General features: G+C 32.5%; 2 protein-coding genes and 1 long non-coding RNA gene across 3 annotated transcripts; 1 reads left to right on the top strand and 2 right to left on the bottom strand.

The window, feature by feature from the left end:
• Positions 1-41113: 41113 nt before the first annotated feature.
• Positions 41114-42010, top strand: LOC140452912 (uncharacterized). Its single transcript, XR_011952245.1, has 3 exons — positions 41114-41311; positions 41517-41719; positions 41890-42010. It is a non-coding gene; the product is annotated as an uncharacterized lncRNA (long non-coding RNA).
• Positions 42011-43001: 991 nt separating this feature from the next.
• On the bottom strand, positions 43002-43982 carry LOC140452602 (uncharacterized). The gene has a single exon (XM_072546918.1). The coding sequence runs from the start codon at positions 43980-43982 to the stop codon at positions 43002-43004; it is 981 nt and encodes a 326-aa protein (XP_072403019.1).
• A 120-nt stretch (positions 43983-44102) lies between these two features.
• LOC140452601 (uncharacterized) lies at positions 44103-46346 on the bottom strand. The gene has a single exon (XM_072546917.1). It carries the CDS (start codon positions 46344-46346, stop codon positions 44103-44105), a length of 2244 nt encoding a protein of 747 aa, XP_072403018.1.
• Positions 46347-72089: the final 25743 nt, after the last annotated feature.

Genomic DNA, 72089 nt, shown 5'->3' with positions numbered 1-72089 from the left:
GCTCTTGTTGTTTCACTAAAATGCACACGTTTTCCTTTGAAATAATGGCTGCCTTGAATTTATTCTTCAATCGGCTAACCAAGGCAACGATTTTCTGCAAACGGTCATCTGTTGTTACTGAATTATCGTTGAAATGCAGCGTTTTCCGCAATAACTGGAAGCGATTCCGTGATATTACTTTTTTGATATTGTTCACATACAAATCATTCTTTGGCAAGTACGAATGAAAAGATATAAAATGACATAATCCCATCCATATAACTATACCCAGGAATCGTTTTATTTCGGCGACATCAACATTGTGCCACGCGGTAATACGTGCGTTTGTTTTTTACTAACACTGTAGGGCATAACGATTTGTTTCTTCAACCTAAAAATTAATAAAAATCAAAATCAGTAGAAGAAAATAAATTGAATATTTGCGATCATGGATAAAAGACCATCGTCTGCAAAATACTCGTAGAATTGAAAGGGCGATTTGTTATAGAATTTTTCGTATAATAATTGTGTATGAAAACCTGCAGAATTATAGTTCTCAAAGTAAATTTCTATAAATTTTTACTGTTGATCGGCCCTCAGACAATAGCTTAATTTATTGCATTGGATACTATCGGTTCTTCTAAAATTTTCTATTCGGAGACTTCAGAATGTTGGGCAATGACAGATTCTATAGCAGCATCAAATCAACATGCTCTCCGAAATTCGTATATTCTTTTTCTTTACTGGTGCATGCCGATACATACAAAAACGCAAGCCACGACAATGGCGCCTTCGCTTGTTAGATTTCCGATGTCACGTTATCAATAGGTGTGATGCCACGTTGGACTCTCATAGGCATTTTGTGATAAAAATCTTGCCATTGGTGTCCATGAGACTCCAACGTACACATTTTGAAAAATGAAATTTTAAACAAAATTCGCATTTTAGAGTGTTAGGTTTTGATGTAAAAGTTAAGGAAAGTAATAAAACACTTTTTAACACCTTCGCTGCGCCACCAGTTGAAAAAGACTGGTAACTACGTTTGCAGAAATTACGGCTAAAAATAATTACATGTATTTCCATCTGGCGAGAAACGTACAAACGAAACGCGTTGGTAAAAACTAACATTATAATAGGTACCTATATTATTGTCTGAAAAAGATTTATCTAATAAAGGGATAATTTAGTACCAGTTGTATTCGAGTGGTAACGCATTCAAGTTATTTATTTTTTATTGTAAGATTCCCAGATGAATTCATCTTGTGATTAATTTCATTTGTAATTACCAGTTTGGTTTAGTTATCTCGGTCGAGCTATAATAGTGTTGTAAATATTTGTATAAGAATTGAGTAAAATGAGTGGTAGAATTGTTAAATTAGTAAATTTGGCGTTGCAGAATGCAACTACAAGTGGTAGTTGTGTAGACCTCAATCAGAATTTTGATTGGCACCAAGAAACAATTATAAATACTTTGAGCGAATCAGAGAAAGAACCCTTTAGCAACCATTCGGACTATGATTCTAATTATGCTCCTTCTGAATTCTGAACTAATTCAGATAATGACGAATATAAAATCAGTTCCGAGAAAACATATACGAACTAAACCCGAATGGCCTGGTACCAAAAAAAGGCGAAATTGTATGGAATGTTACAAGAAGCTGAGAGAAACAATAAAAAGTAAAGAAGCTGATAAAAAGGTTTAAAGTTACTACATACTGCAGCATATGCGAGGGAAAACCTGCATTATACCATGTTTTAATTTTAAACACAATGCATAAATTTTAAAACTTATTCTTACTAATAATAATTAGCATTTGTTATTTTCATATTTTATGAAAAATATGTATTTTGTTCTCAATAAAAGTTTTCGTTTGATTTTATTTAAAAATATTATATGCACTTCTCAAACATTTCAATTTTTGCTTTAACAAAAGGAATATTCTGGTACTGATACAGTTTCCAGCAAGTTTGTCCTATTCCTTGTATGTATACAACTATTACTACACATAAATCTTTAAAAATTGACAGATAGATCTCACATTTTTTAAGAACTACCAGTCTATTGCGACTGGTGTATCTAAATACAGAATTCTACAGTACCAGTCAATTACAACTGGTAAGCATACAAGATAATAATTGAATTTTTCGTAACTGCAGCGAAGGTGTAAAAAAAAGTGATCGGTCACGAACGAAGACATTAAAATTTTCAATATGGTGGCACTTAACCTTTTAATTAGTGCTTCTTTATGTATGGCACGCCGAAAAATTTTAAAATTTAAATTGGCCCTTTGATTAAAAACGTTGCTCACCCCTAGCATAAATGGTTGATTTTGGTACCTTCGATAAAAATTATATTTCCTTAATTGTCTCTGATTTAGAAAGTTCAGAACGAGGACCGTCGTAAATATGGTTTAGCATACGTTTCACAAAAAAACGTAACCCCTAAAAAATTCCCTAATGCAAAACACTGAAGTAACTTTTGTGGCGTCATCAACATGTGTCATGTATCTCCACTTATTATATCATAAATTTCATTCGTAAGAAATACCATTAATTATCAAACATACCTAATGTCACGTATTTCATTCGATTATCACTTAATTGCTTCTAGTAAATTTTTATTATGTTTATTATATATGTAATAATTTATCTACACATTTTGGCACTGTTGCGTTATGGTGCAAATTAGTAGTAATTTTAAGCATTCCATTTGGAATTCAGAAATTTTGAATTAAAAAAGCTTGCCAATACGGATTAATTCCAATGAAAACATTGGCAAACAAAAAATGGGTTGACGATGAAACGACATTGTAAAGTGTGCCCAATAGGAGCATTTTTTTATTTTTAGCGAAAAATGTTTTAATAATATTCGGCTGTACAGCTAATATTTCAAAATTCTTTTGAAATAGAATGTCAAGTATACCTCCTTATAAAGTCAACAGAATCAACAGTAGGGATTTTTAGAATATGGTGCAAATTAGTAGTAATTTTAAGCATTCCATTTGGAATTCAGAAATTTTAAATTAAAAAAGCTTGCCAATACGGATTAATTCCAATGAAAACATTGGCAAACAAAAAATGGGTTGACGATGAAACGACATTGTAAAGTGTGCCCAATAGGAGCATTTTTTTATTTTTAGCGAAAAATGTCATTCTTGATAAAAATTTTTGTCCTAAAATCCCATAAAACGACTTTTTGTCCGATTTGGTATTCATATTTTGTCTGTAGAGACAGTAAACCTATGTGGTATATTTTTACGAGTGGCAGTTTTTTTTTCTATTGGAGTTAAAATGATTTTATGTATATCTATATTTAGAAATATGGTATAGGGCTCTTTGAAGTTGGATTGTAGTATTATCACTATTTTAATGTGAATGGATATAGTGCAGTATATGTGCACAGTATAGATAACAACCAGTATTCTCACTCTACCGCGGTACCTTTGATCTTTTTAGACAAAATTCGGTGACCTTGACGCCATATTGTTTGGACGAAAACCTTGGACTGGCCCTGCACATATGGACGCGACAGAGCCGACTTTGATTTATTTAACAAAATTGATTTTAATTTCAACCAATTTCAAAACTCTTCTTGCTACTCTTTCATTCTTCGAGAAATTAAAAAAAAAAACCTAAAATTGTTTCTTTCTCTGCGTTGTATTTATGATTTTGTTTTCTAACGTTTCACAACTATTTGTTACAGAACTGTCTTATACACTATCAACAAAAAATCAAATGGAGAGTTATGCAACAGTTTTTAATAAATATGCTAGTTTTAAAGCTGTATGGTTATAAAGTAGAATAAAATGCAAAGTTTCATTTCAAAATTCAAATACAGAGTTTGAAATCAGTTAATATATTTTAATTATATCTCACTAAAAACACAAGAGGATGTGAACAAAACTCCTAAATATGTATATTGATTAGTGATTGATCTTACCTGTTCATTGTAATAGACTATTTTGACTTGTTATTTCGATATAAACGATTAAATAATCGTGTTATTGATGTTTCCAAATAATCGTTTTATTATTTTTTTTCTTTTAGTTTTATTTTCATATTTTTGAGTATTGAAATTTCTGTTGTTGAATTTTAATAAATAGTACAAACGTATACGGCTAAATAAAGTTGTACAATATTTTTTGAGTATTGAAATTTCTGTTGTTGAATTTTAATAAATAGTACAAACGTATACGGCTAAATAAAGTTGTACAATATTTTTTGAGTATTAAATTTCTGTTTTGAATTTTAATAAATAGTACAAACGTACAAGGCTAAATAAAGTTGTACAATATTTGAGTGGTCTTTGTTCAAAAGGTGACTAAAATTTATGGTACTAAATCGAAAAACATGTTTTAATAATATTCGGCTGTATAGCTAATATTTCAAAATTCTTTTGAAATAGAATGTCAAGTATACCACCTTATAAAGTCAACAGAATCAACAGTAGGGTATTTCAGATTATCAAATGTGTCACCGGTTCTATTTTTATAACATACAGTTTTATCCGACAAATTAGTTACACTTTTTGAGTAGCTGTCTGGTATATTATTTTTAAATAATATATTAGGGCTGGGTAAACAAAATTTGCTACACAAAACATTTTTGTAAAACACAGGCCCCTTGAAGTACATTCAGAGACATCCTGTTTAAACTGATTACTGAATCTTCTACCTCTTGCCTTTTTCTATATTGTAAAATTTGAACATTTATGAAATTAGCTAAATTTAAGGAAGGACAAAATTTAGATGTAAGTGCCATATTATCACATTATCGACACATTTCTTTTCTGTAGAATGTAACATCTGAATTTTTTATTTAAATAATGGTTTTCCTTTCATAATTCCATAACTGTACTTCATAACACAATTTTTCTTTGAGTTTTTTCTTACAATCCTTGTTGATGTACATTAGACGTCCAACGGAATCGTACAAAGTGCTAAAAGTAGCGTCATCCTGTTAATGTTAAGAATATATTTGTGGAAATAAAAAATAAATTTTTAAATGAACTTAATTTATTATTACATGTTAAATTAGATATTTATTTATTTATTAATAACAAAGGTGACAGACCCACTGTCAAAATTATACAAAAATACATTGTAGATAAATACAATTACAGATAAAAATCAAATATACATGTATAAAATAAGTACACATTAAGTTTACAAAGTATCATTTTGTAGTTTAAAATTTCAGAAGTTAAACAAATTACATCTCATGAGCACTGATTTGCATGTATGAAAGTCACATCATACCTATATTTGAACCATAATTAGTTCTGCGATGAGATACATGGAAATGTAAATTCTGATGCAGTGAACGGGAAGGAATATGAAAAGAAATTAGCTAAAGCAATTCAGGAGTATGGATTATTCTATAAACAATTGCTTTTGTTCAAATATGATTTTGAATGTTATTTTACATTGTTGTTTACTTGATCTTGATTAATGTCAATATAATTAATTATTAATTAATTAGAAGTAACGCTCTAATACATTTTTATGGAATATGATAAGATATTTTAGTTACCTCTCACTAAAAACACAAGAGGATGTGAAGAAAACCCCTAAAAGAGTATATTAATTATTGATTGATATTATCTGTTCATTGTAATAAAAAAGAGTATTTTGACTTATTATATTATTATAATCAAGTAAATAATGTTTTATTGATGTTTCCAAATAATCAATTTATTATTTTTTCTTTTGGTTATATTTTCATATTTATCAGTCTTGAAATTTTCGGCATCTTCGGTCGTCAGCCGGGTTATTGCCTCTGTTGCGCCATTCATTGAGGGTCTCTGACTGTCGAGGGCGGTCGTGGCGTGGTGGATGCTGTGGCGGACGGTCCTGCTGTTGTTGTGGAGGACGGTCCGGCTTGGGAGCTGGTCTCTCTTGTTTTTGATTGGCAGTTGAGGGAGTGGAGACTCTGATGTTCATCTCTAGCTCGTTCACTGTTCGCCGTAGTTCCTCTTCCTTCCGGGGTGGATTGACCCTCAAGAATTTTCGGATTTCGGGGCGCAACTGGTCTATGATGATCACGCAACGTTCCTCGTCTGGGGTGGCAGGTGCTACTCGGTTAAACAGGGCCATTTTCTGGGTGATGAAGTCGGCTGCTGCTTCTTGCCTCTGTTTATGTCCATATAGCTTGGCTAGTAGCTTTGTGAACCTCGACGAGTGGCTGAAGTGGTCTATCAATCATTTGAAGAAGGTTGTGTGGTCCAGTTTGGGGTCTGCATGCGTCTTGGCCCATGTAGATGCCTCTCCTTCGAGCCCATGCTCCAGGAGGTACGCTGTTCAGTGTCTTCCTTCTATATGTCCAGTAGATGGTGTGTGGCTGAGGCGGCGAATTCTTCGGGGCTCTCGTGCTTTGCTCCGCTGAACTTCTTCAGGGCTGGCTTCCATCTTGGTGTAGGGGCAGGTGGTGCTGGTGGATGCTCCGTTTTGACTCCTTGTCCTTGGGCTAAGGCTAGCGCTGTCACGGCTTGGGTGAGGGCTGCTAATATCTGTCCTACATCTGGAGTCGGTGGAATGCCTGACGTCGCAGGCTTTGGTGGAAGTTGGGCTGTTATGTCGGTCACGGGTGGTGTGAAAAGGCCTGACGTCGCAGGCGGTGTGGACTCTGTCACCTCAGGGTATGGTGATGTCCGTTCTAAGAGTTGGGCGCCATGTCGGTAACGTAAGGAATTCTCAGCTTCCTCAGGAGAGAGAGAGAAGGCTCGTTACTCGCTCTATCCATCGCTTTCTGGGACCTAAGAGGGTAGGGTTCTCGGTCAGTGGCCATAGACACGGGGTATGGACACTTAGCTAGGATTAAATGCCTTTTAATAAAGAAACACAATAAATACTGTTTATTGAGATAATAATAATAGTAATTAAATTGTTAGAAAACAGATATGCTAGAACTTATGCTAAGAATCTGAAAGAAATTAATAATTATCTCCTGATCCGGGAATCGGGAAGATAACTATGTTAATTATTCTTAAATTAAGAATCTGAAAGGGAAAGTATATTATTTATAACTAATAATCAAAATATAAGCAAAATACAAATTAGTAAATAGGGAATATGTCACTGATGTCATCAATAAAATAATATTTTATTGATGTTTCCAAATAATCAATTTATTATTTTTTCTTTTAGTTTTATTTTCATGTTTTTGAATCTTGAAATTTCTATTTATGAATTTTAATGAATAGTACAAACGTACACGGCTAAATAAAGTTATACAATATTTTAGTGGAAATTGTTCACAAGGGTGACTAAAATCTATGGTACTAAATAGAGAAACATATGTTTTAATAATATTCGGCTGTACAGCTAATATGTCAAAATTCTTGTGAAAGAGACAGTCAAGTATACTAATAAAGTTAACAAAATCACCAGAAGGCATTTTTAGATTACCAAATGTGTCACCGGTTCTATTTTCATATGCCCTAAAATATGAGTATACAGTAGTATCTGACAAATTAGTTACACTTTTTGAGTATCTGCCACATATTTCACAACTATGGAATTCTAAACATTTTTTCATTTAATATCCACACACATATGTTATAAAATTTTGTTCCATTATGTCTTTATCATTTTGATAATCTGTATCAATAAATAGCACAGGTTCTTCAGGTATCTGTTTAGATGTTTCAGTATCTACAGTGTATTTGGGAAAATCAGACATTTTTAAAAGTACACTATCTGTATCTCCTTGACAGTTTTCTGACCCTGAGTTAATAATATCAATGCACACCAATTTCTTAAAGGAAGCTTGAAATTGTGAAGCAGTTGGATTAACACAATTTCCACTTTGTTGTCTGATTTTTCCAAACAAATTTTCTAAGGCATCTTGGTTTAACCGTCTTGACAATAAATATTCAAAACCAGCATCACTTCCTCGTGCCCAAATCAACTGAAAAGCTTTAATAGATATTGTCCAACCTTTAATAGATTTAATGCGGTTGGTGACATCTTCATTTTTTTTATTCAAGACCCGGACATTTTCAAAAAGTTGTAAACAGTCTTCTAAAAATTTTTTTTGAAAATCTAAATTTTTAAATGCTAGATTATATTCTTTGCCCTGACTGGTTGTTGAAGAATTTAGTATGTTAAACAATTTATCAAACATGTCTATAACTTCAACAGTACCTTCTGCAGCTGATGGAATTACTTTAAACCGTATATATAACTTCATACTGGCAACAACGGTAGCACTTAAAACTTGCGTTGCATACTTAACCTTCATTTTTTCAAAAGGACTAGGACTAATATGTGAGTCTGTTAATTTGGGTGCAGCTCTAGTAGAGTATTGTTTATCATGTTGATAAAAGGACTCTACATATTCCCAGGAAGTTGTTTTCCCATTGAAAACAAAGGAATGTTTTAACATATTATTTCTAGCCAATTTTATAAGATGTGGTGGGTCGAACATATACATTATTTTTTTATCACGAAAAACAAAGTATGGCTTATTTGGTGTTACATTTAAATCATTAGCTAATTTCTAACTTTTTGACCCAAGATCACTTATTAAAGCACATACATCTAATCCACAATCATTTAGGGCAGCAATCATTGTAAACAAAATCGTTCTAAGTTTTTCTGCTGGACAGGATGAATGGTGAAAATAATATGCTAAGGGTTGTTTCCAAGAATTGAAAAGCCCTCGTACCATTAAAACTGTCACATTTGCTGCAGATTTAAAAGCTTTTGATTTATCACCAAAATCTTCAAAACCAACAATTTCATCCAACCCCCTATTGTAAAACATATTTGATTTAATTGTCATTTGACGAAATGGCATTTGACGAAATGGCATTTGACGAAATGACATCCAACACGGCATCGTTTTATCCAATCTGAGTATTTTTTTTATATTTAATGTTTTTTACCATTCATCAAATTTTCTTAAAATTTTAGAGAGCGGTCATCATTTAGAGTCGTCGAAAGGTCTAAACGGCTGTAAACTAACCTATTGTACTATATTTATAAACTGTTTATATTGGGCGGTCGCTTGAAAACGCGAATAGATGCAAAATTACAATGAAGATGTTTGAAAGGAGGGAAAAAATAAAAGCCCATAGATATGAAACAAGGCATAGTTTTATCCAATCTGAGTACTTTTTAAAATTTAGGCTTTTTACCATTTATAATTTTTTTTTTAATTTCAGAGAGCGGTCATTATTTGCAGTCTTCGAAAGGTCCAAATTGCTGTAAACTAACCTATTTTACTATGTTTATAAACTGTTCATCCATTTTGCTATTATTTTTCGTTATTAAGCCATTTTAACCAAAATGTAAGATTTACCATTATAATCACATTAAAAAATTCGAGGACAAGATGGTTGAAAATAGGAAAAAAGGTCAAGCTCCCATAGACATCCAACAAGGCATAGTTTTATCCAGTCTGAGTATTTTTTAAAATTAAATGCTTTTTACCATTTATCAAATTTTCTTAAAATTTCAGAGACCAGTCATCATTTAAAGTCGTCGAAAGGTCCAGACGACTGTAAATTAACCTACTTTACTATATTTATAAACTATTTATCCATTTTGCTTATATTTTTTGTTATTTAGCCATTTTAACCAAAATGTCAGATTTACGATTATAATCACATTAAAAAATTCGAGGAGGTGCAAAAGATTTGCCTTGGTTTTTGGGCGGTCGCTTGAAAACACTAATATTTCTAAAGTTACATTGAAGATGGTTGAAAAGAGAGAAAAAAGACGAGCCCATAGACATTTAACAAAGTATAGTTTTATCTAATCTGAGTATTTTTTTAAAATTGTATGCTTTTTATCATTTATCAAATTTTCTTAAAATTTTAGAGAGCGGTCATCATTTACTGTCGTCGAAAGGTCCAAACGGCTGTAAAGTAACTTATTGTACTATATTTATTTGAAGTCCTGGATATGGCTTGCTATTTTAACCTCAATTTTCTATAAACTTGCACAAAAATTTAAAAACGGCAACGAATTGCTGTAACTGCTTATCTCCAATAAAAGTCAAAATATGGTTAACGACTCAGGCAGAAAAGAAGTCACATTTTAGTCGGAAAACTCTAAAATGGAAAAGCAAACAAACTTGCTACACACAAAAAATGATAAAAATTAAAAGTACCTATCTGTTATTACTTTTTCCTTTTTTTGACAAAAACAAAACACTTCAACAACTTTAAAATTTTATCTGCTCTTAAATACCTAAAGAAGTTTTTACACGTATATTTTCTGCTTAAAATTTATATCTACTTTTAAACTTTTTTTTTGTTTTGAAACTTATGCGATACTTTTTGTGGCGAGTGTATAAAAGAATCAGACAGCTTAAAACCCTCTCGAAAACTTTCAAGAAAGTACTGTTTTATGAACCCCGAATGTTATTAATTTTTTTGATATTATTTTTACATTATATTAGGTACATGGAAACTGTTATCTCACTTTGACTTAATAAAGAATAACTGAAGATTGCAATATTAGTGTTTCTTAACGTAATTTCCTTTATTATTCTGTTTTAAATCCAAAACTGGAGTTCGAGCGTGTATAAAGGGGTAATCGTGCCATCTTTTTCTGCTTTTCTCTTATCTTTATAAACCGCAGTGCTATCGATAAATCATAATTATAGTTACTGTTATTATAAACTTGGACAACTTACGTACCTATGTATTAAAACTTTTATTTACATTTTTTGGTGCAAATAATAATTAGTACAACGAAGAAATCAGCGAAAACCTAATCCTGTCCACCATTGGTGTGGGCAGATCTATATTCGATTTGAGGTAAAAGACTAATTTCATCGTAGTTAAAACCAAATAATTTTAGTGATAAAATGTTGTTTGCTTTTGACTACAAGGGCGACAAAACATCGAACAGATCTCCAATTGCTCTAAATTCTACATGGTGTCTCAAACCAGAAATAGTAATGTTTCAAGACCAACTCCGTCATTGGTTTTTGCTGCTGAAAGTCTTAATGTATTCCACTGTGTAAAGGCAGTAGGTGACGATATTGGTCACCTACTGTCTAAATATATCTCTCTTGCACCTAGAATATCCAATAATCGAATCTGTATATCGACGGCAGAAAGGCAGGACCTCATAACTGACAAATTTGCATAAAATGAGATATTTCGGTTTTCGGTTTAGAATAAGTAGCGGCATCTACTAACCAGTGGTTACAGCTGGGAAAATTTCCAGAAGGCTTTAAATTACAGAAAACGGTACCTCGTAATTGTCAATTTAGCCATGCTAAAATATATGTTTCACACCTCGATTCTGCGCATTCTAATCATTGCTTTTCTAAGCTTATTTGTTGTCGCTATATATTGGCAATATTTTACAAGATTTACGAAAAACGGTGCAAAGAGGAAAATCATAAAGTACTTTATCTAAAACTATTCAAGAACGTGATAAACCAGATAAAAATTTCTTTGTTTCAGCCTCGCAAAGATCAATGCGATATTTGTTTTATGTATAAAAATGGCAATTTCGAACAAACAACTTACGAAAGAAAAATTTGGCAAGATCTTAAAAAGAACAAGACAAGGAAAAAGCATCAAAAGAAGAATACCGTGCAGTTGTCGCCACAAATACCTGCAAGCGCACTTAAGAGATTATAAGAATACAGTGTGTTGTCACAACTTTACATTGCACCTTGGTAACAAAAAAAGTTGTTTGCTATTGGTTTAATGAGATAGAAGCTCAATGCCAAGCTTCAACCTATGCCTCTGTTTTGGTAGAATACCTAGAGGAAGAATTTTTGAAAAAATATAAATTATATATTCGGAGGGCTGTACTACCCAAAATAGAAATTTAATACTTGCCTATACTCTAACCTAGCTCTACCTAACTGACAAATATAGGGTATTAATTGTTCAAAAATTTCTTGAAAAGGTTCACACTCAGATGGAGTGTGACTCGGTTCATACGGTAATAGAAACACGTTTAAAAAATAAAGATATATACTTACCAAGTGATTATGTACCTAAAAATCACACAATAGGCTGGACGAATTCAGCCATATGTAGCAAGAAATAGAAATTTTGACTTTTTAGGAAATTTTGGAGAGAAGAGTTTAATGAAGTATAAGTCTATGTGACCTTCAAGAACAAGTAATTCGAATTACCTAGTTACGGATATCCGTGCGATTTAGTACAAAGGTGGTAAAATTTCATACAAAGTGGACTTTTGTGAAGAGTTTCAGAAAATACCAATACGGCCTGATAAAGTTGAATTTAAATCTGTGATATTTCCTCCTCTCTACAATTCCAGAAATCCAAGTTTTTAAACTAAATTTGAACACTTTCAGGCGATAAAAAATATCTTTCACGTGACTGTTGGTATTTTTATAATTCACCACCTTATAATAACAAAGAAAAATAGTTATCTCTTTAACCTAGTTTTATGAAAAAAGTTTTTAGTTCTTTTTCCAGAATTTATTTGATACTTTTAATTAAGACAACGTTAATAGTTTATTATAATTTTTCTAATAAATCATTCAAAGACATAAAGTTGTTTTTCTTATTTTAAATTTGAGCACTACTTGGTAAGTGAACTCTTAGATAAAACATTACCTTGTAAATAGTGTCATTTTACTTAAATTCAAAATTACTCTAAAAAATATTCGCTTGTTTTATTTTTCTTACCAAAGGTAATCCTATTTCACAAAAAACATAATAAGATGCGCCCTAAATGAAATATGATACGGTTGTTTTGTCTCCTCTAAAATCATCATCTTGTCACTTACGAGTTCCTGTTTTTAGGCCGTCGATATATTAAAATTTCTCTTATTTCTCCTACTAAAAGAACAATAGTCTCAAGTATTTTCCCTTTTATTCCACACGATCTTGTACAAAATGCTATCGAAAATAGTATACGATCAGTAAGAAGACCAGGAAAACGATAGAACGACAACTTACTGGAGGAACATTGAAAAACAAAAAGAGTCCTGTCTACATAAAAATAAGGAGAAGAAGAAAAAGAAGAAGAAAAAGAACAAAATACCAAAGAATTCAATGTAAAACCTACTGAAAACACAAGGGAACTAGATCAGCCAATTGCACCTCCCACCTCTACAAACAAACGAGGATATTCTGAAGTTCAAACCAGTTCTACTAACCCAGAACTAGTTCCAATGTGATGCCTCTCCCTAAAATAAATACCAAAAAACCAAAACAGAAACAAAGGATCTTCTTCACAAAATGCACTCACGGAAACTGCAAAACAGTCTATTAAGAATATGTACCTTCAATACCCCGAAATATTGCATGCCATCTGACAACATGATCGCATTTATAGAAAATACTTTCAGTTACAGGTCAGAATTCTAATTTACATCTGGTACATCCAATTTTAACAGAAAGATCTGTCAAAATCAGAATACCTCACATAATAAAAAAAACTTAACTAATAAAAAAAATAATAAATTGAACATTGACTTAATGAAACCGAAAACTCGCCAAGCTCTAATATCTCCCAAGAACCCAGCGATGATTACCATTCTGGTTTATCCCAACTATCCGAAAAAACATCTCATTGATACTAACATCATCCATCACTCAAACTTCACGCTAATACAGTGTAACTGCGATGGTTTTTATCCTCTTCTATAAAATCTGCAATCCCTTATATCTGATCACTCTCGCGATTTTCTTTGCTTACGGAAAACCAATTTTACCACAGTTCAGAATCCTTGCTTAAAAAATTTTGTTGCTTACAACTATATTAGAACCAGTCATTTACATGCAAGTGGCGGAACTTTCATCTTTATACTCAAAGCTATACATCACCAAGAGTTTTCTTTAAATACTAATTTGGAGGCAATAGCAATAACTCCCTGGTGTATCAATACAGTAGTCGTTTCTAGTATATACATTCCTTTTTACGTTAACTTACAGAGCTCCGATCTATTCCATCTTATTCAAAAACTTTTCGTTCCGTTTGTATTAGTTGGCGATTTCAATGATCATAATACACTATGAAGATCTGAATGAACATTTGGTCGAGGAAAAATTTTCCAGATAATAAACAATACCAATATTAACCTTTTAAACCTTGGAAACTCTAAATATTTTCAAATACAATCTTGCTTCTTTCCACCACTGGAATATTCTTCAAACTTAATATTATAGTAGTCATTATAAGAATACAATTCTTATTTATAATAGTTCACCTAAAACCAACTATGTTCATGAGAAATGGAAAATTTCTCAAGCAAACTGGGATTTCTTCAGTAAAATTCTTAGGGATTTAACGGATATAATTATCTTTAGAAATGGCGTTAATGAATCTCTAACATACACTACGGATTGCCTTATTTCTGCTGCTGACCAATTCAAAGATAAATATGTGATAAATTCCTCAAGGACAACTGAATTGAAGAGTTCATCATTTTTTAAAAAGTGAGTGCAAAATCATAACGAATTCTAAAAGTGAACAGAAAAGTATCGTGGGCAAATTTTGTGAGTTCTATTTCTACAGATTTCCGGACAAAAATTACGCAGATGAAGGCTGTAAATACAACTTCTTCAAAACCTGTACTAATTTATGAAGACAATGACAAGACAATACAGACAATCAACATAAATAACTTACATACTTGCACAACACTTCCATGACAAAACCATGTAACCTCGGAAACCTTTTTTGGATGGTGCTAGAAAGGTCACCAATGGAGACACTGCGGACGGCAGCCAGATGGTTGGTGGAGAGCGAGTCGTGGATTCGAAACTAGCTTTGGAAACCGGGAATGGGTCCAACGGACGAAATAAATAAAGATAGGATAAGAGATGTTGGAAAAGATACAGAAATAAACAAAAAGATAGATGGGCAAAATTACCAAAGATAAGATAAGATAGGGAACAGGGCGCCACTTAATTTTTAGGGGTTTACGGAGAAAATTAAGAAACCTTAGAAAAGAAAAGAGATACGGAAAGATATTTAGGTTCAGAGATCAAACCCAAGAAAAGATATCAACAGTTAATTATTAAATAAATATGGTTAACACTCTACATAAACAAATAATAAGTATATTAGGTATTATACCTACTTACTCTCAACTACATTTGAAGACATGTATGAATTTTAGATACGTCCAGATAATGGAAGATGATAAGATTCCATACCATATTACTCGCCAAGATAAGTGGAGAACAAAGATTATGCTAACTTACGGTAATTCCTGACGACTGCTGTATTAATTCACTGAAGTTAATACTATACTTGTATTAAACACTGAATTTAATTAACATTAAAGGTGCTTTATGACTATATTTAATCAAATATAGTATAAGATCAAAAAAAACTCAATTAAACAAGTCTATACACACTTATAAAGAAAATGCACAGAGAACGGTACGATAATAGAGATACAGTAAGATCTAGTCCTTACGCAAGGACTGTCCCAAAAGTAACTTGTTTTCTCTACGAGTGCCCACCGAGAAGTAACCTGGTTCCTCTAAAATTTTACCAAACTACCCAAGAAAAGGTGAGGGTATCTCCCCCCCCAAAAATGATAGGCCAGCCTGTATCTATTTCTAAAAAGATAAGGTTATAACGGCTATCGGAAAGTTCGAGGTAATTTGGCACGTGATAAAATATGAAATCTTGAGATTGGGTCTTTCCCGAAAAACATTACAACGGGCGTTCGACGACAATTACCGAATTTATGAAAAAGAACCCGGAAAAGGATTAACTAAGGATTAGCCAAACCGGCGTCTTTAAATAAATACATAGGTAAATCTTTCAGTCATATTTCGGTAGTTTTCAATAAAAATTTCTGATCGTAAACACGACCATCAGCGTATCATCCACATGGGTAAAAGAAATTAAAATTAATTTAATATAAAAAATTAAAAAAATGTTACAACCAAAGCCAACTTTTTTATTCCTTACTCGAATAATAATACTGTAACGTATATTTTGCCTACCACATGGGGTATTACTATAGGGGGTTAAAAATTGGAGATAGAAGTCATTGAGTTGAAGATAGTGCAAGCAAAAAAACGAAACTGTTGCGAACGGCTCTCAGGGTTTATTTGGAGAACTGGTGGATAAGTGAATGAAATAATGGGATTGGATTGGGGTAACTACAAAAATGAAATAAAGGGGTACTTACATGAGTCTCTTGGAACAAACAAAACACAAGAAGGTCCTCTAGCTATTTAAAATGCGACGCCGCTTTGAGGAAACTTCCTACTGGATGAAAGAAAAAGGCTCTTCCCTCCCAAAAAACACAAGAAAAGAGATTAGAATCTTTTTTAAAATAAATAGACAAAATGGTTTAGGGAAAAAAATTAAACATTTATTGTTGTCTCAGCACAAACAGTCACAAATATAGATGGTAATACAAAAAAATACTATATAATTAATTACAAAGATAAATACCAAAAATAACAAAGAAAAAACACTTACTATGTCATATCAGTTTACAATCTCTTGAAGTTGGAGATACTACAATACTTACAATTGTTATTTGGCGATGATTTGTAGCAGAAATAAATTGATTATAAACGAAAAAATATCTTTTTAAATAAAACTATGCGTAGAGGTCAACCTTTTTCTAAAAACAAAACAAAACCTCAAATATGATTAGATATTTACCAAATGTAAAAAATAGTGCTAGCTGTCATATGTCAATACTAAATCTTAAAACAGAACAAATAATATGACAGCTATAGCCACACCCTACATTTATAATTTTAATTATTACAATTATGAAAGCAATTATTATTAGAATATGTTTATCTTCAAAAATCAACACAAAAAAGTTACCTGGGTTTCACTAAAATTTCTTTACTTTAAATTTCTGGACTTCACTGGACTTTAGAATTTCTGGGGTTAGAACTGGAGTTAGATTCACCGCCACACGAACAAATTCATCTCCAAACGGAGATGAACTCGGCTTCTTAAAAAACTAGATCCATGTTGGTATTTTTTAAAATTGGTTGGAAACGCCGTTTTACAAGTATCTTAGATGAGAGACGGCTTACAAATAAAAAACAGTGATTACTCTTATCGGAACTGACACATTGCTTTGAGTATAAATCACGTTTTCTAACAAATTTTGACGTTTTCTTCAAACTACATACCGACGTATGTTCTCAATGACCAACTATGCAAACCTCTATAACTACACATACTGCACAATTAACTACCACAAATCTACTTATTTTCCATAAAAAAGGACCAGAAACGAAGAAACTACGGATTTGAAGCTAAATTCGGACTCCAACAAAACTAAACACGCCTTTAACAGCGGCCGGCCTTACCGAGAGTGAATGTAACTTTTAAAAATCATTTGCTTCCTCGCATAACCTTCTCAGCGATCTAAATAGATGTTTATTTGAAATTAGAATATTAAGCGGATTCGATCAAAAGAAAATACCAAAGAAATACGTGTCCGTGATACATCAACAAACTTAAAATGTTTTTATATTAACTCGGCAACGCAAAGAGGATTGAAATAATACTTCGGTGTTTTAGCAAATACGAGGGGATTTCAATATATACCAAGGAATTTAAAAATGCTAAAATACACTCCTTGCTTTAAATCAGTCGAATTCAATTAATCACCATTTTCCCGAACAAGAACTTAATCTCGCCATCTCTTCTACAAAAAATTCAGCGGCAGGTTTTGATAAAACTCCGTTAATTTGTCTTAAAAATCTTCACCAAGAACCGCTATCCAAACTCCTCGTACTTTTTATATGATATGGAGTAATCAAGACTTCCCCGCCCTCTGGCCACAATCAATCATTATACCTATTAACAAAACTAATGGCTTATTAAGCTCTTCTGTATCAATATATATGTTTTTTAAATTATTAGAGAAGATGATAAAAACAAACTTCTGCTTTGCCACCTGGAGCATCATAATTTTCTAGTTGCTGCTCAATCAGGTTTTAGAGCTAATAGCCAGTTTGGTTCTTCTTCAATCAGAAATTTCTAAAGCCATAACAAATAAGAACGATGTCGCTGTGGCCATGGATATACAGAGCGCCGTTGAGATTGTATCTAAGGACTGTCATCGTTGAAAAACTTAAAGAATTTAATCTTTCCGTAAATATTTTATCATTTATATGTACTTTTTTGACTAATAGATTCTTTAAAGTTTCTACAAATCGAAAAGCCTCTGCATCACTCACTCTTCAAAACGGTGTATCGCAACTCTCAGTTTTGAACACTACCTTTTTTCTTCTCAATATAAATTACATGGGTTCCTTCGTTCCTCTTTCAGTAAAATATGTGATATATGCGGACGACCTTATCATATTTTGTCAAGAAAAAGTCACAAAAACTACATGTTCTTTATTTCAGAACGTATTAGATAGGATTTATACGTGGTCGGCAGAAATTGGTTTCAAATTTTCCCCCTCTATATTCAGAGTTATCCAATTTAGTGGAAAATATGGTTGCCATTCTCCTGTTATTTATCTAAACAGAGTCCCACTCAAAGTTGTTGATCAAAAAAAATTTTAAGGAGCCTTTTCACACACGATTTACATAGAGATATCGCATTGAAAACACTTAAAGCAAGTGTTTAAATAGAATAAAAATTTTACAAAATCTAGCTCACGACCAATGGTGAGCTGAAGAAAAAATCCTATTGAGAATCTATAGAGCTCTTAATCACTCCAGATTAGATTATGGAAGCATACTCTTCATGGCAGCCTATACGTGCCTCTCAAATCTTTAAATTCAATATAAACGATATCCTTACTATATGTGTAGGTGCATTTAGATCAAGCTCAGATGTGCATTGAATCTTTTGAACCTCCCCTTTTTATATGACGTTAACTTGTACTATCTTCTTATTTCACCAGAGAAAGCGCCAATCCACAAAATCCAGTAACCAAACTCATCAATTTTTTCCATCAAGTTCCTAAAAAATAGATACAGATCTGTGCATAATTAGTAAAGCCTTTGTTAGAAGATACAAACCTGACAATAACCACCTTCATCAGTACACCATACTTTTATGGACTCAGGTTACAATATAAATTCGCAATAAATTGTTTATACCAGTAAACGGTACTCGATAGAGTAGCCCAAAAGTCTGGAAACGACCAATTATCTCGTAAATTACAAGTCATAATTTTACAAAATTTGAGGTACACCTATTTTGGAATACGGAGATTCCATATTTGATATTTGCAATGTTGCCAGATTGACCGTTTTTCTTATATTATTAGTAACTTTGGTTTTTCAAATTCATCATCCTGTATATTTAGTCATTATTGGAAACTCCTATTCAATACGAGTTTAACCATATGTAACACTTACGATATTATGTAGTCTGAAAGGTCTTAAATATATAAAACAGTGCAAAATGCAAAAGCAATGGCTTCTTCTATGGAACTACCTCAATCGCTTTTAAAATTTAGCCAAAGTAACAGTTAACCAAAGCCTAAAGTAAAACCTTAATTGACACTAAAAGCTCAGATACTTTTTAAGATCCTACAAATGACTTTTTAAAACAATGTTTCTTATTACTCGTCACTCTATGGACTCTACATCATTACACAGCTGCACAACAACAAAAGTAACGGCTTACAAGAAAACTAAATATTTAAATTGATATAAAATTCCAATTAAAACTCTTTCTAAACTGCTTTTTCATGACAACTATTTTAATTTGTACTATTATTTACTTGACAAGTTAAAGACTTGGATTACTGAACCACATATTTGATGTTTCTACTACCGGAAATTGTTCCATAAACTTCTTATCACAATTAAAATTTATTTGTCGCGCTGTTGAAATTATATTTTTTAGTCTTGTTTTTTGCACTTTCGCTTTGAAAGGCGTTGGGATAGAAAATTGAAATAAAGACGGTTGGAAATAGGGAAAAAAGACGAGCCTATAGATACCCAATAAGGCAGTTTTATCCACTCAAAGTATTTTTTAAAATTTTATGCTTTTGACCATTTATCAAATTTTGTGTAAACTTTAGACCGTGCTCGCTTGGAAACACGAATAGATCTTCTTCTTCTTAAAGTATCTATCCGTTCCGGATGTTGGCGATCATCACGGCTATCTTTACTTTGTTTATTGCAGCGCGTAACAGTTCAGTGGTAGTCGTGTTATACCACTTTCGTAAATTTTGAAGCCAGGAAATGCGTCTTCTTCCCGGTCCTCTCTTACCATTTACCTTCCCTTGGAGAATCAGCTGGAGAAGGCCGTAACGTTCTTGATTTCTCATTACATGTCCTAGATATTCCAACTTTTTAGTTTTGACGGTCATTAGAATTTCACATTCTTTCCCCATTCTACGCAGGACCTCCACATTAGTAACTCTGTCAACCCAGGATATACGTAAGATGCGCCTATAACATCACATTTTGAAAGCTTTGAGCCGATTCATAGATGCAACAGTCAGTGTCCACGCTTCCATTCCGTAGAGCAGAACTGTGAATATGTATAGTATAAATTCGATAGGATTGTCAGGGCAGACATTTTGTAGTTCGTTAACACTCGGTGGTAAGCGGCTATATATTTATTTCTTTATTAACACACAAAACCACTTCTCAATTATCATTTTTGATGGTTACATCTGTTGGAAGTCCGAACTAGAGAAGGTACACTCGCCTTATTGCGAAATGTATTATTTAGTACCGCTTGCAGCTTATCCGTGCCATTGAGGTATACCCTGAATGCCAATAGAGAGGCAGGCGGACATCGTTATTTCTTTTCGAAAGTAATACTCTTAATGCAATACGGCAACATTATGAAAACTCACCCACAAATAACCATTAAATCTGGTGGGTGGTAGTATTTCATGAGCGTACCGTCGGGTAACATCATGGCATCAAAACCAACGTGCAGTACATCTGTTAATAAACAAAATAAAAAAAGGTGGTTATCTGTGAGAGAAAAGCAAATGATAAAATCGGTTTATGAGGGATTGCGTAGAAGATATCCAAATATGCTTATAGAGGACGTCGCGACATTGTCTGGAGATTTAACGAAAGTATCGGCTCTTATGGTTTTCCGAATAATTCAAGGTAACAAACCTATCCAAAAACCAATCCATAAAGGACGTGCAAAAATTGTATTGGACGATAGTACGAAAAGTATAATCCGAAGAAAAGTTCATGGATTTTATTTTAGGAACGAACTGCCCACGTTAAAGGCTATTCAACGAGAAGTTAATGCAGACGCAGATGAGACTTTAAATAAAATATCCATGAGAGTATTACAAAGAACTTTACATGAAATGGATTTTCGGTATGTGAAGAGAAATCGGAAAAGTTTGTTGATCGAGAGAGACGAATTAGTGATATGGCGGAGAAAATATTTGCAAAAAATTCGTGATTTTAGACGACTTGGTAAAAAAGTTTATTATACGGACGAAACGTGGTTGAATGAGGGTCATACGAAATCCAAAGTATGGCAAGACTTGAATATTAAAAGTGCGCGACAGGCTTTCATTGAGGGACTTTCAACCGGCTTAAAAGCACCCTCGGGCAAAGGAAGACGTCTCATTATAACGCACATTGGAATTGATTCAGGTTTTTTACAAGATGGTTTAAATGTGTTTACCTCAATCAAAACGGGCGATTATCATGAGGATATGAATTTGGATGTGTTTGAAAAGTGGTTTTCATCTATACTGACTCTTGTAGATCCTGGTTCGGTAATTATAATGGACAATGCACCTTATCACAGCCGTCGTATGGAAAAAATACCGACTTCTGCATCTCGAAAAGCAGATATAATAGATTGGTTAAGAAGTAAAAATATAGATTTTGATGAATCCATGATAAAGGTTCAATTACTTGATATAGTGCGCGAACATAAGAGTTCATACATCAGATTTGCAGTAGACGAAATGGCACGCGAGCATGGCATCACCGTATTAAGAACTCCACCGTATCATTGTGAATTGAATCCCATCGAGCTAATATGGGCACAAATAAAAAATGAGGTAGCGCAAAAGAATACAAACTTTAAATTAAATGAAGTTAAATTATTATTAGACCAAGCGATACAAAATATAACCGCTTCCAACTGGCAGTCATGCATTAAACATACACAGAACGAAGAAGATAAAATGTGGGACGTAGACACGCGTGTTGATGTTCTTATCGAGCCCATTATCATTACTCCAGGAGAAGACAGTAGTGATAGTGAATTAACAACAGGAAGTGATTCAGAATAAAAATATTTCTTTAAAATAATAACTAATAGGTACAGTTCTAGAGATTTTTTGTTGCTACATTCGGAGACTACCTGTGAGATCCTTCGTCCTACCTGGTTATAATTTTCTAAGTAGGTATGTACCTAATAACTATATTATTATTATTATGGCAAGTTTGTTTTTCACAATTGTAGTTTACATGTTGCTGGGTCTAGAATTATTATTTTCTGTAAAGAAGTTGGTATTTATATGTGAATATGAATTTTATTTAAAAAAAATATTGTACCTTCTACCGATCTCAAAGTCGATCACAAAGCGACTAAGTTATTTCGAAACTATTACTTATTTACAAATTCATTCACATTTACTTAAAACTCTCATGTAGAAATTGATTGTAAATAAAAGTTCAAAAGAAAAAACAAGGCTGTTTCGGGAATTCTATTATTTCCATTTTAATCGTATTTAATTGGAAATTTCCAGGTATTATATTTGTGTTCTTGGAAATTGCTCAATTTGAATGCTACGTCGTGTTTAGTTTAAAACGCATATAATGACTAACGAGGGTTTTTCAAAAGGTTAATCTGACAATTCATCTACAGTTTAATGTCTTAACGGGGGAACATTTTATAAAAAGCAGTGGAAGATATTCTATTGGGGAAATGCAAGGCGATACAATAGTTATTAGTTATTCTTACGTTTACTACTAAAAGTTTCGTTTATATTTTTAAGTTATTTTCTTTTTTGTTTGTTATGAATTTAAGATATTTATAAATGATAGGTTTTGTTTTTTACAAATTATTACGAACCAGAAGTATATTCGTGACATTTCATTATTATAAGGGAGAAAGTTTTGGATTTAAAATATAATATAATTTAGCACCTCGACACCGTAAGGTACAAAAGGACGGCTTAAGTAAGTAAGTATAGTTTAGCATTTGAGATGTTGTAAAATAAACATGTACATATTTGTTAAACTAAAAATAATATAAATGAATGAAAATATTGTGTGTACATCTGGATTACACAATTAATTGTTAAGACGTAATATTTTAAATATAATATTTTTACATAACATTTTAACAAAATATATTTAACATAAATTAACAATTTTACCGTTGACGCAAAAATATTTTTATGTGCAAGTTTCCTATTATTTTCCTTATTTTAAAAATATACACGCCACCATTGAACTACACGCGTCTTTCATCTCGGACCCCTCGAGGATCTATCATTTCTAAGCGATAACCTGACAATCCTATTGAATTTATAGTATAGCAGTTCAATAGACGGCATTTTGTTTTTAATGATATGTCCATCGAGCAAAAAGACAAAAGAGGGAATGTAAAGGTAGTGGGGGCAAAAATATTGTTAGACAGGAAGTGCAATCTTGAGAGGCCAAATTAAACAAGGAAAGAGAGTCTTTCCTTGTTTAAGAAATCAAATTTAGTTGGGTTATGTTATTATTTGTCACAACTGTCACATGAAATCTTATTTATATTGAAGTTTTTTAACAATTGTTTCACATTTTAGACTGTTATCGTTAATATTTAATTAAAATTTTCTCGTCTAAGACACATTCTGAAAACTATTTTATAGCTACTGTTAATAAGTGTCGGAAAATTTAAATTTGGCGCATTCGTATTTCCGGATATGTCCGCCATCAGAGGCCACTTTTTTGGTCGCCTTTTCATAACGATTAGATTCCCTCTTTTGTCTTTTAGCTCGATGGATATGTCTCGACTGTTGAAAATGGTTCTCATTCTAACGAATGCTGCTTTTGCTTTTATTATTCGCTGTTTAATTTCTGTTGAGTGGTCCCATTGGCTATTTAAATTGGTGCCTAGATATACATATTGCTCAACTCTTTCGATATTCTGTTGGTTGATTGTAAGTTGAGCGTTTAGTATTGGTTTTTTACTAATTGTCATAAATTTGGTTTTCTTTATGTTAAGAGCTTACGAATAGATACAAAGTTTTAATAAAGACAGTTGGAAAGAGAAAAATAAAACGTAAAAATCGATACCCAACAAGACATAGTTTTAACACTCTGAGTATTTTTTTTTAAATTGTATGCTTTTTACCATTTATCAATTTTTTCTGAAAACTTTAGAAAAGGATCGCTTGGAAATGCAAATAAGTAGAAAGTTGCAATAAGGACGGTTGAAAGAGGAAACAAAGAGGACTCTGTAGATACCCAGCAAGGCATAGTTTTATCCACTCTGAATATTTTTTAAAATTTCATGCTTTTTACCCCTTATCCAATTTTGTATAAACTTTAGACAGCGCTCGCTTGGATACACGAATAGATACAAAGTTTTAATAAAGACAGTTGGAAATTGAAAAAGAAAACAAAAAAATCGATACCCAACACGGTACAATTTTATTCACCCTGAGTATTTTTTAAATTGTATGCTTTTTGCCATTTATCAAAATTAAAACCGATCGATTGGAAATGCAAATAAGTAGAAAGTTGCAATAAGGACGGTTAAAAGATGAAACTAAGAGGAACCTGTAGACACCCAACAAGGCATAGTTTTATCCACCCTAAGTATTTTTTTTCACCTAGACAACTTCCAATTAAAAAATATACTTAGTAGTTAATACATTCATTAGAAATCCTTGAAAATAGACAATGTTTTATGGCATTTTTAAGAAAAATGACATCATCCACGTGTGTTGATGTTTCGCACTAAATATATCAGGAGCCACCCTTGAATCAATTTGGTGGGAAATAAAATTCTACAAAGTAATTAAAATTGGATGGTCTGATATGATAGTTTTTCTGTTTTAACATAAAATATAACGGATGAAATGAACATAGAAATACATTACCTACTAAGTCTATTTTTTTATTGGGGAAGATGTCTTGGTAAGAAAAAAATACTTAGAGAGGATAAAACTATGCTTTGTTGGGTATTTACAGGTTTATTTTTTTTTTCCTCTCTCAACTGTCCTTACTGCAACTTTCTACTTGTTTGCATTTCCAAGCGATCGCTTTCTAAAATTTTCAGAAAATTGAATAAATGGTAAAAAGCATACAATTTAAAAAATATTTAGAGTGAATAAAACTGTGCCTTGTTGTGTATCGATTTTTTTGTTTTCTTTCTCTCTTTCTAACTTTTTTTATTAAAACTTTATCTAGTCGTGTTTCCAAGCGAGCGCTCTCTAAAGTTTACAAAAAATTTGAAAAATGGTAAAAAGCATGAAATTTAAAAAAATACTCAGACTGGATAAAACTATGCCTTGTTGGATGTTTATAGGCTTATCTTTTTTCCCTATTTCCAACCGTCTTTATTTCATGTTTCTATCCCAACGCCTTTAAAAGCAAAAATTAAAAACCAAGACCGATTTTTTGTACATCTTCGGTAATTAGATTCTTCTGACAAAAAAAATCTTTAAATTTAGCTAAAATTGCTGCTAAAAAAAACAACGAGAATTATAAGAAACATGGATAAACAGTGTATAAATATATTACACTTATAGCCCAGGGAAATAAGCATTTCAAAACAACAAAAAAAAACCTATATGTTTCCTGCAGTCAATTTTTTGGACTTAATTAGTTTTTAACAAATTAAGGTCAAAAAACGGAAACTTTTTACTTTTATCGCCTATCAGCAAGAATTGAAGCATTTTAAACAAATTTTAGAAGAGACAAAACTTATAAGTCTTATAAAAACCTTCAAAATGGCGGTTTTTAAATGTTTCTATCCTTATTTGTAGCTTAGAAAGTTGCAAAATAAGTCAACATTTTCGGTTTTTTTATAAATGTTAAGACCTTTTTTGAAAATAAACTTATAACATTTATATTTTATGGAATATTGTGTCTTGTAGTGCTTAAAATATGGTCAAAATTTTAAAGTGATCGGTCAAATAGTTTAAAAGTTATTTTATATGATTATCCCAAATTAATTTATGGCATTTTTAAGAAAAATGACATCATCCTCGTGTGTTGATCATTCGCACTAAATATATCAGGGGCCACCGTTGAATCAATTTGGTGGGAAATACAATTCTACAAAGTAATTAAAATTGGATTGTATTGGGATGATAGTTTTTCTGTTGTAACATAAAATATAACGGATGAAATGAACATAGAAATGCAGTACCTACTAAGTCTATTTTTTATTGGGGAAGATGTCTTGGTGAGAAAAAATATTTAGAGAGGATAAAACTATGCCTTGTTGGGTATCTATAGGTTCATTTTTTTTCCTCTCTCAACTGCCCTTACTGCAACTTTCTACTTGTTTGCATTTCCAAGCGATCGCTCTCTAAAATTTTCAGAAAATTGAATAAATGGTAAAAAGCATATTTTAAAAAAATATTCAAAGTAAATAAAACTGTGTTGTTTTCTTTTTCTCGAATATGCATTACGAATATGCATTATTTCAATAAATAAATTGTTAAAGAAAGTATTTAATTTGTTTAAACAATTTTTTTTTAAATTTTTATTGTAATATTTGAGATAATTTTTATTTGAAAACTTGAAATTGAAATTGAAATTTTATTGAAATGAAAATTTATACTTCTTTAATAAAATTGTAACTAATTTATTTATAATAGATTTTATTAAACAACAAATTGTCCTATCCAATTGTTTCTAAAAATAGTAATGCTTTGGAAATCTTAGGTTTCATTTCTTGCTAAAAATGCTATAATAAAAACTAAAGTTAATAAATTATTTGCAGAAAATTTTTCAATTTACAATTTTATTAAAGAAGTATACATTAATCATAAACATTTCTTTTTTACATTCAAACTTACCTTAAATATTACTAAAAAATAAAAAAAAAGAAATTTTTTTTTAAACAAATTAGGTGGTTTGTTTGACAATTTATTTATTGATATAATGCATATTCGTAATGTACGCAAAAAGCACATACCAGTTCAGTACAGTATATATATATATATATTTATATATATATATATATATATATATATATATATATATATATATATATATATATATATATATATATATATATATATATATATATACATTTACATTTACATGCATTTTATTAAATGTACAGTTTCATCAACAATAATGTTATTTTAGTATTCAATTTTATTTATGAGTATAATCTTTTAATTTCTGTAAGTATTGTAAATCTAAGTGTACGTCAGTGTTTTGAAATGTTTGTTTTTTACAGTTACTCCCGATGAAGCCATCAAATAAATGGCGAAATATTGAGCTTTAGAAAAAACAAAGATTTTTTATTTAATATAGACCACATACCCGATATTTCCAACATATTTATAAATTGTTTTTTGGTCGAAATAATCACGTTAAATATATACATATATATATATATATATATATATATATATATATATATATATATATATCTTATATATATATATATATATATATATATATATATATATATATATATATATATATATATGTATATGTATATATATATATATATATATATATATATATATATATATATATATATATATATATATATATATATATATATATATGGCGAATTGTTATTAACAGCGCAACAAATATATTTTAATTGTAAATTAAGAATTTTATCATAGAACAATTTCCAGTAGTAGAAAAGACAAAATATGTAGTTTAGTAATCTAAACCTTTGATTTGTCAAGTAAATGTTAGTAGAAATTAAAATAGTTGTCAATAAGTTAATAAAAAGTTTTTTTTTTTTATTTAGAATTTCCGCATCAACCATTAAAGGTTATTAGCGGGTTTTACAGATTTTACAGTTGTTATTAAATATACTAATTACAAATTGCGTATTAAATTACAAATAATAAATTACCAAATTCCAAAATGATACATATAATATAACTTAAATTTTGTGTAGTTAACGTATGTCCTTGAAAATTGTAGTTTAGTGCCAATCCTAGTTTGAACGTTTTTAAGGTTAGCAGGTTAGCCTTATTAGAATTCCACATTTGTTACCAATTTTTTACATAGTGCTGTTTAATAATGAGCTGGATATCACTGAATTGAATTGTAGTCATTATTTCAGTTTGCTTGTCAGTAGCATCTTTCTTTGCTAATTCATCTACTTTTTCATTTCCTGCGATACTTGTATGTGATGGTACCCAGAAAAATTTAACGTTCACGTGTCTGTTTTGTAGGTGATAAAGTGCTAATTGTATTTGTTGCAGGATAGTACGTACTGGAAATATTTGCTTTAAGCTCTGAAGGACAGATAAAGAGTCAGTAATGATAAGAAAGTTTGAGCTTGCATGACTCTTACACATGACTAATGCTTTTAAAATGGCGATTGCTTCTCCCGTGAAAATGCTGCAGAATTGAGGGATGCGAACTGCATATTCAGAATTTCCTAGAATAAAGGCCGCTGCATGTCCGATTTTAGTTCTTGACGTATCAGTAAAAATCTTGTTATAACCAGTGTATTCTGATATCCGTTCTTGATATAATTTGTTAATGCTTATGGGATTTGTGGTACTCTTTGGATAGGCCGTAAGGGATATATCAATAGTGAGAAAATTAATAGTCCAGGGAGGTATAGTTCGTTGTGTAGGATAAGAATGTGTCAGCTGCTCCATGTCAAAACCATATCTCGTTAAACGTTATTTAAGGAGTGGATATTTAATTTGTTGATGGCAATGCGTAGATGTATATATTTTTAAAGAAGTGGATAGTTTGTGTTATTAGGGTTGGAAGACAGTCTCGTGGCATAATTTAAAGAAATGTGTTGTCTTCGTATTGATAGGGGGGATTCATCTAGGATAACCTGAAAACTTGAAACAGGACTAGTTCGGTAAGCACCCAGAATAAGTCTTAAACATGTGTTTTGTATAATGTCTTGTTTTTTAAGAATATAATTACTCGCAATTGAATAGCATATTGCACCATAATCCAGTTTACTTCGGATTAATGATTGGTATATATGCAGCAATTTTGGGGTGTCCGCTCCCCAAGATCGGTTTGATAGCATTTTAAGGAGATTTATTTTAGATTGGCAGGAAACGACTAGCTTTTTAATATGTTCTGCCCATGTTAGCTGACTGTCCAGTCTCAGGCCAAGAAAGTCAATGCTCTCTACTTGTATTAGGTTGATACTATTTAGAGTAAGTGTAGTTTTGCAATCAGTTTTTCTTTTATTAAATACGATGAAACGAGATTTATCACCTGAGAACGTAAAACCAGTTTTTTGGGACCAGTCTTCTAGTTTATGCAGAAATGATTGCAAAATTTTTGAGGCTAGTGTAATATTGCAGCTACTAGTATATACAACTAAGTCATCTGCATACAGATCTGTTTTCAAAGGTAGCTTTATCTCTTGAGCGATATTATTAATTGCTATTAAAAATAGAGTGGAGCTTAAGGTTGAGCCCTGTGGAATACCGTTTTTAAGACATTCTGTTTGTGAAGTAATTCCATTCACACGTACTTGGAATACTCTATTATTCATAAAATGTTTTACAAAAGCAAGAAAATTTCCCAGTTAGACATGGTTTGTAAAATGTTGTATCTCCATGCAGTATCAAATGCTTTATTTTTATCGAAAAATATGGCAATTACTTTCTAATTATTTCTAAAAGACTCACATGTAATATTGTCAATAGCTACTACGGCATCATGAGTTGATCTGCTTTTTCTGAAACCGTTTTGAATATGGCTTAATAATCGGTTTTTTTTTCAAGAAACCATATTAATCTGTTATTTAAAATTTTTTCTAGTAGTCTGCATGTATTATTTGTAAGAGAAATTGGTCTATAGGAAAGAGGGTCAGTTTTTGATTTGAAAGGTTTTAAAATGGGAATAATTGTTGATTCAGACCAGATTGATGGAAATTTTTTATTAAGGTAAATGTGATTGAAAATGTCTAAGAGAATTAATTTTCCTGTGTACGGCAAGTTTTTGATAAATATTATTGGTATATTATCAGGACCCGATGAAGTGTTTTTTGATTTATCTAGAGCTTTTTCAAATTCTTTATATATGATGGAAAAATTTAGTGGATTATCACTATCTACTATAGTTATTTCTGTTTTTTTTTTTTTTTTTTTTTTTTATTAAATTTGTAAATTTACAATCTGCTATTACAAGCTATTAGTAAATGTGAGTATTGCAAATACATGAGAGGAGAAATTATCCACCGATAACACTCCCAATACTAACACTAACAAATAAAATCAGTGTAGGATTATAATTTGAAACTAGAATTGAAATGGAAATTAAAATTAAAATTAAAATTAGTGAATAAAGTCTGTTGGCCACTGTCTCTTCAATCTTCGTCTGACTTCTGGTTGTAGGTGTAGTTGTCTTGCTTCCTCGTTGGGGTGGGCTGGCAGATGTTCTAAATAATTTCTTGTTAGTCTGCTGATTTCGTCTTCAACGAACGGTATTCCAGAGTCATCATGTAGTGTTTTATTACTAACGTACCACGGCGCATTGAAAATCATTCTGAGTATTTTGGATTGGATCCTCTGAATGATTTTGGTATTAGAAGGCTTTGCACAGCCCCATAGTTGCACCCCATATGTCCATATAGGCTTTATTATGCACTTATACAAGAGAACTTTATTATCTGTGGATAACTGTGATTTTCGGCCTATTAACCAATTCATTTGACGTATTTTCATGTTGATTTGGATTTTTTTTGCCAAGATGTGTGCTTTCCAAGTGAGCTTTTGATCAAGTGTCATTCCCAGGTATTTGACTTCTGTTTTTACTGGTAGTAATATGTTGTTCAGTCTAATTCTTGGACATATGATGTTCCTGTTCGTGAATGTAATTTGATTAGACTTAGTATGGTTAACTTTGATTTTCCATCTATTCATCCAGTCTTGTAGTAGGTTCATGTGTATTTGAAGGTTTCCTGATGCTACTTGGGGGTCATCATCGATGGATATTATGGCGGTGTCATTTGCGAACATGGCTACTGTGGTCGTATTTGTTGTTGGAATATCAGCAGTGTATATGAGGTACAGGAGGGGACCCAGGACACTTCCTTGAGGGACACCGGATTTTATGGGATAGTAATGAGAGGTTTCTGTAAGGAATCTGACTTGAAAGTGACGTTCTGTGAGGTATGATTTTAAGAGTAGATAGTAAGGAGTGGGAAAGGATAACTTAAGTTTATACAGGAGACCATCATGCCAAACACGGTCGAAGGCTTGTTCTATATCCAGGAAGGCAGCAGTGCAAATTTTTTTCTCTTCGAGGCATACATTAATGTTTTTAACAATCCTATGACACTGTTGTAGAGTTGAATGGGCTTCGCGGAAATCAAACTTGTGTGTGGGGATCACTGAATTAATTCCGATGTCTTCTGAGAATCTTTGGAGCAGAAGTCTTTCTAAGATTTTTGACATTATTGGAAGTAAGCTGATTGGTCTATATGAAGTAGTAATATTTGGTGGTTTATTTGGTTTACTAATCATAATTATTTGTGCGAACTTCCAATTAATCGGGTAGTAGGCTAATCTTATGATACTATTATATATCATTGTTAGTAGGACAATTGCTTTTCTCGGTAATTTTTTTAATATTAGCCCAGTGATCATGTCAAAGCCTGGTGCTTTGTAGTTATTGCATCTAGAAATTTGTTCTTTGACATTATTAGGAGTAAAGTATTTGATTGGTAGCATCATTGGACATGGAGCGTCTAAGAAGTTTTTAACTTGTTCTTCGTTATTATTGTTATTAAGTTCAGGTGCACCAAAAACGTGTGAGAGATGTTCAGCAAATATTGATGCCTTTTCTTGTTCAGTTTTTCCCCAGCTTCCATCGGCTTTCCTTAGAGGTGGTATGTGCTGTATAGGTCTCTTGAATGATTTCGTTGCTTTCCAGATGCTGTGGTCTTCTTTTGACAGGCTGTTGATGAATAGTTCAAATGTATCATTCCTCGCGTCTTGTAGAGCAGTTTTAAGTTGCCGTGTTAATCTATTGTATTCATTTTTATCTATAGGATTGCGACTTCTTTGCCATATGCGCCTGGCTCTTCTTTTTTGTGCAACAAGACGTTTTATATATACGGGTATGTTGGTGTCACTTGGTTCTTTGTCATTCTGAGGGGGTGTAGCTATTTCAGCGGCTGCATGTATAGTTTGGGTGAGAAGAAGCACAGCATTATCGATATCGTCTGGTTGCTTTAATCTTATATTTAAATTTAAATTTTCATTTATGTAAGACTCGAATATATTCCAGTTGGTTTTTGATGTTGTCAACTTAGGGATATTCGGACGTTTTATAATTTGCGTAGATAGTGTCACAATTATGGGAGTATGGTCGGTGGACAGATCCCAGGATGCTTGTATGTCAAAATAATTTAAGGCCATGTTATGGAGGATAAAGAAGTCGAGTAGATCTGGGATTTTGTTTGGATCTGATGGCCAGTAGGTGGGTTGCCCTGTAGATAAGTAAGAGCTGTTTGTGTTAGCTATGGCTTGTCTGAGATTTTTTCCCTTTGTCGTACATAGTCTTGATCCCCAGTCTGTATGCTTGGCATTTCAGTCACCTCCAATTACGAATTTGTTTGATAGATGTTTGAAGAAGTCTTCATATTCTGCTGTGGTGATATTATGCCTTGGAGGGCTGTACATTGCCGCAATGTCAAAAGACCATGGTTGAGAACTGATACAGATTACTGCAGCTTGTATTTTTTCCGTCTGATACATTATTTCCTCATAGTGTGGTATAGTGTTACGTACAATAATAGCAGCGCCACCGTGTGCTGTTCCATCAGGATGGTTGGTGTTGTAAATAGAATAATGAGGGATCTTGAACATCGTTCTGTCAGTGAAATGGGTTTCCGATATGAGTAGAACATCAATTTTGTTATGTTTAAGAAAGTTAGTAACTTCTGTGTTATGGTTGCCTAGGCCGTTGGCATTCCATTGTGCAATTCGTAGTGACTTAAGTTCCATTACTAATTTTATTTATTACTGTGGAAAGCATGTTTAAGATCACGCTATTTTGATTAATTAGTTGTGAAAACATAGCTTTGAATTCGTTAAGGAAACTCTTCATCATCTCTCCAATGTCACTGTCTGTATTACTTACATGTGTTCCACTTGTTATTTGAGCGTAAGTTGCATGATTCTGGTTGTATGAGTTCGTATTTTTATGGACATTATTTACATTTGTTCCACCCGTTGCTTGTGTGTAAGTCGCGTGATTTTGATTGTTTAAGTGCGGATTATTCTGTACTGTATTTCTGTTATATTGTAGTTGATTGTTCGCTGGAGTGTGCGATGATACTCCTCTTGCTCTGTTTCTACTGCTAATTAACTCTTTATATACCATGCATCCTTTGTAATTTGCAGTGTGTGCTCCATTGCAGAGAGCACATATGGCGGGTGTGTCTCTAGGTTTTTTACAATCAGCTGACATTGGTCTATTACAGTATGTCTTAGAGTGTCCATACAATTGGCATCTGGTACACTGGACAATGTTATTCTTTTTATGCGGTGGCTCAATAACTATTTTCGCATTGTTTATAAATTGAATTTCATATATTTTTTTATTATTTCGATTAGGTTCTATATCGACGTAGAACATCATTAGAGGGTCCTTACTTACTCTGTGTTTTATATTTACAATATTGCGTACTAAATGCCCATGTTTTTCTATTTCGCTTTTTATTATATTAATGGGCACTGTATGATGTAGATTACGAATTACAACTCTGTATGCTCTATCCTCTTTCATTTGGTACGTATGATGCACAATTTTTTTGCTGTTTAAATGTCGTACCAGTTTTCGGTATGTTTCTGAGTCACGGGAATTTATTTTTATTGTGTTGTTCTTTAATGTTGTACAATAGAATGTCTCTGTTTGTGTTACTTCCGATAGGCTATTAACCATTTTATTGTATTCAGTAACACCATATATAAAAATTGGTGGGGGTTTAGAGGTTGCTGGAGTTTCGTTGGTATTTTCTGTACTGTTATTGTTGTCGTTTTCGTTTTCATTTTGTAGAATCTGAAATTTATTGCTAGTTACTACTGTGTCTTCGTTTTCTGTTGGTGTCGGAGGATTAATTTTGCGTTTTTTGTTACTATGTTGTATAGTTTGCCATTCGTGGATGTCCGATGACTCAATGTCGCTGATTTCCCCTGAAGATTCTTCACTTTGTAATGTACGTGTCATCTCAATCGAATCGTAAGCTCCATTTTGAGGTGAAGATAATGTGGGATTTATTTTAGGATTGTATTGACAGTTTAAGGAAGATTGTGATAGTACTTGGTTAGGAACATAATATATTGTTGTTGGTGGGTTATTTAAAATTTGTTCTGAATTTGGTTGTAAATTTTGTGGAAAAAGGACATTTGGGCATTCTGGTTGAATTTGCTGTTGCTGATATTGAGTATTTATTATTTGACCATTAACAGTAGCAGTATAAAAAGGAACACTCACCGATAAATCTGGTGGAGCACTCATTTTAATTGTTAAAACTGTATATTTTAATTTTTAAATAGTTTATAAATAGTATATCCACTTGAACGATAATGACGGTAAAAACGCGGCCGGAGCCCGTTTTTAATCACCACTATAAACTTTCGCCTAATTCGTATCGATGTTTACAGGTCGAGAGTCAAATGAATACTATTTCTGTCATTTCACGTTTATTTTTGAAATCTAAAAATGCGGGATCGAAGTTTGCATTGGTTGAATTTGTCTTATATATAGCTGATATAATATTACTAATTTCTTGTTTGGAAGATAATAATTTGTTTTTATAAGAAAGAGTGTTAATGTGATGTTCACCTCTTAGTGTACGTACTTTATTCCAGATTGTAGTCATAGGTGTTGATGAATTTATGGTGGAGACATAATTTGACCATTTTTCTTTTTTACTTTTTTTTAATAAGATATTTAGTTTTTTGCCCTAAGTTTTTCAAAGTTGTTAACATTTTCTGTTGCTTTATGTCTTTTTAAAACATTGAAAGCATGTTTGCTAGATTTCATAGCTAAAGCTATTTCTTCATTCCACCATGGTACTGGTTTTCGTTTACAAGGTTTTGTTTTTTCCCACTGCAATATTAGCGCATTTTAGTATAATATCATTGAAGTGATGAAGAGATAAATCTATGCTTTCTTCTAAAATAAAGTTCGTAAGTTAATTATTTATTAGATCTCTATATAAGTCCCAGTTTGCTGAGTTTAATTTCCATTTTTGGTAAACAGGAATATTCGGTTGATCATGCCCAATGATTTCAATTGTTAGAGGAAAGTGATCGCTATAATAAAGACTATTCCAAGAAAAACTTGTAGCTAATGAGTGATCACACAACGAAATACCGATGGCAGAAAAAGTACTATTGTGGGAGCTAAAATGAGTAGGTTTACCAGTATTCATTAATATTAGATTTTGATTATCCATTAATTTCTGTAGAAGTCTACCACATTTGTCTGTTTTTATACTACCCCATGTGATATTATGACAATTCAAGTCACCAAGTATTAGTTTGGGAGCAGGAATATCATCGATTAAGCGCTGTACGTCTTCAAGTTCATTTTCATTTGGATGAGGGAGGTAAATGTTACATATGTTAGTAGGTCTACAGTTGATATTGCATGATATAGATACAGCAACGGCTTCCAAATTAGTGTTTAGGTGAATTTTTCTTGCTTTTACACAATTTTTTACGAAAATACTTACTCCGCCGATGGCGTGTTCTGTGTAGCGATTTTTGAGAAAGCTAGTATAGTTTTTAATATGTAAGTTTTTAGTTTTAAGATATCTTTCCTGTAAACAGATTACTAGGGGAGACAATTATTTCATTAAAATATTAAGAGATTCTACATTGTTGTAATACCCGTTTAGGTTCCATTGTAAAATAAATGTATTAGCCATTTTGGGTACCTGACTGAGAAACTGAGATATCACTTTCTATATCCGATGAGGAATCAGTGATATTGAGTTGTAATCTTTTTCTTAGCCTTGTTAATTTGGATTTTATATCGCGGTGTAAAATATGATTATGTGCAAATAATAGAATATTTTTAAATGATATCATATCCGTTGTGTAGTTTTCTACAATGGAGTTAGGGTTTTATGAGTTTAAGGCATTTTGTATCGCATCACAAATAACATTAAAATTAAGAGGAAATTTTGGGGACCTAGACTCAAATTTATTTTTAATGGTCTCTAACTCTTTAATAATATCAGAGGGTGAGGCTTTTTGGAGTTTCATTATGTGTTTAGGTTTTGCAAAAGGAGTTGTGGCAGTCGATGTTTCTTGTATATCAGGTGAGGTAGATATTTGTCTTTTGGTTGTGTGAGGAGGTACTTCGGTATTTAATGGAGGAAAATTTGTTTCATTGGTTTTTTCTGTTTACAAAGTGTGTTCTTCTAATGATAATTGATCAGATACTAAGGTTTCAGTGTTAAGAATTTGAACGTTAGTGTGGTCGGTATCCATTAGGGGAGGTTGTTGTGGAATTACAGTCTCAGGTTGATATGGGCTATTAATGTTGAGGGTTGTTTGTTGACATGTTGATGGACAATTAGTTTCCCGATGTCCTTTTGTTGCACACTTAGTGCAATTTAAGTTGTCGAGGGTAAATTATATACGGTAGTTGGTGTTGTCATAGTAAATTGTAACAAAGTCTGGGATAAGGATAGTATCATCAGGAGTAACAAACACTTGGCGGCGAAAGCTTAAAACATGGTTGTATGCAGTATCTGGCATGCCTACTTTCAAAAAAGTTTTTCTAGATACTGTTTGAAGTCCCAGCTTTTTCAATTCATCTTCTTTCTTCATCAGTGTTTGAAACGGTAGGGCAGACATTAGAAATGACGAGTTTGTGGCTGGGGTGATTAATCTTCTAATTTCAATTTTTGTATTGTTCAATGTAAGTGAATTATCTGCTTGCAGTAAAGAATCCACGACATTAGTACTGGTGAGGTAAATATATACTCTATTGTTTGAGATACGTGAGGCAAATAGAATATTTTTTGGTTGCACTAAATTTCCCACAGCAATAATGTATTCATGAATTTTGACGCCATTGATACTAGAGAGAACAACAGCTTGCTCTTTGGTCGGATATTGGAAAGAAGTAAGGGCACTGACATATGTATTTTGTTGGTTGGTATGGTGAGATGCTCAAGCTTCTCCATCAGTATTTCCATCCATTTTTGAATTTATTCCGCATACTTCGCCAACTCGATCCTCGAGACGGCCCTGTCTCGAAAGCCGGTAGGAACAGAAGGTAAGAACAAAAAGTGGTTTCTTATCGGTACTCTTGGATATCAAGTTTTGAGGTTAAAGTATTAATCAATAGTTAATATTTAGAAATATGCTACTCACAGTTATGATTTATAGCAAAAATTAGCACACTAACTATACTGGTTTCACTGATACACTTTAAAAAAATATTTGTTTAAATTTTTAGAAAAATATTATTAATTCAGGAGACGACTTAGTTGCTGTATTTCAATACTATCTCCAGGACCGAAATCATAAAAATAAGTTTTAAATAAATATAATAAAATTTCAATTTAAATATTTAATTTTCTTGTAAGCCGTTACTTTTGTTATTCTGCAGCTGTGTAATGATGCAGTAGTCCGTAGAGTGACGAGTAATAAAAAGCATTGTTTTAAAAAGTCATTTGTAAATTTAATGAAATATTCAGACAACACTTTTCCTTGGTCCTTTATATACAATCTTTGTTTGGAGCCTTTTACTGCAACATTTCCCATTCTCTTCCCATACACATTATTCTATGTGTAACGTTTGAGCTAAGATTTTATGGTTTGTCAAAATTAAATAACTTCCTATAGTTATTTGGATTAAAAATTAGGTTACACTCGACTTGGAAATGTGTGATAGCACAGTTTTTATGATAGAAGGTTACCTGACATGGGGGTGTGGTTGATTATATCAATATTAGTTATTTACTTCTTCACACAAATTGCAACTCACACGCTATCTATTTTTAAAAACGAAACGCATTTTTGGGGACTCACACAAATAGTGTATTCGTCCAGGTACTAAACCAAGTATGGGAATTACCGCGAGCTACTCACTTGTCTAAATTTCTACGGTTAATCTATTGTTTCGTTTCGGTACGATTGCAAAGCAAAGCAAAGTAAGTTAATGTTTATGTTACCGTTGATTCACTTTCACCAAAAATGAATTATTTAATTAAGATGTCGTTTCAAATAGACCAATACCAAAAATGTCCAGAAGTTAGTTAAGGAAGTGTGGCGTAATTATTATAAGTTACAAAAAAAGTCCGACAAAAAACTTCATATTATTGCCTCTAAGTAAATTGAAGAAAAATTCCAAGCAGCGACTAAGAATAAATCCGATCTACTACTTTTTTTAAGATAAGTTATGAAACCTGAAATGTTTTGGTACAAAAACACTTTGGAGCTCAAAAGTAACCTTTATAGCAAAACAGATTTAACTGCAACGATGACGATTTGACACGACCAAACACGACAGACGTTGGTTGATGCGGTGTTGCCTAATCGAATATTATTTTAGAGGTTGTCCATTGAACTGTAATATTAATAATCCATAATTACTGTAATGAGTTTATAATTATATTTATTATCAAAGCACTAATATTAGAGTTAAAATGTTTGAGGTAATTGATAAAATATGTTATTTGCTAAAGATATTAGTCATAATACTTAAAATGAACTGAATGGATGGAAGTCTATTAAATTAGAAAGCTAAATTTGTTTCATACTGAGAATTGTGCGATATTTAGTTAAAATAAATTGTTTCCAACGGTTGTGGAAATAAGCTTATAAAAATAGATTTACCTGTTTTTATTTTCAAAAATCATCAAGGTCGCTATTTTCGCTGATGGAATTTAATTGTAAATCGTCGCTATCTAAATCTTCCTCTGGATTAATAACAATACGATCTACGACTACATCAATTAGTGGTTCCTTTGATATCAATTCACGTTCAGTTGCGATTTATCTGTTATTTTGTCGACTCCTCCACAGGAAAGGTTTGAAAAAATTCGTCCGACAGCTGCTGGATTGACGTAAATGTAAAGTTTACATTTCTGGCTCCCACCTGATTTCAAAGCTGCCCAAAACATTTGAATAGGATTTAAATATGAATAGTATCGTGGGAGTCTAAATACACCATGTCCTTGTGCTCGTATAATTCTATCGATTGAATATTTTACATAACGTGGTTTATGCAATTTTATTATGTTATAGAGATCAGGCTTTAACATAGAGGCAGTACATGCAATATTTCTTTCCCGAAACCATTATTGCATAACACACTTATCGTTGATAAGTGGGTTCGATGCAGATGTGGAACATTTGTCTTCCTGTGTTTTATAGTATGGCGCATTATCTAATACTATTACACTATTCGGAGGGAAATTACACAAACGATGTTCTTCCAACCATTTTTTAAAATTTACATAGTTCATGTCATTATGATAGTCTTCAGATTTTGACGTCGACTTCTACCTTAAATAAGAACCAGGAACAAAACCTTGTTCATTTCCTACCCCAACAATAATTAAACTTTGCTCTTTTGACACTTTTTTTTAAGTCCATTATTACTGGTCACACAAATTGTTTTTTGCAATATGGCTCGTAAGTAAATAGGTTTCGTCAGTAAGCACTATAAATTTATTTGCATCTCTTGCTTTCTTGATTTTCCTCAGATATTGCAGCCTTAAATGTCTAATTTAGTGTTTCTCTATCAACATGTTTCTGTTTTTTCCAACGAAACCTAAATTTGTGAAATTCCATCCTCATACTTTCTCTACTTCCTGCATAATTTAATTCATTTACAAATTTTTGGTGAATTTTATTAATTGTGGAAACGTGTTTATCGCAACGATAAAAATCATATATTTGTCTCCGTAATATACTTTGATCACATGGATCTAGCTGGAGGACTTTTTTTGTCGTTTATTAGGTATGGAGAATCAGGAAGTTTCTCCATTTTCAACCTCACGACCTTCTTTAGCGATTTTTCTGACGCTGGATAAACTGAAACCTATAACAATTGAATATTATATTAACTTTTTCCTCTTATTCGATTATTTTCTATCTCTCTATAACACCACCTCTCGTTATGTTCGATTTATAACAAAAAATGGTAATCTAGGTATGCAAAACATTTATATATATATATATATATATATATATATATATATATATATATATATATATATATATATATATATATATATATATATATATATATATATATATATATATATATATCTATATATATATATATATATATATATATATATATATATATATATATATATATATATATATATATATATATCGAGAAAAGGAGTACGACCGTCAATCTAATATAAGCTAAGGAACACTCGAAGACTGGTGGGTTTTTCGGTCAAAGTGGAGAAATAAAAGACAAAGAAGGTGGCTACTTCAATCTATTTATTGAAGACGTTTCGCTTCTTAACCAAGAAGCATCATCAGTTCATCTAAAAAAAAACAATATGAAAAACCAAACATCCATGGAAAAGTTATTATAAGTTGGTTACCTTAAAAAGATATGTAGCAGTCAAAGATATAAAATGTGTAAGTAATGTGTGTAATGTGTGTGTGTAATGTGTAATAAGCTTCTTTATATATATATATATATATATATATATATATATATATATATATATATATATATATATATATATATATATATATATATATATTATTTACATCCATTTTTTTATAAATACTATAACTCACTTTTACGGAGGTAATTAACAATAAAAACGTTCTACTAGAAACTATCAACTTACGACTTCCAATACTATAAGGCCACTTGAGTCACAATACGTTTTTGCTCAATAATAGTTCCTGTATAAGTAAAATTGTTTTTTAATGTGATTAATTGAAGCACACTAGACATATTGCAGTTTTGCCATCACATTCTTCAGAGTATGTTTTAACTTTTTTAACTTTTCTATCGGCCTTTTTACTAGTCTGTTATGTATGGTTTTCATGTACGGATATCCTTGGCAACGTTGCACTTGGCAAACGGAACCTCAAGTGACAGCGGTGACATGACATCCACACATGACAATGGACTACCTAAGTCCTGACGTCACAATGGGTGGGGATTTTGAAAACCTTTCCAAACAAATCTCGTTTGCATGTGTTTCTCCCGTAAGACTTTGGAAACGTTGATTTTTTTGATATTTAAAAAAATAAATAAGGATTTTCGCTCCCAAATATCTATTCTGTGCGATTGGTTTTATAGGTTGTTCGTGAATTTGTGAGGTAAGAGTATCAAAGTATTAAGATATTTACTGTCAAAGTTCATATTTTGAGGTTATATTCTGTGGGATTAAAAATTTAATTATTTTTGCTTTATTTCAAGGTATTTTGTTGTTGTTTTTATCCGATTATTTCAAAATTAATCAATAAATCTTTGAATTTGTTTACAAAGTTAAAAAAATTTAAATTTATTTTTTATTTTTTTTAGGTGGATTTTATCCCAAAAGTACTTTAGATATTCGTTTTTATAAGGATAGGACTGTTATTTTATTATTACATCCATCCCATTATTAGTAAAATGGTTATGTGCTTCGTTCCAAACTGTAAACATTACAGTGAGCAAAAAAGATGCAAATGTTTTGTATTCCCTTCGAAAATTTCAGAGAAGCAGAAGTGGATCAATCTCATTAGGTAAAAGTACTTATTAGTTTGTTTTAATATTGCTTATATTTTAGATATTCTGTGATTGTCTTTTCAGATTTATACTGTCTCTGTCATGATTTTTAAAGATAATTTAAAATGTAATTGTGCTATTTGTATGTTAGGCTAAAATTAATAACTTTATTTTGGTCTGTTTTCAGGAGGCAAGATAGAGAACCATCTAAGTACTCGTTAGTTTGTAGTTGTCATTTTGTGGATCAAGATAGGAAAAATGGACCTACAATTTTTGAGCATAACATAAAGAGAAAATTTGTGTTCTCTACTCCAGAAAAACGGTAAGCTTAAATCTGATTTAAATGAATATCTTAATATAATAGGAATATTTTTTTTAGCAAAAGACAGGCTCAGCAAATAAATTCCTCATTAGATGAAGGGGCAACTTCATCTTCAGTTGATATTGACCATCAACAAATAGTCCTGAACCAGGTCCATCCACATCAATCCACACAGAAAAAGTGGCTGTATCTCTACCAGAAAGAAGTAATGCATCTGTAGGGGCGGAAAATTACTTTCTTAAAGAAGAAGTAAATCAATTAAGTGAAAAATTAAAAAATCTTTCATGTCGGTTTAGTTTTGAACAAATTAAAAATAATGATGTTCATATTTTAATGTACACAGGAATACCAACCAGTGCTCTGTACTTAACATTATTTGAAACTATGGAAGGTTTTGAGTTAAATTATTACGCAAACTGACAAGTAAAAATTTTACCCAAAATTGACCAAATGCTAATGACACTGATGAAATTAAGGTTAAATTTACCACATGAAGATTTGGCAATTAGGTTTAATTGCAGTACAACGACTGTCACTAATATTGTGATGACATGGATATATGCCTTGCATGAAATTTTATTTAAACAACTTGTTTGTTTGTTCTTTTTTTTAGATATGATGTGATGATTTATCTATTCGTAATGTGAAAAATTCTAATATTAAAATTATACAAAATGAATTTCAAGATCTGACTTTTTTATTCTCGCTTGACACACACAGAGATGATACAGATTAATTATTAGTTGCTATTGGCAACCTTGACATTTCCCCTTTTTAATAATTATGCAGCCACTATCTTGAACATGCCCCCCACCTTGAAAGGATCGCTTTCAATTTAACAGGTAAGCAAGTAAATGAGGAAATGCATTACATGCAATAAAAAATAAACAAATACATCTTCAATAATTATTATAAACTTTTAAGTTTCAAAATCAAACAAATGTTCTTTAACTAAGACGCATTAACAGTTCTAGAACTTAAGACGTGATTGCACCTTCACTTTGATCACTAGGAACCGGAAGTGGACAAATGTTTGTAACAGCTCGCTTTATAAGTCCTTTTGAAGTTCTTATGGTAACCACTCGTGTAACTCCATCAGCGCCGGGATGCAAAACTTCTACGCGCCCAAGACACCAGTTTAAAGGAGGTAAATTTCTTTCTTTGATGAGGACGAGTGTGTCAGTCTGAATTTTAGATTGGTTGACTTTCCATTTCTTCCGTTCTTGCAATTCGGAGATGTATTCCAGAGAACAACGTTTCCAAAAATGATGGCGAAGTTGCTGCAACTGCTGGAATCTAGACAAACTGGTAATGGATGAGTTTGATAGATTTATTTCTGGAACGGAATCCATGGCTCTTCCAATGAGGAAGTGAGCTGGTGTCAAAGGCAAAAGATCAGAAGGGTTAGAAGACAATGCACTCAAAGGACGAGAATTTGATACTCCTTCAATCTGAGTTAGTAATGTAACAAATCTTTCGTCATCTAATTTCGTATCTGTCATAACTCGTTTGAGGTTAGCCTTCACCGATTTGACTCCAGCCTCCCAGAGACCGCCAAAATGAGGAGAATGAGCCGGTATGAACTTCCAATTTATATCAGATTTAGCACACATATCAGGGAATTTATTACCATTGGTTTTCAAAAATTTACCCAATTCCAACAAAGAATTGTTGGCACCCACAAATGTGGTTCCGTTATCACTCATCATCTGACATGGTTTGCCCCTTCTAGCTATAAATCGTTTTATTGCCGCCATAAAGGCTTCGGTGGAAAGATCCGTTACCACCTCTAAATGAATGGCCTTTGTCGATAGGCAAACAAATAAACTAATATAACCTTTATATGAAGAAGCACCCCTATGACGACTAGTTCTGAGGGCAAATGGACCAGCATAATCAACTCCTGTAACAGCAAATGGAAATGAGGGGGTGACTCTTGATTGGGGAAGATCTCCCATGATGGGATTAACTTGATCGGGATTGAAGCGAAAGCAACGCAAGCATTCGCCAACCCTTCTCCTATCCAATGATTTTCCATGTAAAGGCCAATATTTCTCACGCACGTGAGCTAGGAGATGTTAAGGTCCTGCATGGCACAGCTTGAAATGCTCTTGACGGAAAAATAGAATAGTAAACTTATGATTAGATTGAATTAGAATAGGATGTTTCTTTTGATAAGAAAAGTTTGAATTACTTAATCTACCACCGACCCTGAGTAATCCTTCTGGATCTAAAAAGGGATTAAGTGATAAGATTCTGCTTTTAGAAGAAACTGCATTACCTCTTCTTAAGCACTGAATCTCAGATGGGAAACCTTCAGCTTGTACCAACTTAACTAGAGTAAGGGTAGAATTGTTAATCTTCTGCGTGGTTAAATGCCCCAAAACACGAGTGGCCCTGTTCTTTCGTTGAGAATTGTAGTAGAAACGCAAAGAGTAAGCCACTGACCTTACCAAGGTTGAAAAACTCGAATATTTTTCAAAAGCAAATAATGGAGTAGACGAAACTATCATAAATTGGTTGCTAATAGTTTTAAACTCTGGAAGTTTTTCTTTATCAAAAGATACTTGAACTGGCCAAGTTTCAGGAGAATCTAGCAAGAATGATGGGCCGTGCCACCAAAATGAACAAGAGCTTAGAACCTGAGGTTCAATTCCTCGAGAGAGTAAATCAGCAGGGTTACAATCCGTAGGTACATGTCTCCAATTTTCGGGATCTGTGTTGGACTGAATTTCTGAAACACGATTACCAACGAAAGTTTTTAGTACATGTGACGAAGTTTTTATCCAGCCCAAGGTAATGGTTGAGTCAGACCACAGAAAAATCTTATTGAACTGAATATTCAAAGAAGTAATAACTATTTTAGAAAGACGTGATAAGATCAAAGCTCCGCTAAGTTCCAGGCGAGGTATGCTCAGCTTCTTTACAGGTGCTACTTTGCTTTTAGCACAAAGTAAATTTATAAAAATGTTACCCTTTTTATCAACACTGCGAATATATATGGCTGCGCCATAAGCAACTTCGCTTGCGTCACAGAATCCGTGCATTTCAATAAGAACAGAATTAGGGAGAACTACATTTCTTTGAATTTGCAATTTATTCAACTCATGCAACTGATCTCTGAAAGAGAACCACTCAGACTGAATATGCAATGGCACTCCTTCATCCCAGTCTAACTTCTCTAACCAAAGGAGTTGCATAAGGATTTTGACTTTAATGATTGATGGACTTAAGAGACCTAAAGGGTCGAATATTTGAGCAATACCAGAAAGTATTGATCTTTTAGTGATAATTTTGGGAGTAACATTTGAATCAATAGAATAGGACAATGAATCTAAACTAGGGCACCATTGTAACCCAAGTGTCTTTGTGTTTTCATTGGCACCAAAAAGGAAGGGAGTGTCTAATGAAATAGATTCCTGGATGGACTTAAGAAATGAAGAATTGTTTGACGTCCACTTTCTAAGTGGGAAGCAACCTTTTGAAAGAATTTCAGAGACTTGTTTACAATTAAGGATTAAGTCCTCTAACGAATCAGAACCAGTTAACAAGTCGTCAACATAGAAGTCTTCAGCTATGATTTTAGAAGCTTGAGGGAATGTATCAGAATGCTCTAATAATAGCTGATAGAGACATCTAGTGGCTAGATAACTACTTGACGTAGAGCCATAAGTAACTGTATTTAATTCATATGAATGAAGAGGATCTTTCGGATGATTTCTCCATAAGATTCTTTGGAGACACCGTTGAGTATCATCAATAAGAATTTGGCGGTACATTTTGGCAATGTCCGCAGATGCAACAAATGGATACCTTCTAAATCTCAACAGGATAGATATCAAATCATTCTGCATGACGGGACCTACCATCTGACGATCGTTGAGCGAATGACCAGATGATGACGGACAGGAACCATCGAACACTACTCTGAGTTTTGTAGTGAGACTGTCCTGCTTCATCACCCCGCGATGAGGAAAGTAATAACTATGTACTGGCAAAGTACAATCAGTAACTCTTGACATGTGGCCTAAAGACAAGTATTCCTCCATAAATGCAACATACTGCTCCTTCATGATAGGATAATTAAGAAGCCGTTTTTCTAAGCTATAGAACCTTCTTTGAGCTATTGATCTGGATTCTCCCAAAGAGTCAACCTGTGACTTAAAAGGAATGGACACAATGAACGGACCATCCAAATTTCTCCTAAAGGTTGATTTGAAGTGCTCCTCGCACAATAACTCTTCTGGAGACTGAAGTTTAGTACCTGAGCACTCCTCAATCTCCCAAAACCTAGAAAGGTCGTCAGTTTCGATAATCCACATATGGTAGATTGCTGACTATTCACCCTGGTATTTATTAAAGGACCAGAAATGATGCACCCTAATCTAGTTTTCTGAAGTATGGGTTTTTCAGGACCTAACTTGACCTGACCCACACATAGCAGGTCCCAAAAAATACTAGCACTGATCAGAATATTTACTTCCGAAGGAGTATGAAAATTTGGGTCTGATAAACGAATATTTGCAGGTATGGGCAACGAAGATGCATCAATTTGACAAACTGGAAGTTGTCCACATATTTGTGGAATGATTAAACACTCTAGGGGGAAAGAATATATAGATTGTAAAGAGTTAATAACAATATTACATTTGTGATTTATTTTAGAAGAAACATGAGCGATACCCACTACAGAAATGTTAACCTGCTCCCTTGAAATACCCAGCAAATCAACTAAACTTAATGTGATAAAATTAGATTGAGCTCCACTATCTAAAAGAGCTCTACAATTATGAGCAACCCCTAAATGGTCACGAACTTGGACAACAACCGTTGATAGAAGGATTTGTTGATTTTGAGAAGTATTAGAAAGTGTCTGAGGGCTACTCTGAGAAGCAACTACTTGATCATTAAACTGAGACAATGGATTTAGTGGATTTTCAATAAATTCATGGAGAAGAGTATGATGTTTCTGGTTACATTTCTTACATTCGCCATATTTTCACGTAGCTTGTTGATGTCCAGAATGCAGACAATTCAAGCATAATTTAAATCTACGTACTTTATTGATACGGGCAGGAATGTCTAATGAATGAAATTTACTACAGTGAACCAGTTTGTGTTGATGGTTGCATAAAGGACAAGAAAGAAAAGACGATTTTGTACTTACAAGAGCCTTAGTACTGTTGTGTCTGAATTTGACATGATTATTGACAGAAGTCCCTTGAATATTGGGTTTATTTAGATTATATCTTTCTAGAGTATCTGCCTTCGTTTTTAGGAAATATATGACTCCAAAGCTCTAAGATTGCTACAAAATTTATGATGATTATTGACATGATTATTGACAGAAGTCCCTTGAATATTGGGTTTATTTAGATTATATCTTTCTAGAGTATCTGCCTTCGTTTTTAGGAAATATATGCCTCCAAAGCTCTAAGATTGCTACAAAATTTATCAATTAAATTTCTGATTGAAAATGAACCTTCTTTATTGATTGCCTTTAAATTGAAGATGGCTTTAATATGGTTATGCAACAACAATTCCTTGTTAGAATATCTCTCAACCAAAAGATTCCATGTAACAGTAAAATTAGAAGCAGAGAGAGGTATAGAGGCAATGACTCTCTCAGCAGAACCTGTTATGCATGCTCTTAAATAATGTAATTTTTGTATTTCAGATATACTATTATTTTTTATAACTAACGAATCAAATAAGTTATGAAAATCTAACCATTCTTCTATGTTGCCACTGAATTTTGGCAATTCAATAGAAGGAAGTTTTATATTGGAGGTTGTATATGTATGATTGAATGCAAAATGTTCACTAGTAGGACTAGATGTACTGGAGGCACTAGCTGAGGTTGTTGTCAACAGTTGTTTTGCCTTAATTATAACTGAATAAAATGATGTTTCGAACGTTTCTCTGTAATTTATTTCTTCCTCAGTTATTGCGTCCAGTAAACTTTCTATTTTTAATTGGGTTTCTTGATATTGAGTATGAATACTATTCGCGTTTTCGATGCGCAATTCAATTTCAGCGCGAGTTGGCTCATTCATCTCACCGTGGGTTGAGTCCCTATCAATGAATTTAATAAATGAGTTTAATCGCACTTTAAGAGATGCTCTTATCTTTTTTAACGTAGGCAAATCCCCCATTTTAATTCAAATTTAAATGTTTTAACTATTATGTGTCAAAGTAAACTAACAATGAACAATAAATTTCAAGATTGAAGAAGTCTAAGTTAGAAAATTGAAATGAAAGGCAGATAAGTAAGGAACAAAAGCTCACTTCCCTGATTTTTGATGATTCGATGTCCCGTCCAGTGAAATCGTCAGTATGTGTTCAATCGGATTGTATACTTGACTTGAAGCCTGGGGCAAAGGAGCACTCGATGTATTTCTGCGACTGTCTCGTTCAACGTTGTCGGCTGATCTTGTAGGTTGTATGGCGTGGAATAGCACAAATATCCGGCTTAAAGGACCAATGTTTGTTTGTTCTTTTTCTTAGATATGATGTGGTGATTTATCTATTCGTAATGTAAAAAATTCTTATATTAAAATTATACAAAATGAATTTCAAGATCTGACTTTTTTATTCTCGCTTGACACACACAGAGATGATACAGATTAATTATTAGTTGCTATTGGCAACCTTGACATTTCCCCTTTTTAATAATTATGCAGCCACTATCTTGAACACAACTAATGGAAAAGGTTCCCTCAAGAAAAAAAAATCAAGCATGCCTTCCAACTGCATTTTCATCATTTAGAAATTGTAGAATCATCTTAGATTGTACAGAAGTGTACTCAGTTACTCCCACTAGCATGGAAAACAAAAATTAACATATAGTTCTTATAAGCATCATAACACCTGGAAGGTTCTTGTAGGAGTAGCACCAAATGGTGTCATCACATATATCAGCATTGCCTATCCTGGATCCACTTCTGATAAACAAATTGTTAAAAACTGTGGCATTCTAGACCCAATGACCTATGGTGATGTTATTCTAGCGGATAAAGGTTTCTTAATTAAAGATTTATTGCCTGAGGGGGTACACTTAAATATTCCTCCTTTTCTAAGTACCCCTCAGTTTACAGAGGAACAGGTGTATGAAACAGAAACCATAGCAAAAGCTAGGATACATGTTGAGAGGGCGATCCGAAGAATAAAGTGTTACAATATATTGCAGCAAATTCCAAATTTTTACATGTCTCAAATAACCGTGATATTTCAGTTATGTGCTGCTTTAACGAATTTTCAATACCCTCTTATTAAAGAAGTTGAGGAATATTACTCATAAAGTACTTTATTGGTGTTAGTAAGAGGGTGTAACATTTATTCTTGTGAAAATAAAAAGTGAATGTAGATGGTGAAAGATAAATTTGGATCTGTGACATCAATTAAATTTTGTACTTGGGCCTTTTGAAGTGTAAACTTTTAAAGAAATATTTATGTGTTGATGTATTAACTCCAAGTAACATTATGTTTATAGAGTATAAAAAATACAATAATAATGTTTATACAATTCTAACAAATAAAAATTATTAAACTGTGTCTTTTAAAAATTGCTTTATATTTAACAACAAATGTTTTTTTAACTTGGTTTTGAATCTTCAATGTTTCTTATAGCTTTAACTCTTGAAGGTATAAATATATCTTTACAAATCAACTGTTAAACAAATTTATGACATGCTAGCTTTGTTGTAATACAAAAATTATTTGATGATCAATTTCTAATATTTTTTATTAAATTTTACCATTTGATCTCTTTTAACATGAAATATATTGTCACTTATTCCAAATTGTCTTCAAACCACGGATATAATTTTAAAATCTACCTACTGCTATGCTACTGCAGTTGCTTCTTCTGTAGAGCAGATAATTACATTGTTTACAACAATAATGAATTATTTAAATTTTTGGTATATTAAATATATTTTTTTAAATTCATCCTGAGTTTTTTTTTCACAGTGCAAACCCTTGTATTGTATATACTTAATGAAATACTATTTACTCTTTGAAAAGTTTATTAATGTTATAAAATTTATATATAAAAATAAATTGATTTTCTCACAATTTATCAATAAAAATTAATATAAGCAACAAAAGAAATAATGTTACAACAGTAATGTCCACACAACTATACATTTATTGTTAAATAAAAAAAAATTGAAATACAATGGAACAGCCAGTTGATTCTGTTGATCAAAATTTACATTTAGTAATATAGAAAAAATAACCAACTTTTGCTATTAAAATTTATCGTAATAATAAATAGAAAATGCAACAATACAATAGTTTGATCAATGGTGGGTAATTTGGAAAGGTTTGATAAGCTTCGTTTGCCTAAAAGGGACATGGAGGATAACAATTGTGGACTGAAACTATGTGAGTGTAATAAATAAGGACAGCATAGTTAGACCCCTGTGCATGCATCTGACCTGAAGAGTTGTGATGTTAAGAGAAGTTTCAATGTTAGAGTAATTGATTTCGTCAGCTGTATGGTGACCCTTAAATGAAATAAATCTTAGGAATTTATGTTGAACCCCCTCAATAGCCTGAATATAAACATTATGGTATATTAGGTTTGCTATTATTTTTATTACCAACAACAACATTGTTATTTTAAGCATTTACATTTAGAGATACAGAAAACTCATTAAAGAGAGTGGGGTATTGAGTTCTAAGATATTCTTTGTGAACTTTCTGAATAACTTTGAGATCTGGAGAAAACCAAACCGGAAATTTCTTTGTTGGATACTTTTTAACAGGGACATAAAGATCGATTGTTAAGCATATAAGATGGTAAAAAATATTGAAAATATCATCAAGAAACTTAGATTTTATCATCAAGAGATTTTAAACAAATTATCGCAATTAAATTGAGAAAGAAAACTTATAACTTCTAGGATGTTCATCACATGGAAATCTCTATAAAAACATACAGTACATGATTCACACTAAAATTCAAAAGAGATAGGTGAATGATGAATATTCAACGAAAGTAGGATTATTTCTGCTGTAAATCTGTATTAGCAAAAGCTGCTATCATTTTGTTGAATTAAATGGCCAAATATATGGTCTAGGAAGACAAATTTATTAACTTCCTGTACTCTAATCAGTATCAATAGAGTGTTATTATATAATAGAAATATGCTTTATTGTCACTGAAAATTGTACAACTTTATGAACAAAGCTTACAAAAAGCCAAAAAATAACAATTAACATTTACTAAAATTACATAAATTGTCAATATCACAAAATATAAGATAATAGAATATACAATCCATTACTAAATTGCATAATAAAACCTTATGAACTAGTTTATGAATAAGTTTAAGTTGCAGCAACACATACCCAAATAGATATATAAAAATACATTAGTTGCTTGTACCTAAACATACTGTAATTTCTTAGTTATTCGTTAAGAAACTCTTCCACTGAATAATATGGTCTTTCAGATAGATAGGCTTTTGTCAATTTACGGAACTTAAGGAAAGAAGTTGTAGTTTGAGAGAGAGAGAGACGGTTGTATATTTTTGGAGAATATAATATAGATTTCTTAACTAGCTCAGTGGACAAGATACGTAAATACACATCAAAGCTTGAATTTCTGGTGGAGTAGTCATGATTAGGTCTTGCTGGAAAAACATGTAGGTGTTTACGAATTAAGCAAACAGTTTACAGAATATATAGACAGGGAAGAGTTTAAATCTCGTGATTTTTGAAGTAGTTTCTGCAATGTATTGTTCTTCTGAGGCCAAACAGATGTTATTACTCTTTTTTGTAATTTAAAAACAACATTAGATTGGGTAGCTGTACTAGAACCCTAAAAAGAAAGGCCATATCGAAGAACCAAAAGAGATCTTATTGCATGAGGCCGAGGCTAATTTCCTACTTAACAAATCAATATGAATTTAAGGTTGCTGTCTATAAAAATACCAAGAAATTTTACAGAATTAACGATACTGCTCTGGCTGTTATTAAGAAGCAACAGTTGAAGAGCTCTTTTATAGGATAAGGCTATTGTCTTATCCATGTTAACAGAGAGTAAATTAGTCCGCCAGGTTTTTATTTTAAGTAGATCAGAAGTTATAATTGCATGAAGAGTTGCAATATTAGAGTTCCTCCTGGTAATACTGGTATCATCAGCAAAAAGAAATGTTTCCATCGATTTTTAAGTTAGTGATGTCATTTATAAAGATAAGGAAAAGTAGACAACCCAGTACTGAACCTTGTGGATATATATATATATATATATATATATATATATATATATATATATATATATATACATATATATATATATATATATATATATATATATATATATATATATATATATATATATATATATATTATGTAAAACATAATGTACAGTTAAAAATAACCAGTCATCCATTCAACAATTTTGGCAAATATTGAGCCAAATAAAAATTTTCTAACTGATCAATATTTGGGGCCCAGGTCAAATCTTTTTCTATTATAACTGTAATTATCTCCTTCAACGTCCATATACATAAATAACAATTTTGTCGTCCAAAAATATGCAGGCAGCCTTGAATTTGGTGGTAGTAGTTATGTTCAGTATTAATTAATACTTCATCCTGATCATTATATGATATTATATATTTATCTGAATTTTTCAACTTTTCAGATAATTTTTCATTCCGAAATGTATATGGACACTTAACTTCTACAATGCCATCATCACCAATTAAACCATCTGGACTAGCTCCTAATAAGCCTGACTTTGTCAGCCAAATACCTGTAGGCTGCACATCCAAATTCAGTGTATTTCTGAGATACTCTATACCACTCTTTTCGTGTGTTCTTCCCCACTGAATTGATTTGATGCCATCCAAGTTATAAGCCCCTAAAAATGATAAAAAGATATTTTACTTTAGCTAGATATGAAAGCAAACAAAATGTGTTTATTATAAATAATAGTGTACATGTAGCAAAATACTGGGGTGTGTAGGAGGAGAGAGGTATAAGAAGAGTGGTCTATATATATATATGGGATAAAATAGATAGAAGTAAAATAGACAACAATTAAGTAAAGAAGTAAAAAAATATTGAACGGAATGTGGCTAGGCTAGCAATGTAGGCAAGAGAATGACCACTAGAAACTCAAGGATGGATACGGCCAATTTGCATGCCTTTTAAAGACAGTAAATCAGGAAAATATGTATGATGGATAGAAAAGAAGATAAGAAAAATGAATAGATATAATGAAAATTAACAAAGGAAACAAATTGAGGGCGCCAGAAGAGGGATAATACTCTAAAAAGAGTAACAGTCACTCTTCCAGGTATCGTATACTGCTAATATTAATTAAAGTTGACTTAATAAACAAAAATGCTGTAAATGTAAAAAGGTAAGGAAATATTAATAAAAAATTATATGCAAAACAAATTCAAGTTTATTAAATATAACTTCTTAGATTTTGACAATCTCTAAGTTACCAAAAAGTATATGAAAATTTCACAATATAATATTTTAAAAAAAGGAATGTTGAAAACAACTATAATAAAAAGTTGAAAACTAGACAGAATAACTCTGATATAGAGTGTACAACCTACATCTAGGTAAAAAACAACCTTAAACAAAATAATGCTAACGTTGGAAGAACGTTTAGCCAAGTAACTATATCATACTAACCTACAATATGACCAACAATATTGTTAAACAACTCTAAATTCAAATATAAACAAAATAATATATATATAAATGGGAACAAGCCAAGTTAAACAATTGAAACGGTCTATTATCGAAGGGATAATAGCCAGAGTTAATAACGCAAGATGAAATATAAAAAAAATTAGTTAAGTAAACACATAATGAAATAATTAAAGTTAATAATGAAATAAATGGTTAATACAAAAAAAAACAATGGAAGATAATCTCTGGGTAGAATTTGAGCTCAAACTTACCGATACCTTACACCAAGGGGAGTTATATTAATTAATATATATATATATATATGTTATAAAAAAACCTATAACTGGTAAAACAAGATATATATATAGTTCTGAAGTAAAAACCAACTGTCCTCCTAGGTGAAACAGTTGTCTGGAAGGATACTCCCGAATAGCTTCGGTGTCCCAGCGAAGTCCTCCTTGAGGTCCGAAATTAGCACGGAGCTGGTGCTAATTGGCTTAGTTCGATGATGACTGTCCTGCCCTACCTCTAGGTGCAGGCTGGAGAAAAAATGAGGGTGGAGTAGACAATACTCCCTGGCTTGTCCCAAATGACCCTGATTCTTATTAGAGTTGAAGTGGTACTCTCCCTCGGATGTTCTGAGGGAAATTTATAATTCCATGGTAGGTGGCTGAAAACAATTCCCCGTTACTTCTAATCTCAACATTCATAAAAAGAAATCAAAGAAGAAGTGAGGAAAGTTTCTTTCAGCATAAGAAACCGGAGCAAAAAGATAATTATGGTAGATAAAAAAAACCATCCAATCGGATGTAGCGTGACCTTGCTTCACATAGAGTAAAAATATAATGGCCTTGGACAAAATACTATATTAAAATATGAAATAATGAATCTGAATAATAGGATATAGATAAAATACTCTAATGTTTATAATATAAAAAATTATTATTTACCAGATAGCTACTTAATTCCGTGCTAGAAATCTCACTTCACCTTCCCGAGTTTGCGAAAACACCGTCAATTAAATTATTATGGTTCTACTTGGAATATTTAACTTCTTGAAGTGAAGGAAATTCTATGCATTAATTGGATTTTCTTTCGCTAACTGCCACCTTGTACCACTCCAAACTCTCGATCAAAAGTGATTTTTAATTCACTGTTAATTAACCAAGAAGAGCCATTTTTCCACTTCCCCTAGTCTCCTGTCATTTCTCTTGTCCGCAATGGTACCAAATTAGAACAGAGTGACAACTTAAATTATTAACAATACACACTTAATGGGCAAATGAACACTTAAAGTTAGGCAACCCATACTACGTCTCTGAAATTATTTTTAATATAAATTGTTTATTATTTTAGTTTAAATTGTAATAAAAGTAACGACTGTTACATTCCCCTACTAGTCGGGAAAAAAAAATTTTAATCAAAATTTTTTTCCATAAAATTAAAGTATCAATAACTAAGTGTACTGGCCTAACATTCCATGTTGATCCGTAAGTTTACACAAAAAAAATAACCACGAACTAACGATCACGGGAAAAAAAAGAATGGTCATGGTGCCAGACACCACAAACTCAGATGACTCAAAGTCGAATCCAAATCTCAATCGACAATATGCTTAAACGCCAAATATTAACTAAACATACCAACTAAATTCTTGCTGGCAAATAAATGTCGAATTGGGCACTAAATCCAAAATTGAACTATCCATGGACATCAGATCTATAAGACTAAGTATATCCAAGGACGAACAACCAGGCAAATGTATGAGCCAATTCAACCAATATCTCACCCGGAGATATACTAAACTAAGATCAAAGGAATCAAACTAAATAGGTTAAGAACTGAACACTTAATCCAAAATTGAACTAACAATGGACACCAGATTCATAGTAATATATCCAGAGAAGAACAATCAGGAAGATTTATGGAGCAATTCTCACCAAACCAAATAACACAAATAGTAATCTAAATCGTAAACATACCAAAGTATATCAAAGACGTAATAACGAAAATAAATGTGAAATAGGACGCTTAATCCAAAGTCAGACTATCAATGGACACCAGATTCATAAAAGCATATCCAAAGAAGAACGACCAGGAAGATTTATGGACCCATTCACACCAATACTAAATCTCAAAACTAAATGAGGTCTACGTACACCCACATATGGTGATACGAACCTACATAACCAAGTAAACCAAATAAGTGAGGAATCAGACACTGAATCCAAAATCGGACTATCGATGGACACCAGATTTATAAATAGAGCATATCCAAAGAAGAACGATCAGGAGAGGACCAATTCTCACTAATGCTAATAACTAAATTAGCTTTTACCCTCATCCGGTAATATGAGCCAATACCAACTAAGTAATTACAATAAAGCAAAATTTCCTAAAGTGTGAAGCAGCATCGTCACACTTATTCAGACTAAGTAATGTAATATGTAACTAAACTAAACCAAAGATAAAGATAAATACCTAAAGTCTAAAGTCTAAAATGGACTAAAGGAATTCAGAGGCTAAATAAATTTTGAGTGTGCTGGTATTCGCTAACTATAGCATGTGGCTACAACAGATGTATGAGAATAACCAGACACCGATAAAATTCCAATAGAAATCCTAAGAAAATATAAGTGGTGGACTTTTCCTATAATACCATTACTAACGATAGAAAAAAAATATGTCGAGAACAAGCAATCAATTTTGAACAAAACTGTAGATTTATAACAAGTTCTCGCAGCATGGAATTATCCGGGAATAGTCCTACATCTAAACAGCAATTTATGCCTAAGGAAAGAAGTGGGATTACACTAAGGGGACAACTCATTTGTCTAAACTCTTAAATAATGAAAATGACTAACTTGACATGTGTAGGGATAGTTAAAGAAAAAACATAACCTGAAGTAAGATAACTAATATGAACTAATTAAACTTCCCTATCAAGTTGTGAAAAGGTAACTGGAATATTTGGACAATCACACAAGAATGGTTAGGACATGTCGCGAGCATTTCCTGACCAGAAATATTATGAGGCATAAACATCTGCCTACTCTGCAATAAACACATATAGTACGAACCTAATTGAGCAGCAGTGATCAGTTGCTGAGCAACAATCTCGAACCCACGTATTCACTAAAGCTGAGTATTGACAGATTCATTGACAGAAAATTCAGAAGAATAAATAAGAAGAAATAAAAAGGACGCCGCGCCGGTCATCCTTACCTACTTCAAAATTCCAAACTAATTCCAGAACCATCCTGTATATGGAATCAGGACATAAATTATTGTAGAGTATTTAAGATTTTCGTGGCAAGTGAGAATAAAGCAGACCAAAGATAAAAAAAAATCACAACATCTTTCCAAATTGGCAAATATTGAACAAATATATCAAAACAAATACTAAGGAATCAAATATCAAAGATATAACACACAATATATGATCCAGTAGTGTAACAACATAGTTCCATAGTTCCTTATCAGTAATAGGATTAACTATAAGTATAAATCTAAATATGTAAATATATACTAAACAACCCTCGTATCATATGAGGTTAAAAGGAGTAATTCTCCTGGGAAGATTAGTACTTAAGAATATTAATTCATTATGAAGTGCATCATTTATAATACAAAAAAAATGGATAAGTCATACATACTAATTATCTAATAAGTTATAGAAGTCATTAACCAATGCCAAAAGATACAAATAAAAGCGGTGTACCTACGTTATCTGGTGATTAAGAAAATCTTAGACTAAAATGCAAAATATAATCAAAATAAGCTAAAGACAAACAGAGAAAGAGATTAGCTTAAACGAAAGTGTTAAGTTAGTCTTCTTCTGAGGATGAAGAACTAACCTCGTCGATGGTGTTATCAGGCAGTAAATCCTTTACATGAAATTGACCAATTCGTTTGTTGGACGAATTGTCCCTTAATTCATATACCAAAGGAGATATTACCCTTACAACCGTACACGGAATGTATTTCTGGCAAAATTTTGCCGAAATAGCATCACCTTTACTTGATTTTACAAAGTTCCTCTTTAAAACTCTATCGCCAACAAAGAATCGCAAATCTAAAGTATTTGATTGGTTATAAATATTATATGGTACAACCATAGACATATCATCATCATCAACAAACCTAAAAGTTGATACTGATAATGGAACTATTTCACTACTGTAATCATTAGAATTGTGTTTAACGCTACTGGGTAAAGAAGAATTGGTAGTTGACCATCTGTGATCACTTAAAACAGGCAGATTCAACGTTTCATGATTAGTAGTTAATTTCGGGACTGATTTGTGAAAAAAAATGTGGCCAAGTTATTAGCAACACACCACCAAGATCAAAATAGCCAGCAAAAATAATATATATATATATATATATATATATATATATATATATATATATATATATATATATATAATCAAATAAATACCTTAGTTATCTTACTAAAATACTCAAAATAATTTCTAGTTATATGTAAATTATAACTATTCTAAACCAAATATTAATATATATGCAACAATTAATAGTACCTATAAGTATAATACTGTTGGCTGTAGGAATAAAAGTTTATATAATATACGATATAAGTATGTGTAGGTAAGTAAGTAAATATAAGTTCTCAATAAAAATACAAAATTCAACCTAGAATGTAAGTTGTACTACTATAACCTATCACTGAGGTCTCAAAATATTAATAACTAATAAATCTAATAAATAAAACTAATAAATCAATACAGCAGTATAAGTATACCTGTTTAGTATTAATAAAAAATTTAAAGATAGAATAAATCAGCAATAATATGAGTAAAAAAAGGAAAAGCAAAAATTCAAAAACTCAAGTAAGAAAAAAAAGAAATCAGCTAAAAGCTACTGTCTTAAAACCAAAACTTGGAAAAGGCACCGCGTTGGGACGCCGATGTAGCAAAATACTGGGGTGTGTAGGAGGAGAGAGGTATAAGAAGAGTGGTCTATATATATATATATATATATATATATATATATATATATATATATATATATATATATATATATATATATATATATATATATATATATATATATGGGATAAAATAGATAGAAGTAAAATAGACAACAATTAAGTAAAGAAGTAAAAAAAATATTGAACGGAATGTGGCTAGGCTAGCAATGTAGGCAAGAGAATGACCACTAGAAACTCAAGGATGGATACGGCCAATTTGCATGCCTTTTAAAGACAGTAAATCAGGAAAATATGTATGATGGATAGAAAAGAAGATAAGAAAAATGAATAGATATAATGAAAATTAACAAAGGAAACAAATTGAGGGCGCCAGAAGAGGGATAATACTCTAAAAAGAGTAACAGTCACTCTTCCAGGTATCGTATACTGCTAATATTAATTAAAGTTGACTTAATAAACAAAAATGCTGTAAATGTAAAAAGGTAAGGAAATATTAATAAAAAATTATATGCAAAACAAATTCAAGTTTATTAAATATAACTTCTTAGATTTTGACAATCTCTAAGTTACCAAAAAGTATATGAAAATTTCACAATATAATATTTTAAAAAAAGGAATGTTGAAAACAACTATAATAAAAAGTTGAAAACTAGACAGAATAACTCTGATATAGAGTGTACAACCTACATCTAGGTAAAAAACAACCTTAAACAAAATAATGCTAACGTTGGAAGAACGTTTAGCCAAGTAACTATATCATACTAACCTACAATATGACCAACAATATTGTTAAACAACTCTAAATTCAAATATAAACAAAATAATATATATAAATGGGAACAAGCCAAGTTAAACAATTGAAACGGTCTATTATCCTGAAGGGATAATAGCCAGAGTTAATAACGCAAGATGAAATATAAAAAAAATTAGTTAAGTAAACACATAATGAAATAATTAAAGTTAATAATGAAATAAATGGTTAATACAAAAAAAAAACAATGGAAGATAATCTCTGGGTAGAATTTGAGCTCAAACTTACCGATACCTTACACCAAGGGGAGTTATATTAATTAATATATATATGTTATAAAAAAACCTATAACTGGTGAAACAAGATATATATATAGTTCTGAAGTAAAAACCAACTGTCCTCCTAGGTGAAACAGTTGTCTGGAAGGATACTCCCGAATAGCTTCGGTGTCCCAGCGAAGTCCTCCTTGAGGTCCGAAATTAGCACGGAGCTGGTGCTAATTGGCTTAGTTCGATGATGACTGTCCTGCCCTACCTCTAGGTGCAGGCTGGAGAAAAAATGAGGGTGGAGTAGACAATACTCCCTGGCTTGTCCCAAATGACCCTGATTCTTATTAGAGTTGAAGTGGTACTCTCCCTCGGATGTTCTGAGGGAAATTTATAATTCCATGGTAGGTGGCTGAAAACAATTCCCCGTTACTTCTAATCTCAACATTCATAAAAAGAAATCAAAGAAGAAGTGAGGAAAGTTTCTTTCAGCATAAGAAACCGGAGCAAAAAGATAATTATGGTAGATAAAAAAAACCATCCAATCGGATGTAGCGTGACCTTGCTTCACATAGAGTAAAAATATAATGGCCTTGGACAAAATACTATATTAAAATATGAAATAATGAATCTGAATAATAGGATATAGATAAAATACTCTAATGTTTATAATATAAAAAATTATTATTTACCAGATAGCTACTTAATTCCGTGCTAGAAATCTCACTTCACCTTCCCGAGTTTGCGAAAACACCGTCAATTAAATTATTATGGTTCTACTTGGAATATTTAACTTCTTGAAGTGAAGGAAATTCTATGCATTAATTGGATTTTCTTTCGCTAACTGCCACCTTGTACCACTCCAAACTCTCGATCAAAAGTGATTTTTAATTCACTGTTAATTAACCAAGAAGAGCCATTTTTCCACTTCCCCTAGTCTCCTGTCATTTCTCTTGTCCGCAATGGTACCAAATTAGAACAGAGTGACAACTTAAATTATTAACAATACACACTTAATGGGCAAATGAACACTTATAGTTAGGCAACCCATACTACGTCTCTGAAATTATTTTTAATATAAATTGTTTATTATTTTAATTTAAATTGTAATAAAAGTAACGACTGTTACATACATTCTTAAAACATATCAACAGTTCAGTTAATCTCCATTACCATTTTTAGACATATGCAAACAATTAATTGAAATAGAATCTGATGGAAAACCTTCAGAATTTAAGCATTGTATTTGATTGCAAAATAATAGAAATGTAACAGTACATACCAATAAGTGTTTTAAATAAACTTTCTGGATACTTATTTCTCTTGCAACAAGAAATAATGGAGCCAAAGTTGCTAGAAGTAATTCTATATTTTCTGGCAAGAAACCATTTTTCATTGAGTACCTGGCCTGTTGTCTCATGTACTATTTTCTTTATCGTTGCATCATTTATTCGACAACATTTTAGAAAATGAGAATTTTTATCTGTTGAAATTTTCATTTCCTCTGAATAAATGATATCTTCAATTAATGAAATATCAATACTTTCGGCCTCTTGCTTTTGTTCCTGTAAAAGCCAAGTGAATCCCACAGTATTACCAAAACTACTTAATTTGATCTTTAATTGTTCTAATTCATTGGATGACATTTTTCTATTAAGGGCTTTATATGGCCTGGGAGGATATAGTGCTTCTGCAGTTTTAGTTTCTGTCTTACTTTGGACAGGAATGTTCCACGTACATGTTTTATCAGTAATTGATATATTGTAATGTCCAAAGAGAGCTATAGTGGCTATATGATGGCATTTAATACCCCTAGGACAAGAACAATTTGCAGCAGTAATTTGCCATGATTTATTCAACATAATCTGCAATGATAAAATTAAGTACTTAGATTCCCACATCTAAACTTAAAAATCGTTAACTTACCTCAACATTATAAGTTTTGTCTTTCATACTTGCAAATACTTCTCCCTTAATGATTAATAAATCAGGGTCAAACAACATTTTTTTCACATGATTTGATTCAAGGGCATTTTCACCCTTTCGTATAATTTTGTTGTCATTACTGAAAAATTCAGTAATACTGGATATCTTCAACACATGTTTACTAGCCATTATATGCTCAAATCTAAAAAATAAACTTGAAAAACTATTGCAATTTTCAACATTCATTACAACATTCAAAAAACATTTTTTTAAGTACTCACTATAGCAATTTAATAGAAAGATTTCCACAGAATATTATATTAAAACTAAAAGTCCTTATTCACTACTTAAACTAGGAGAAAACGAATATCTTTAGTCTTTTAGGGGATCGAATCACTGACACCTAAAAAGAATAAAACATTAATTTAAATATTTTTCAACTTCATAAATAAATTCAATGATTGATTGATTTACAATATAAAATAACCCTGATAAAATGACAACAAAATACCTTGAAATAAAGAAAAAAATAATTAAAGTTTTAATCCCACACAATATAACCTCAAAATATGAACTTTGACAGTAAATATCTTAATACTTTGATACACTTACCTCACAAATTCACGAACAACCTATAAAACCAATCGCACAAAATAGATATTTGGGAGCGAAAATCCTTATTCATTTTTTTAAATATAAAAAAAACTAACGTTTCCAAAGTCTTATGGGAGAAACACATGCAAACGAGATTTGTTTGGAAAGGTCTTCTAAGCCCCGCCCATTGTGACGTCATACTTAGGTAGTCCATAGACTTGATGATGACATGATCTACGAATTCAAGAAAAATGATTACAATGTGCTGATTTAAAACTAGCACAAGCTATAGACATCTGTAGGGCTATGGAAAATAGTGCTGTTACTCAACGTGAAATATCCAAAGAAAGTGAAAGTGTTAGTGTTGTGAAGAAAAAAAATGAAGAAAACAGACCTGGATCTACAGGACAGTCAAGGTATGGTTCAAAGTATGAGAAGGAGCAGTCTACAAGCCACAAAGTTACTGACAAAAATACAGGTAACCATTATATTCAGTGTTATAAATGTGGACTTCAGCATATTAGGGGTAATATAGTGTCCTGCATTTTTCAGATATTGTTCTTTGTGTAACAAAAAAGGACACTACCGTAAATGTTGTCCTGATAATAACAACAAAGTCCATGAAATCAATGATAACGATAGTAGTTGTAGCAATTCTGACACTGATTTAACTGATGAACAGGTGCTAGTGTGGACTGTTAATGAAATTAATCCGAACTCTTCAGAATGGTTCCAAAAAATCATTATTAATGGTAAAGAGAGTATTTTAAAAGTTGATACTGGAAGTGAAGTCAATATATTGAGCAGTAGTGATTTTAAAAATTTAAATATTGATTACAAAATGCTTGAAAATACTAATAGTTCATTATCTAGCTATACTGGACATGTTATTAATGTTGTTGGTAAAATTTATATACCTTGCTCTTTCAAGAAAATATTTAAAGATTGTCTGTTCTATATTTTAGATGATGATAAACAAAAATCTCTATTAGGCCTAAAGGCAGCAAGAGACTTTCAAATTGTTTGTGATCAGCCTCGTGTTAGTATGATAGATAATGAAACAAATCATATTATAAATAGTTATAAGAGCATTTTTTCAGGTGTAGGTAAGGTCAACAGGTATTTTAATATAACTTTATCTAGTGATGCAGTGCCATTCATAAGTGGGACACGAAAAATTCCACTGGCTATAAGGAGCCAAGTTAAAGATAAACTTGATGATATGGTACGTAAAAACCTTTTTGTACCAGTTAGTGAACCCACAGAATGGCAAAATCCTATTGTAGTTTGTGGTTGTTCCGAAAAATAAGGGATCTGAATATGTATGGATCCTGTGTATCTAAATAAATATGTTAAAAGAGAAAGGTTTCCAATTCCTACTCAAGATACTTTATTTGCTAAGCTTTCAGGGGCTAATTATTTCACATTATTAGATGCATCATCTGCTTTTCTTCAGTTGCCTTTGAATTATGAAAGTTCACTTTAATGTACTTTTACTACACCTTTTGGTCGTTATAGATATCTGAGATTACCATATGGCCTTACCTGTGCACCTGAAATTTTTCAAAAATATATGTCTGAACTTTTAGATAGTATATCAGGAACAATAACATATTTTGATGATATTTTGGTTTTTGGATGTTCTAAAAATGAACATGATTAAAATTTGAAATGTGTTTTAGAAAAAATTAAACAGAGTGGCTTAACTTTGAATTTAGGAAAATCTAAATTTTGTCAAACAAAAGTGAAATTTTTAGGTCATCAGATTAGTAATATTGGCATTTCACCTGATCATGATAAAACAGAAGCTATTACAAAAATGACACCACCAAGTAATAAAAAAGTATAGTATATCTTGCAAAATTTATACCAAACCTGTCAGAACACACTAGTCCTCTAAGATGTTTACTTTCTAGTAAAAATGAGTGGCATTGGGGACATAATGAACAGGCATGTTTTGATAAACTAAAGAATCTTGTGGCGTCAGCCACTACTTTGCATTATTTTAACCCTGACAAAAAGACCATACTCTCTGTTGATGCCAGCCCATACGGTTTGGGGGCCATGGTCTCGCAAGATGGGTTTCCAATTGAATTTGCATCAGTGTCATTAACTCCAACCCAAAGGAGGTATAACCACATTAAAAAGGAGCTTCTTGGTATAGTGTATGGATGTGAAAGATTTTCATTCTATCTTTATGGCATAGATTTTGAAATAGAGAGAGACCACAGACCTCTTTTAGGTTTGTTAAAAAAACCTTTAGATGAAATGTCACCTAGGATCCAAAGACTGGCAATGCAATTAATGAGATATAAATTTTCACTAAAATATGTTCCTGGTAAAAATCTCAAAGTTCCTGACAATTTAAGTAGAGATCATTTGAATAAAACCATAAATACTAATTTTATAGATGATGAAAATAATTTAAAAGTGTATTCTATTGTAGCAACATCAAAAGAAAATGAAAAAAAATTGCAAAGTGCAATGGATACTGACCCATCTTTACAAAAAGTTAAATATTATGTTTTAAATGGGTGGCCTGAGCATAAAAGCTCTGTACCTTCTGAGGTGAAAAAATTCTGGTCTGATAGACATGATATATATATATATATATATATATATATATATATATGTATTTATTAAATAATGTATTGTTTTATAAAAAAAGGTTAATTATTCCTGAAGAATTGAAGGGTGAATTTCTTGATGTTATACATCAGTCTCATCAGGGTGTAGTATCATGTAAGAAGAAGGGTAAAGAAGCAATTTATTATCCGGGATTGATGAAGGATATAGAAAACATTGTTCTGAACTGTCTGACTTGTCAAATGAGCTATAAGAGCAACAATAGGGAGCCATTAAAATCACATGATGTACCTGAAATACCTTGGCAAAAAATTGGTATTGATTTCATGACAGTAGCCTCACAAGATTTTTTAGTTGAGGTTGATTATTTTTCGAAGTTTGCAATTGTTAATAAACTAATGAACAAAACGGCTAGCAGTGTTGTAACACAATTAAAAAATATGTTTGCTATTAATGGACTGCCTTGTGAAATATTTTCTGACAATGGTCCTCCATTCAGCTCTCATGAATTTTTAAATTTTGTCCGTATATATAATATTAAAGTAACAACATCAAGTCCACAATATCCTCGTAGCAATGGCATGGTGGAAAGAACAATACAAACAATAAAAAACTTGTTTTCAAAATCTGTACAAACTAAGAAAGATCATTTACATTTCTAGCTGTATTAGATTATAATACAACTCCAAAACAAAATTTACCTGCTCCTTGTGTGTTGCTAACTGGAAGAAATTTCAGAACCAACTTACCAATCACTATGGAATTTCTAAAGCCCAGACATTCTAATAAAAGATATTTTACACAATGAGAGAAAATCAAAGAAAACAAAAACAATATTATGACAAAGGAACAAATAGGTTACCAGAATTAAAATCAGGACAACAAATTTTACTTCAAGAAAAGAAAAGGAAATGGAACCCTGGAGTGGTTGTGGCAAAGAAAGGATCAAGGGATTACATGGTTAAAGTAAATGATACTGATTATAGACGTAATAGACACTATCTTAGACCTGTACGGTCAGAAGCACAGCAACATGCAAATGCAAATTGTGAGCAAGCATATGTGAAAACTAGTCATGAAAATAATATTGTGATTACTGGAAGGACAAGTATGGGAAATATGAGAACAGTTCTTTGTCCAGATGTACCTGATGATACAAGAGACTGTAAAACAAATAAGACTATCAAAGGTATTGATGTACCTTCAACATCTAATAAAACATCACCCATCAATGACATTAATGTACCTTCTACATCATACAGTACTTCACCTGGTTTGAAAACCTCCAGAAGTGGTAGAGTCATTCGCCCTCCTGATAGATTTACCTATTGATATATTTGTGAATTATTGTTATTTATGTACTTATGATATATTATGTGAATTAATTTTTGTTTATTTTGTTTTTATTAAAGGGGACGTGTTATGTATGGTTTTCATGTACGGATATACTTGGCAACGTTGCACTTGGCAAACGGAACCTCAAGTTACAGCGGTGACATGACAACCATACATGACAATAGACTTAGGTCATGGACTACATGTGAACTGAAATAATGTTAATTTATACAATACTTATAAAGCTTAATAAATTAATAAAACCTATCGTAAGTAGCTTTATGTTATGTCCAACAGTCCTAAAGAGGTAAACATTACATGCTTCTTCTTAAAATTTTGTAACATCTTGTACATTTTATTCTCTTTGTATTATCTACATCGCTTTGCCTGAGATGGTATTTTTGGGTGTAACTTGTCGTGAGGGTTGCAACAATTCTTTATTTGCAAATTCCTTCGCGAACTCCAGTCTGAACTCAAGGATAGGTTGTCACTTTTTTTACGTTTTCTATTATTTAGCAATCAAGCATTGACTACTGCGGTATTAAATGAGGTATTAAATATTAATTCCACTGCTACTTTCCGGTACCATTTCAGAATTTTGCGTATTGGGCTTTGGTAAGAAGCCACTTGATCACTAAAATCAACACTCTTTTTCACCAAGTTATAATCGAGAATAGTTTGTGGTTTTAGTACTTGTGTATAATTGTTCTTTTCATTTGATTAAACCAAGATACAACTATTATGTTTAAATGTTGTAAGGATTAAAACTGGTCTTTTGTCGACCCATTTTATCACTTGTAAAATCAATACCTAATGGGGTTAAGTTTCATCGCGAGTAAGTGGTTGCAAATTTTTTAATCGAGATTTTGGTTTTATATAAACTGGTTCTCTTTCACAAAGCATTGGAAATATAGTTTTCATTCTATATTTAGAAAAATCTTTTACTGCAAGTCTTGTTCAAACTAAACTAAATTAATACACAAAACAAATTAATCTACATATTTTTTTTTATAGAAATACACATTCCTGTCGGATTTTTATTAGTGCGGCATGAGTCACTGGTGTCTCGTATATCCGGACCTCTTATCGCATTACAAACATAATTCTCAATTAGCAGTGTGGTACAAGATAAATTTAGGTCGTATAATCTTAAAGCCGTAATAAGACCATAAGACCGTATGTTATAAATAAATATATTGTAACGATGAGTCAAAGCCATCACCGTTAAACCAGCGTGCGCGCGAACCAACCCATGAAGTAGGAGTGTATCGACAGTAGAAAGGGCAAAACTAATTACACAGCTCCGCTATATAAACCGCAACATTTCCTCATAGAGCAGAATCAACAGGTGTTGACTGAAGGTTCTCTTCTTCCCTACCCCGGCTTGTGGACGTGTTGAGTTCACAAGTTGTTCCGTCTCCCATACCGCCGCTATCCGAAGAGCGTGTTGAGCTCTTCGCTACCCGTACTCTGAAGCAGTCGTGTTGAGACTGTCGAGGAGTGTCCTATTAATTCGAATCACTTAAGGGACGTGTTGAGTTCCTTTCTTTCCTTTGTACCTATCGTCCGCTGTTATTAAATCGATACAACGTTACCGTAAAATTTCAGATACACACTCGCTTCCCGATAAGACTAATTCCATATGACAAGGTCAAGCTTAATTTGAATAAATAGGCCAGGTACTGAGAAGACTAAACCAAATTGTATATATGTACATAAGATTTTTGTCAATTTAATTTAAGGAAGACAATAAAGTTTTATTTTTATTTTGAACTCTCTCTCTGACTGTCTAAAAGCTATCCGGATAGCGACTCCCACGAGAGGACATCACAAATGGCGCCCGAGCAGAAAAATACGTTTTAAACAATAATACCGACCGAATTCCGAATTTTATTTTCATAAGACAGTACTACATTTCAAATTTTAATCAAAGACAGGGTGATTCACAGTTCAATAATGACAGACGCTCCGGAAACGTCGAAGGTTAGTTGGGTGTACCTATTAAAGAAAGACGAACTTATAGCCGAATTAACAAACAGAGAACAGCCGACGGAAGGGAATTTCAGTGAGCTAAGAGCGAGATTATTTGCGATTATCAAGGCACCAACTCAAAAAGGCCAAAACCCAGAGGAAATAGAAGAAAACCAGATGGAAGACAGACAAAGAAAGATGGAAATAGTACGCAAATGGGGGTTACACTTTGACGGTTCAAGAGACCCAATAGAATTCATAGAACGGTTGAAAGAACTCCAGACAGCTTACGGCCTACAAGACACCCACGTTTCACAAGCTCTACCAGAAACATTAAACGGGAAAGCATTACTATGGTACATAAACAATAATACATATTGGAACAAATTAAAAGACTTCGAACAAGATTTCCGCAATTTCTTCGTTTCCTCCGTTCTCACACGATCTCTGCAAGCTCAAATCCGGAACCGACTCCAACGAAACAACGAAGGTGTAAAAGACTACATCATTGATATTCAAACAATGATCAGAAGACATGGTGAATTCAATCACCAAGAAGAACTAAACAGGATATACACCAATATGAACCCGAAATACAAGTTGTATATAAAGAGGCAAGACGTATCGTCAACACAGGACATCATCAGGTTAGCGGAAGAATATGATATGGTCCAAAAAGAAATATATAACAGAAACAATACAAGGTGTGACTGGACACAGGCAAATAGTCATAATAACAAAATACAGAATTTCGACAGACAGACTTGTTGTTGGAGATGCGGCCGCAGAGGCCACAATAGAAGAAACTGCAGAGCTATCGCTGTACTCTTCTGCAGCCATTGCGGAACCCGAGGAACAACTTCCAATAACTGCCAATGTAGAAGCCGACCGGAAAACTCCAACAGGACTGGACAAGAAGGAGGCAACCCAGTCAGCATTTAGAGTCCTCCCTAACAACCTCCAGCTACGCACACTATACAGATCAACGACCCCATACAACGATAACGTTCAGCAACGGTAAAAAGTTAAGAGCACTAATAGACACAGGAGCCCAAAATTCGTTTATAGGACAAAAAGGTAAAAAAATATTGGAACAATGTGGAACAAAAAGCGACAGAAAAGCTTTAAAGATCACGCTGGCAGATGGAAAAACCAGCAACATAGAAATCTGTTTTACAGCAAAATGTTCCATAGACAACGTTTGGAGAAAAGCCAAGCTACATTTTTTACCAAACCTAGCTTCAGAAGTAGTACTGGGAATGCATGAAATATCAAGATGGGGCCTTGATTTATCAAACATCTTAAATAGAAATCGCGTAAGAAGGAGAGAACAATACCCAACCAGGACAGAACACGGATCCAGATCGTACAATGCAGACAATAACCGAATACCGACCAATTCCAGGGTCAACGAAACACCAACCGCAAGATATCCGCTCCAACAGAGAAGCAAAATATATAACAAAACGACCTACCGACTACCGACCGATACCGCGGTCGAAGACCAGACCGAAAATATACCGACTACCGACCGATACCGCGGTCGACAACCAGACCGAAGATATACCGAACTACCGACCGATACCGCGGCCGACGACCAGACCGAAGATATTTCGTCATACATACCGGAATTCACGAACAGTCCGAAACGAGAGCAGCTCGACATCAGTACTACACTAAACAATACCGAAAAAAAAACAATTACAGGAATTGTTACTAACAGAATTGGAGAAATTTAAACAAATTAAAGGAACAACACATCTAACCGAACATACAATAAAACTCAAACATAATACACCGATCAAACAAAGATACAGGCCCCGAAACCCGGCAATGCAGAAGATCATAAACGATGAGATAGATAAGATGCTAGAAGAGAACGTGATAGAAAAATCTAATAGCCCGTACAGTTCCCCCATCGTCCTAGTAAAAAAGAAGGATAACAACGGATACAGATTTTGCATCGATTTTAGGAAAATCAACGACATCTCAGAAAAAGATGCCTACCCATTACCGTACATCAATCATATCCTAGAAAAGTTAAAATCTGCAAAATATTTTACCACGTTAGATCTAAAAAATGGATATTGGCAAGTACCACTTTCCGAAGCAAGCAAACCCTTGACCGCTTTCATAGCACCAGGAAAAGGACTATTCCAGTTCAAAGTACTTCCATTCGGATTACACGCCGCCTCCGCTACTTTTCAACGATTACTAGATACAATAATCGGCCCAGAAATGGAACCACATGCATTCGCCTATTTAGACGACATAATAGTACTGGGGAAAACGTTCGAGGAACATATGGAAAACTAAAAAGAAGTACTTCACAGACTACAGCAGGCCAAACTACGAATTAATATAGACAAATGTAAATTCTGCAAAGAAGAGATAAATTATTTAGGCCATGTAGTAAACAAAACGGGAATAAAAGTGGACGACAACAAAACAAAAGCTATAGTCGAATATCCCGCGCCAAAAACCGTTAAACAACTACGCCGATTTTTGGGCATCATCTCATGGTATAGGAGATTTATAAAAGATTTTTCACGAACTGCAGCCCCTTTAACAAAGCTACTAAAGAAAAAACAACATTGGACTTGGGACAGAGACCAAGAGGAAGCATTTAACAAAATAAAATTACTACTGACACAAGCTCCAATACTGATCTGCCCGGACTTCCAGAAAAGATATTTTTTACAATCTGACGCTTCGAACCACGGTTTAGGAGTAGCTTTAGTACAAACAAACGACGAAGGACAGGAACAAGTCATCGCTTACGCAAGTCGAACCCTAACAAATGCCGAAAAAAATTACAGCGTTACAGAAAAAGAACTACTAGCGATCATCTTCGGTATAGAAAAGATGAAACTCTACATCGAAGGATACCCATTTTCAATTATCACAGATCATCAAAGTCTACGATACTTACAAACAATGGAAAACCCTACAGGTAGAATAGCTAGATGGGCAATGCTGCTGCAACAATTTGACTTCGATGTCATTTACAGAAAGGGCTCCCAGAACGTCCTGGCCGACGCGCTCTCTAGAGAACCAGTAGATCTGGTTTGCATAATAAACGTAGAAGATGTAGAACCCGACGAATAGTACAATAAAGCTTTAAATAAAATCCAGACAAATCCGCAACTATTTCCAGACTACTCTATCAAAGATGGACTTCTCTATCGACACTTCTGGGACAAATACGATTTAAAAGAGACAGAGGTATCCAATCCCTGGAAACTATGCATTCCAAACCACAAGAGACAACAACTCCTGGCAGAAAACCACGAGCAACCGACCGCAGGACATCTAGGAATAGCCAAAACAATAACCCGCCTAGCTAGAAAATACTACTGGCCAGGGATGTTTAAAGACGCCGCAAAGTTCGTCAGGAACTGCAAGAACTGTCAGCAATTTAAGCCGCAACAAAGCTTAACTCCAGGCCGCATGCAATCTACACAAATTCCGCCACATCCATGGCACACCGTTTCAACCGACATCATAGGACCCCTTCCAACATCCAGCAAAGGAAACAAATATATAATGACATTCCAGGACACCTTTTCAAAATGGGTCGAAGCCATACCGATCAGAACAGCAGCGGCAAAATCAGTCTGTCAGAACTTAAAAGATAAAATCATTATGAGATTCGGATCACCCAAAGAGCTAATATCAGACAACGCAAGAACATACGATAACAGGGAAATACGAAAGTTGCTAGACGAATTCCAGATTTCTAAAAGAAACATTCCGCCATATTCTCCCCAGAATAATCCAGTAGAAAGAACAAACAGAGTAATCAAAACAATGATAGCTCAGTTCTGCGATAATAACCATAAGAAATGGGACACGAGCCTTCCAGAACTACTATTCGCATATAATACAGCTAAACACGATTCAACGGGTTTCTCCCCAGCCTTCCTGAACTTTGGACACGAACTAGAAATTCCAAGTAAAGTCGTAAACACCCCAAACGACACACAACATACCGATCAAAACATAAAATGGCATAAACTAC

The sequence above is a fragment of the Diabrotica undecimpunctata genome, chromosome 11, assembly GCF_040954645.1.
Source record: "Diabrotica undecimpunctata isolate CICGRU chromosome 11, icDiaUnde3, whole genome shotgun sequence".
Taxonomy (NCBI): domain Eukaryota; kingdom Metazoa; phylum Arthropoda; class Insecta; order Coleoptera; family Chrysomelidae; genus Diabrotica; species Diabrotica undecimpunctata.
The sequence above is the reverse complement of the archived record's forward strand: the minus strand, read 5'-3'. Positions and strand labels throughout refer to the sequence as shown.

Bases quoted from the DNA above. Each gene is read 5' to 3' on its own strand.
- LOC140452602 (XM_072546918.1), bottom strand. From the start codon at position 43,982: ATGGGAGATCTTCCCCAATCAAGAGTCACCCCCTCATTTCCATTTGCT.
- LOC140452601 (XM_072546917.1), bottom strand. From the start codon at position 46,346: ATGTGGATTATCGAAACTGACGACCTTTCTAGGTTTTGGGAGATTGAG.